This window comes from Panthera uncia (genome assembly GCF_023721935.1).
Source record: "Panthera uncia isolate 11264 chromosome A1 unlocalized genomic scaffold, Puncia_PCG_1.0 HiC_scaffold_17, whole genome shotgun sequence".
Classification (NCBI taxonomy): domain Eukaryota; kingdom Metazoa; phylum Chordata; class Mammalia; order Carnivora; family Felidae; genus Panthera; species Panthera uncia.
In genome coordinates, this window is record NW_026057577.1 from 104881481 (window position 1) to 104953569 (window position 72089).

The 72089-nt window shown below is 40.5% G+C and overlaps 1 protein-coding gene across 7 annotated transcripts; it reads left to right on the plus strand.

The window, feature by feature from the left end:
• Positions 1-8315: 8315 nt before the first annotated feature.
• On the plus strand, positions 8316-47867 carry TIMD4 (T cell immunoglobulin and mucin domain containing 4). Of its 7 annotated transcripts, none has more exons than XM_049647919.1 (10): positions 8316-8526; positions 8890-8983; positions 20397-20735; positions 23053-23280; positions 24641-24724; positions 26049-26132; positions 43061-43107; positions 44546-44639; positions 45921-45960; positions 46872-47867. In XM_049647919.1, the coding sequence occupies exons 3-10, from the start codon at positions 20489-20491 to the stop codon at positions 46954-46956; spliced, it is 909 nt and encodes a 302-aa protein (XP_049503876.1). In that variant the 5' UTR covers positions 8316-8526; positions 8890-8983; positions 20397-20488; the 3' UTR covers positions 46957-47867. The 7 variants fall into 7 exon arrangements, with proteins under 7 accessions (XP_049503876.1, XP_049503878.1, XP_049503877.1 ...); XM_049647921.1 differs by having other exon boundaries at positions 8316-8495; XM_049647920.1 differs by lacking the exon at positions 8890-8983.
• Positions 47868-72089: the final 24222 nt, after the last annotated feature.

A 72089-nucleotide genomic window follows, 5' to 3' on the forward strand; every position in this document is an offset into this window, starting at 1 on the left:
GCAGGCTCGTGTGTGTGTGTGTGTGTGTGTGTGTGTGTGTGTGTGTTTCTTCCTGCAAAGACAGTTAAGATTGTGCGTAATCTTTGTGTCCTGATTGCCACATTCAGTCATGAAGATCATTCTCCCCACTTCTATCCTGAAGATCTTTTCACATTAATAAATACACACCTACAACATCCTTTTAAGAGGTTGCTGAATCTTTGTATTGATGATTCAGTATGAATTTTTATATTGATGGTGCATGACAGTTGGTTATTTTAGATTTTGTGCTATTATTAGCAATAATCTGATATTCAGTTTTAAGAACTTATTTGTATCTCCACCTATTTGTAAAGCATACTTATGCATTTTGAGATGAATCATTTGATTTTAGATTTGCTGTTCTTTAAAAGTGTAACTTTGATTTCTTCCCAAGTATACCCTAGAGATGTGGGTGAGGGGATTGGTCTCGCTGTGGAAATGAGAAATGGAACTCATCTGAGTGAAGAAATAGGTCTGTTATGTAAGACGCTTAGGTGGTGAATTTTGTACTTTGTCTCAAATATTTTTTTGATATGAAAAAAATCCCTCCTACCTCACAAAAGAGGAACATGGAGTAAAAATTTGGCAGCAAAGAGTCTGCAAGGAACAAGCTGCCTTTAGCAATGCAACTCCAGAAGTTTCACTTCTGTCTCTTCCTCTTCTCTGCCCAAAAGGGAAAACTCTTAAAATGCATGGAGCCAGTTGAAAAGAGCTTCAATATTAGAGTGGGGACTGAGCTGATGTCAGAGAAAGAGCCAATTCAGTAACTGGCCAAAATGACAGTGGTAAAAATAATCCAGTTCCTCTCTAAAAGTGTCCATTCCCAAATGGTCTCTGTGCAGTATATGAACTAAACTTATTCCCCTTGAGTTCCCATAAAGAATTACTCTTCTCAAATCCTCTTTGCCAAAGAAAACAGTGGAATAAAAAAGTCAAAAGAGAGATTAATTCACACTTAAAATTGTTTTCCACTTCTGTTGCTTCATTTTCTAAAAAAAGTATTTTCAGAGACCTGAGGTAGAAGGAAGTTTAGATATCATTGAGTTCAGTCTCCTCATTTTATAGATGAGGAAGTAGGTGGAGAATATAATGTTTAGATTTCACTTTGATCTTTGTTTTCTTTTCCTCTAAAGATCGAGTTCTTCAGTTCTGGGCTTCTGTAATGCTTTTTGAAAAGAGTTGTTTCCCTACTCACTCCTTGATTTCCTTGACTGGACTGGTTTTTCTAGGAGAAAAGTATTTTCTGTCTTTATGGAGTACAGTGTAAACCTCTCAGGACTAGTTCCATTCAAGAAATGACCTGTTCAACTTCCTTCCCTCAATCCGCTCCCCTTTTCTCTCTCTTTAACCTTTCTTGTTTCTTTCTTTCCTGTTTTAGAGAAAGAAATAGTCTTGTTCCTACAAAGAAAAAGTTTTCACATGTAGTATGTTACCCCCTTTTATTTCATAAAGTTTTTTTTTGAAAGGTAATCTATGTTAACTGAATACAAAATAGAAAGTAGTCTCTATTTCAGCAAAAATTGTCTGAAAAATATAAAATAAGGTATAAATCACATTAGCAAGAAAGTATGTAGTAGTTAATAAAAAATGCATGAAACCTTTATGAAAAAAAAATTGAAACTCTATTAAGGAACACAGGACAACCTGATGTGCCAAGCTAATGAATGAAATGATTTAACATTTGTAAATATATCCATTCTTTTTTAATAAATCAGTCATTTAGGCCAGTTACAATAAAAATCCAACATGATATTTTTTCCTGATTTTATTGAGATAGAATTGCAATGTCAGATTGTATTAATTTTAGGTGTACAACATACCTTAGTATGTGTGTATATTTCAAAATTATTACCATAATAAGTTTTGTCAACATCCATCACCTCACAGTTATAAATCTCTTTCTTGTGGTAAGAAGTTTTAGGATTTACCCTTTTAGCAATTTTCAAACATACAATATAGCATTATTAGCTTCAGTGGCCATGTTGTAAATTACGTCCCAGAACTTATTTATCTTATAACTGTAAGTTTGCACCTTCTGACTACCTTCACCTATTTCACCGCTCCCCCCATCCTCCTTATGGACTCTATTTAAGCACTCAACAATTGATTCTAGAGTTTTCATGGAAGTATAAAATATAAAATAGCAAATCTAATAAATAAAAATAAACGCCAAAGGTAGCAGGATGTTCAGAACCATTCTTCTTAATAGCAGAGCCTGCTGCCCAGCCATCATATTAAATAATGTAATAAGAGCACAAGGACAAGAACACCAACAAAAAGCCCAGTAAAACAGAATAAATAACACAGAACACACACACATCCAAGTACATTTATCTACCTGCCTAATATTCTACATAACATACAATACAGATGGCATCACCGACCAATGAAGAAAGGATGGATTTTTAGGGGAAAGTAATGAGAAAACTAGCTTATTATATAGAAAAAATAAAGTTAGGTTTCTATCTCATACCATAAATAATAGTGACCTCCAGAGGGATTAGAGACCAATTGCAAAACCAAACTATAAAGCTAGTGAAAAAACTAGACAAATATCATAGTGATCTCGGAGTGGCAAAAAGGAAAACCTCTTAAACAAGACCCTCCCAAGTAGACGTCACAGTGATAAAGCTTGATACGTTTTAATAAATCATTATTAAGACTTTCAGTTCAGTGAAGTATTTGATGGACAAAGTTGGTAGAGAGTTGATGGAGCAGAAGACATTACCTGTAATGTTTAGAGATGATACTGAACATACCCATAAACACACACAGACACAAAATAGAAAAATGGGCAAAGATAAGAGAAGTCCATTCACTGAAGGAGAAGAAACGTTAACAGTTAACCAGATGTGAAGAGGAGACTAAGCTCATAGTAGTAAAAGAAATCTAAAGGGAACAAAGTAACACATTACATTCATCAGCTTGGCAAAAATTATAAAGAAGGATATAGTTACTCACCCCTCCCTGAAGCTAGCTGTTCCTGAGCAGAGCCCAGAGCCGCCCAGATATTTATTCTGATTTGCAAATTTTGATTCTTTGGTCCAGGTTACAAGAGATTCAGAAGTTGTTTATTTACTGGACGAGAAAATGGCTCCCTTTGTTGGTGGTACCTTCGTTTTTCTCCAGATTTCCATTTGGTTTCTTCTGGTTGGATCATTACAAATGATTCCCTAGTATGAATTTGTAATCTGCTTGAAAAAAAGGGGGGTGGATATCATTAGGAAGGATGTGGGGAACAGAATTCTCATGCAGAGCTGGTAAGAGCAAAACTGGTCAGTTGATTGGGAGAAAGACTTGGTAGCACTTACAAAAATTAAGTGTGTGACTAGCCTATGATTTAACAATTCTTTTCCTGGGTACCTATCCCTAAGAAACCCTTTCTCAGGTCCATGTAGAGATAGGTGTGAGATTGTTCATTGAAATATTTGTTTGTGTTAGTGAGAAGTTGGAGGCAAACAGATATACATCATTAAGAGACTGTATGGGTGTAATAAGGGATATGCCTACAATGGTATAGTCAGCAATTAGAAGCTATAAGATAAATGTACATACAGTAATACAGATCTTAAGAACATAGGGTTAAATGAAAATAGAAGCAGAATGAAATCTATAGCAAAATGTTTTATAAATTAAAAAGTAACATTCAAATCAATACTATGCATCTTTCAAGGATACTTACATATCTAGGATACTTATATATACTCAATACATTAGAGAAAAAGTTAGGATAGGTATGTAGATAACAGAGAAAATAGGAGGATGTGTAACAGATCATGTTGATGTTAAGCTGTATGGTGGACTTAACTCTGCACCTGTGAAAAAGTGCACATGTTTACTCACACAAAGAAAATTTATTCATTGAACAAATACTTATTGAGCACGTGCTAGAGGTGAAAGAAAACATATCACCCGGATCACACCATTTAGAAGAGCCACTCAACATTCTGTACACCAGTGCTTTTCCCCTACCCCCTTCTTCTATTTCTGAATCTTTGACTCACAAAAATTAAACTTTTCTGCGGAAACACATTTCCCCTTTTGAATGATGCTACAAAACTGCTTTTTGGCCATCCTAAAAATAACTCATTCTACAAAACTGCTTTTGTACCATGCTACAAATGCTACAAAAACTGCTTTTTGGCCATCCTAAAAATAACCCGTTCTCTTGACCGTCATCATCTTGTCTATTTCTTGTGTCAAGACAACATCTTCAAATAGATAACCAAACTTTTTTTTTTTTTGGTATGTATGTATGTATGTTACATATGTATGTATTTTTCCTTTTTTAATTTTGTTTCATTTGATTATACGTATATGCCACATATTCTTTATCCATTCATCAGTCAATGGACATTTGGGCTCTCTCCATAGTCTGCCTATTGTTGATAATGCTGCTGCTATAAACATTGGGGTGCATGTACCCTTTTAAATCTGTATTTTTGTATCCTTTAGGCAAATACCTAATAGTGCAATTGCTGGATCATGGGGTAGTTTTATTTTCAGTTTTCTGAGGAACCTCCATACTGTTCTCCAGAATGGCATTCCTACCAACAGTGCAAGAGGGTTCCCCTTTCTCCACATCCTCGCTAACACCTGTTGTTTCTTGTGTTGTTAATTTTAGCCATTCTGACAGGTGTGAGGTAGTATTTTATTGTGGTTTTTATTTGTATTTCCCTGATGATAAGTGATGTTGAGCATCTTTTCACGCATCTGGATGTCTTTTGAAAATTGTTTATTCGTGTCTTCTGCCCATTTATTTATTTTATTTTCTGAGAGAGAGAGAGAGTGCAAACAGGGTAGAGGCAGAGAGGGAGAGAAATCCAAAGCAGGTTCTAAGCTGTCAGCACAGAACCTGAGGCAGGGCTCAAACTCATGAACTGTGAGATCATGATCTGAGCTGAAACCAAGAGTTGGATGCTCAACCATCTGAACCACCCAGGCTCCCCATCTTCTGCCTATTTCTTAACTGGGTTATTTGGTTTTTGGGTGTTGAATCTGATAAATTCTTTATAAATTTTGGATACCAACTGTTTATCAGATATATCGTTTGCTAATATCTTCTCCCATTCTGCAGGCTCCCTTTGAGTTTTCTTGGTTGTTTCCTTCACTGTGCTGAAGCTTTTTATCTTGATGAAGTCCCAGTAGTTCATGTTTTCTTTTGTTTTCCTTGTCTTTGGTAATGTGTCTAGTAAGAAGTTGCTCCGGCTGAGGTCAAAGAGGTTGCTGCCTGTGTTCTCCTCTAGGATTTTGTCTGTCTCACACTTAGGTCTTTCATCCATTTTGAATTTATTTTTGTGTATGGTGTAAGAAAAGGCCCAGTTTCATTCTTCTACATTTCGTTGTCTGTTTTCCCAACATCATTTGTTGAAGACTTTTTTCCATTGGATATTCTTTCCTGCTTTGTTGAAGATGAGTTGACCATATAGCTGTGGGTCAATTTCTGGGTTTTCCATTCTGCTCCATTGATCTATGTGTCTGTTTTTGTGCCAGAATCATACTGTCTTGAGGACTATCGCTTTGCAGTATAGCTTGAAACCTGGGATCATGATACCTCCAGTTTTGTTTTCTCAAATGGATAACCAAATTTACCTTCACTTCTCAGTGTAGAATTATTACAATTTATTCTATCCTTCTCTTACAGATGATTTCTCAAAGATTACCAATGGTTTCTTAGTTTTAATCAAGTGGTCTTGTTTTCTGTTTAAATAAATAAGCATTTATTGGGTATATACTTTGATATATAGTATGATAGGAGGTAGTGGCATAAGAAGATTCTAGTACAGTCCCTGTGTTCTAGGAGATTTAATACCCAGTTAGAAAGTAAATATGGACATGGATAATCTTACTATGATGTTCTAATTACAGAGATAAGATGTGCCCAGCTTACTACTAAAACTCAAGTGGGACCTTTGAATTCAGGAAGACTTTTTATAGACTATTCAGTCTGAATGTTGAGAGATGAATGAGGTAAGTAAAATTAAAGACAAGTGGTTCTCAATCCCAGCTGCACATTTGATGTTCAATATTAATGCCTCAGTCCCACCCAAGACCAATGAAATCAAAATGTCTGGGGGTAGAACCTGGGCATATTATTTAGAAGTTTCTCTTTTGATTTTAAGATGCAGCCAGATCTGAGTGCCACAGATCTAGACTGCTACAGGAACAAGAGCAAGGCTACAGCAGGGTAAATGGTAGCCATATGGCTAGTAAGCATCAGAGCCTCCTATTGTGGATTGCCTCACCTGAATGTTCTTACCCACTTCTCATTGCTGTTTCCACAGGACTGAGATGATATTAGGATATGGTGCATTATTCTATGATTAAGCAAATAAACAATTTAGTGGATTAGAACAATGAAATTTTGTTTTTGTTTTTGCTTGCTTTTATTGGGTGTCCTTGGGGGAGGGGTTCCTGCTTGATGTCATTCTCACTCAGGGACCCCCACTTGTGGAGCTTTTACTATTTGGAGCCAGTTTCTCTGTCAGGGGAAGGGAAAATAGTGAACTGTATGCCAATTGATAGAGACTTCCACCTATAAGTGACCCATGACACTCCTGCCCACAGGCACTGGCCAAATCAAGTCCTGTGGCCATATCTAACATCATGGGGGTGGGTGTGCTACTTCACCATATGCCTGGAAGATAACTGGAATATCTATAAAAATATCACTAAGCTATATGAAATTAAATTGAACTCAACTGCCAAAGGCAGCCAGTTATATTTATCTGAGCTTCTACAATATAATGTGACCTGGAAATAGTTATTTCTTTATATTTGAGCCAACTAGGATATCCCCAGCGAAGTTGAATGATGTACTTTTTTCATTCTTACATCTAATTCTTCCACTTTCAATTTCTTAACCTGTGTTTTGGCCTTACCAGAAAAAACAAGAGTTGGGTTTCCAAGATTTCAGCACTCTCCATATTATTCAGATGGAAACTTTCTTTCATCTTTAGAGGATAAAATCCATGTAACAATGACTTTTTGAACCAGTCAGAACATGTATCCACCCAGGCATCATTTCTCCTTTTCTATTTGTGAGGATGACTTTATAAGGCCAATTGACTCATGCCAGCTTCCTCCTATCTTTGTTTCCATAGCTTATAAATCAAAACAGTATATTCCTAATTCTTCATGATTTCAAAGAACTTGCCCATAAGTAGTCTCATTTAATCCCTAAACCAACTCTGTGGTGAAGAGATTATTCAATCCTATTTTAAAGATGAAGAAATTGAGGTTCAGAGAGGTGAGACAAGGTCTCATGGAGATTTCTGAAATATTTTCGTCTCCTGACAGCCTCTCTCGTCTTTTTTCTACTTTGTCATCAGTTTAGCCCTTTAATAAGTCAAAATATTCATTCATTCACTCAACAAGAACTAGTTATCTACTGGAAGCCTGGCATGGGGCCAGTTGCAGGGGATGTATATACATAGTCCCTTGTCCTAGAGGAGCGCTCTGTTGAAGAAGATGCTATCTGCTGTTCAACCAACAGCCTTTCCTTCTTTTAATTTCCTTCTTTAATTTTTTTCGCAGGAAACCAGTATATTCAATTTCTTGATTTCAGAGACCTTAGGTCCCTACCAGAAGCTCAGCAGATGGCCCTAATTGGTTGAAACCAGTCATAAATATGTAATAGGATAGATTTGAGTGTTGACTGGTGGTCTCGTTCTGGATAATAAGTTATAAGGGGAATTTGCTTAGAAGAGCATTCCTTTCCAAATAAAAGTCAAGGAATGATGATTTGAAAGCTACTATGACTCTCCTTTCCGTTTCCCAAAGATGAATTCAATGTTTGGAAGTATATTAACCCTTCCATGTCCTTGTTGTGACAAACAACATGGGCCTAAGTCCTTGAGATATTTTTGAATTCTTGGGCTGCCTACATCCAGACTTCTTGTTATGAGAGGAAAAACAAACACCTTAAATATTTAGGCTTCTGTTGATTGGAATTTCTGTTATGCACAGTTGAATGGATTCCCAGGTGATTCAATGGACTATTTTGGTGACCAACTAATACACAAATTCTTATTTGTATTACAGTTCTTAGTCTTTGCCTGTCTACCCCAGCCACTTATGAGGGACTGTACCCCATCCATAGCTCCAATTTCCTAAATTACAAATGGAATGACTGAGTTCTGCACAGTGGACCCTTTCTCCTCATGGACAAGGCTGATCCTAGGAATTCCAACTACCAATCTGCCTTTGAACTATAGCCTGGGCCTACCATAGAAAATGAGAACTTAAGGGACTGGAGTTCTCTTTCAAGAATTTGGAATTTAGAATTGAGATAATAAGTCAGTGAGCTCAGAGAGCTGAGAGTTGAGCTGAAAGGATTTGGGGCTGGGTTGTATAATACATATCATGAGCAAGCTGAAATCATGAGGAAGTTGGTCATGGGGAGAGTTTCAGAGAGAGGCAGAGATACCTAAAAGAAGAGCAGAGAAAGTGATGCCTTAGAGATTCCTAACGGGGTATTGATTCCAGACCATGTGTGCTCTTGTCGTGAGTTACTTCTTCCTTGGGGCAATATTAGTGAACCTCTGTTCTTGTCCTGAAATAAGTTCTAACTAACATACTAGACAAGAAGAGCTGTATTTTAATCCCTTTTTCCTTGTAGTTCAAAAGATATATTTTTTATATTTGTTGGGATTATGTGTGAACAACACCCAGCACAGTGCTTAGCACATAGCCACAATTTAGTGAATATTAATTCCTTTTTATTTCCCTAACAACTAGGGCTGTACAGAAGTAGAACTGACTACTTGGAAGGAAGTATGAAAGCTGAGGTGTGACCACACATATCAAGCTTTAGAATGATGAGTAAATTAGTGATCCTTTCTTTACTTGCCTTTTTTTCCCCCCAAGATTTCAAGATTCCATGGATCTGCATGTCTCTGACTGAATCAGCTTTGACAAGCAAACCAGTCTATTTTCTTTGCCTTATATCAGTCCCCACAAGGTAATGGGTTAAAATGAATGGCTATACCTAAGGCATATGCCCACCCTAATCATATGCCAGACTGGATCCATATAGATTAAAAAAGGGTTGGTTCCACAAAGGAAGGGATGTTGAACAGGCAACAACAAGATATATCCACTACAATAGGTCATTCTGTCTTTTGTGTTCTACTAACTCTACCTGCATAATAACTACTTGAATAATAACTAATATTTTGGGGGGTTCACTATCTGCATGGTACTCTGCTAAATGCTTTCCATAGGCCATCTCATTTAGTGCTCATAGCAATCCAAGATATAGGTACTACCATCTCTATTTTATAGAAGGTTAATTGAGCACAGAGACATTGAGTAAATTGTTCATAGCCATACAGCTAGTATGTGGTCAAGATGGAACCCAGGCAGTTCGATTTCCCATCCCATAGAAAATAAAGAAGTTGATGCAGGGGTCATAGAGTGAGGGGGAGCTTGCTAAATAGGCTCCCATGGTTGACAATGAGCAAGAGAGGCTGTCCTTCTACCTCAGTAAAAGAACTCAGAAAATATCCTTTCCCAGGTTGAAGTCATTTCCTGACCTAACAGAATATGTAGTCATAAACTGCCAAAGCTGGAGGAGATTTAGAGATGTGACAACTTAGTTCTAGGCACATTTTAATGAAAATGCTCCCGTTTGTGGAATTCTTTCTTTTATAGGTTTTACTAACAGGCTCAGTAATCACCACAAAAGATGGATTCCTCTTGGCCCTCAGACAGTGCCCTCCTTCATGTGGCTGATCAGGACTTTTATGATCTGCCCTTGGACTGTGTCCCCGTCCCCTCATTTGCACTTCTTCCCTCCTGATTTGAGGTCTAGCCATAGAGAAATTTACACACACACACCAATCATAATCCTCAGATCACTATATTGTCTCAGTGTTAGTCTACACATAGCCCTGTTTTATTTTATCTGTTCATTTACTTTTTTTTTTTTTGGTCAGAGCATTTAAGTTTTACATTTACTTTTAAATACTATGATAAAGATCTGTGAAGCTTAAATTCTTCAGTTAGTCTAAAATGCTTTGCTGTTATAGTCACTGAGCTTTTACATGTTCTTTGTCCTGCTGGAAATTCTTTTCTATGCTGCCCCAATCCTCTCCAATATCCTTGAGGTCTATATTTAAAAAGTGTTCTTGACTCTCTTTTTCCATCTTCAAGACTGGGCTAGGAATCTTTTCTCAACATTCCCTTGCTATTCTGTCCTTTCCTTATCACACCGTGCTATATTGTCTATTAACTTGCTTGTCTGCCAGTAGGAGGCACAAGCTTGTGAACTTATTGAGGATAAGAGTGGCTGGTCTCATACTGCTGTCTCAGTGTTTAGCACAGTACATGGCACATAGCATGAATTCCATATATAGTCCAAAGGTTGGTGAACTCTTTCTGTTAAGACCAGATGGTAAATATTTTTAGCTTTGTGGGAAATACAGTATCTGTTGCATTTACTCAACTCTGCCATTGTAGCATGAAAACAGCCATAAACAATATGAAAACATATGGGCATGGCAGTGTTGCAATATAACTTTATTTACAAAGATGGGTGGTGGGTGGGATCTGGTCAATGGGCAATAGTTTTCTGAACTCTTCTATAACTGATGAAGAAATGAACAAATAAAAATGAATGAGTGGGATTACATTTAACTTCATTTACCATAAAGGAAGTATTGTTTACCACAAAGAACTCTTTATTAGAAAACATGGATTCTATTTTCTTCATATCACTTAACAGTCTTTTATCTTTTGGCTTCCAACAGCCTTATCTTTAAATAGTAATTTAAATAATACCTCCTCTGCTTAAAATTTGAAACTGTCATATTCTTAAGAGTAGGATCTATGCCTTATTTGTCTTTATCCCCAGAACCTACCAGAATTCCATATGCCAAAAGTAAATAGATTGACAAGCCACTTGCTGAATGATTGAGAGGTCAGGGTGAAAGCAGGTATTTGGTGAAGCACGTAGTTGAGCCAGATAATTGTGTAAACTCTTATGATTGGAAAAACCTTAGCCATCCATCTGAATTACCATGATATAGAAGTTCTTCTAGATTTAAGAACATAGGTCTTTTGATTCCAAATGACTGAAGACCCCACACAAACGGGCTTTATTTCAAAAGGACATTTGTTGGCACATTGACCTGTCTTGTTTCAGAGGTTCAAACCTTGTCAAGGACCTAGGATTCTCTATTTCTCCACTTGCCTTCTGCCTAATTGGTTCTCTCATCAGGCAGGCTTCACCCATTAGTGGCATAATGGATAACTTTGGATCCAGGCCCGTATCCTTATAGCTGAAAAATCAGTGGAAAATAGGGAACTAGAACTCAAAAATTCTAGTAAATGTGTCAAGGTTGTGTATCCTTGGCTTTATTCGGATCAATTGTTCATCCTTGATCCAAACACCATGACCATGAATGAAATCAATACCATCTAAACTGCACTGACTAAAAATGAGGGAGGACCGGCTCTCCAGGTGCAAACCTCCATATGTAGAGGAAGGTGGTAAAGACATGAATTACCTAAAACTGCTATGGCCCTCTCTGAAGAATAATATACTTTAATACAGTAATACAAATTGAGCATCCAATATTAGGATGAAGACCGTCTAGGGACCCTAACTTAGGAAGAGAGGATAACCAAGCTTAGCCTCTTGTTCCAGTGTGTGACCCCTTACAGATACTAAATTATTATTAAAATTTGCATTTCTAAAATAAAAGCATATGTGCATTCAAAATGCTTTATTTTAGAATAGCCTTAGGTTTACAGAAAAATGATGAAGATTGTACAGATAGTTCCCATATATCCCACACTTAGTTTCCCCTATTATTAACATTTTACATTATGGTAATGGTATACTTGTAACAGTTAATAAGCCAATATTAATACTATTAATATTATTGACCAAAGTCCAAAATTTTCTTAATTTTCACCTAAAGGCCTTTTTCTCTTCCAGGAGCCTATTTAGGATACCACATTACCTTTAGTTGTCATGTCTCCTGAGGTTCCTCTTGGCTGTAACATTTTTTCAGATTTTCCCTTGGTTTTTTAATGACCTTGGCAGGTTTTTTAAGATTTTTAAAATTTATTTTGAAAGAGAAAGAGAGAGAAAGAGAGAGAGCATGCACAGGAAAGAGTAGGGAAGGGATGGAGAAAGAGGGGGAGTAACAGAATCCCAAGCAGGCTCTGTGCTATCAACTCAGAGCCCAACACGTGGCTCAATCTCACAAACCGTGAGATCATGATCTGAGCTGAAATCAAGAGTTGGATGCTTAAATGACTGAGCCACCCAGGAGCCCCATGACATTGGACATTTTGACAAGAATTTGTCAAATATTTTGTAGAATCTGCCTCAGTTTGGCTGTGTTTGATGGTTTTTCTCATAATTGTACTGGGATGATGTTTCTTGGGAAGAAGAATTTACCACACGGGTAAAGTACCATTTATACCACATCATGTCAAGGGTGCAAACCATCAACATGACTTGTCTCTGTTGATGCTGGCCTTGATCACCTGCAAGAGGTAGTGTTTGCCAGATCTCTCCACTGTAAAGTTAGTTGTTCTTACTGTCTTTACTGGAAGTTTGGGAAGGAAGTCATTGTGTTCAGCCTACAATTAAGGATAGGAGTTATGTTCTACCTTTCCTTTGAGGAGGAAGTAACTACATAAATTATTTGGAATGTTTTTGGACAGAAGATTTGTCTCTCCTTCCTCGCTTATTTATTGATTTGATCACTGTATCAGTATCAACATTAATTTTATACTTTGGGCTATAATCCAGTTCTAGTTTATTTTGTTGCTTGGGTTGTTTCTGCTTTGGTCATTGGTAGCTTTTTTGGTTGCCTCCTGTGTCCATTTAACAATCACATCATTGTGGATTTTACTTTTTATTTACTTTTTGAGCACTTTCAGACTTTCTAGCACAAGATGCTCCAGACTCATTTTAAGTATTTCCTGCCCCAGTCCTAGAACCAGAAATTTCTCCAAGGAGCCTGATTCCTTTTATTGGTGAGTGGTATTTAGAAACTAAGATCTAGATGTGAGATGTGCTCAATATACACATTTTTTAAAGTAAAATTATTATAAAAGGCTTATAACTAAAAAAACAGCCAATACCTTTCCTATTCCTTCCCATAAAATGTAAACTCTTTTGAGTTTTTTTCTTCTGTTTTTTTTTCCTTCCATATTACTAATAATGTGCTTTTACTGTTACTGTTTGATTGACCATTTTGATTACTGTCTATTGACCTCCTGAAGGGTGAGTACCCCCATTTCCCTTCCTCTCTGCCCATCTTCCCAATGTACTCCTATCACAATTTTGTGTTAAACTAGTAGCTAGAGTTTACATTATCATGACTGTACAACTATCTTTCCAATTGAGCAAATGTACTGTAATTTCATATTCTTTCATGTACAATATTTAGTGTTTCCTGATTGTAATAATTGTCTACTGTTTTCCTTTTCTTAATTTCCCAAGTGTTTATCAAAATTCATCTTAAATGATTCAAGCCCTTTCTATCAAAGACCGACTTGATCTATTTTCAAAATACCTAAATGCATGAGATAATCTATCAGTTACGCTCACCACTACCACCGCCAGCCTTACTCCTCTGTCCTTCCGCTCCAGCCTGGTTTGCTTGTTGTGGTAAGAAGTCTGCAAAGATGCTTCCCCTTCACCTCCAATGCACTTCCTGCTACTCACACCCTTGTATTGTTCCTTCTACTTGAATCCAGGGTGGCCTTCTATTTTTTTTTAATGTTTATTTATTTGATAGAGAGTGCATGTGAGTGGAGGAGCAGGGGAGGGGTAGGGATAGAGAGAGAGAATCCCAACCAGATTCTGCACTTTCAGCACAGGGCCCTATGCAGGGCTCAATCTCACATCATGACCTGAGCTGAAATCAAGAATTGGATGCTTAACCAACCAAGCCACCCAGGTGCCCCTGGGATGGCCTTCTTCTTGACCAATAGAATGCAGTGGAAATAATACTGAATCACATGTCAGTTTAGGTCATAACCTTTGCCCGTTCTTCCTGAGTCTGTTGGAATGCTCACTTTTTTTTTTAATGTTTTTATTTATTTTTGAGACAGAGAGAGACAGAGCATGAATGGGGGAGGGTCAGAGAGAGGGAGACACAGAATCCGAAGCAAGCTCCAGGCTCTGAGCTGTCAGCACAGAGCCTGACATGGGGCTCGAACTCACGGAGTATGAGATCATGACCTGAGCTGAAGTCAAACACTCAACTGACTGAGCCACCCAGGAGCCCTGAGGAATGCTCACTTTTGAGAAAACCATATACTATGTAAGAAACTCATTTACTTTGAGACTGCTATACTGAAGGAAGCCCAAGATGCCTTGTGGAAAGGCCATGTGGAGGCACAGGGGTACCTGTCCAGCCACTAGGTCTTCTAGTCATCCAATCGATTTCCTAGACATGTGAGTACAAAGTCATCTTGGGTGTTGTCTTTGTATCTTTTTCATATTGAATATTTTCCCCAAATGTCTCTGATCCTTAGTTGCCTATTCATATTTAAAAAACACACTAAAAACTAATTAGGAATGCTGCATACATGACTGAGGCTCATGAACTGGTAGCTTTATTGAAGGGGAATTTTGTTGGTATTAACGGGGAGCACCTAAATATGAATATCTGTAAGTGTTTTATTAGGGCTATCCAATTTGTCCGGAGACTAACTCTCCCAGCTTCCTAGGAAGAGGATCCCACAGTTCAGTGGGTAGTCAGTGGGAACATTTTCTCTGAATCCTTCTATTTTCATCCCTTCCCCCTGTTTTACTAGATTCTCTGAGTGCAGAGACTCATCCAGTATTGTATTTTCACCAATACTTTTACTATGAGCAATGTTGAAGGTCTGAGACTCATTTGGCTGGTTACAATCAAATGAGGATTTTTTTCTTAAATCTAGAGCATTTGTGCTTCCTTAAATTCCCTCTCTGGAGCTGGGTATAATTTGGCTGGCCACTGGTATGGTGTGTCTCATAGCTGTGGTTCCCTAAGGACCACAGGTTGAAGGAGGGTGTCATGATCAAGAGCATGGATTTGGGATCAGGGACACTTGGGCTTGAGTCATGTTTTCACCTTCTTGACTGTCAATGTCATTTATGTAGCTCCCTTAAGCCTCCATTCCCTCGCCTGTTAAATGGGAAAAAATACCTATTTCTTAGTGTTGTGAGAATTAAATAATACATCTGTATCATGTAGTAGAGTGCCTGGAATATAACTAAACATTCATTAACCAATGACGATGACCTAAATCTATGTTAGAAAACATATCTGTTTGATTTGATTCCTCCTCTAACTGGTTCTGTGGTCTTGGATAGATCACTGAAGCTATAGAGTCCAGAGGGCTATCATCTCACCCAAGCCTTATAGTCTGGTTCATGAGCTATCTTTTATGCTCTTCATCATTAGGTGACGAAGACTTCACTAAAAACTCGTAGAATTGGGTCTTGACCTTGGGGTTGTTTGTTACCTGAGCATGTCCTGTAATGGCCACGGTATGCTTCCTCTATTGAATTCTTCCTTCCTTGTCTAGTAAATTCTAATAGTGATTTTGTCTTATGTGATGGTTGATTGCTTTTGTTTGTCAGTTATCAGAGTAAAGGGGCCAAAGTTCCAGGTGATGGAGAACCAGGTGAACCAGGTAAAGGGAGCAGAGCCCATTTCCAGTCTAACTTTCCTTTGGCCCCTATGAGGAGTCCATGTTTAAATAGCAGCCAGTGAGGTGAGTTCATTGCATTTTACTGCAAGCTGCACAGGAGTGGGAAGGACTGTAGCTCATTCACAGCTTACACATGCACATACACACAAGCACATGCATGGATGCTACCACACAGGGTAGGAAATCCTTTGATACGTATGGACAAAGGAATACAGGTGCAACCTCACTATCAGTCCACACATTTCCACATACACTGGTGGTCAGGAGAAAGAGCTCAGCACATTTTATCATACATCTCTTGAGGGAGACTATTCAGGAGGGAGGAAAGGGAAGGTTATGAGGCAGAAAGAGAAATGAAACTAAAAGGTCCTGCCCTGTCAGCACTAACCAGAGTATAAGAAAGGGCTTTGGACAGACAGACTGACTCCTGGGGCCTGCCAACAGTCAAAATGTCCAAAGGGCCTCTTATTCTCTGGCTGCTGATTGAACTTGGGCGGCTTTCTCTGAGTAAGTGTTCTGAATCCTTCCATGCAGGAGTCCCTGGAGAGCTTGGCATCCTGTGATAGATTTCCACAGCCGATCAGGCCTCAGTAGAGCAGAAGCCTGCTTCATTCTTGAGTCCTTCCAGATTTTTTTCTTTGGAGGGTCTCTGCCTTTCTAGTTACATAGGGTTTTATTCTGAGACTGGTTTTAGAGTTTTACAGTGGGCTAATTTGTATTCAAATCAGAAATGACAACTTAAGAAGAAACACAAAATAAAGGGTCAGATGAAATGGGGAAAAGAAATTTCCTCTGCAGGTGTTATTAGCATAGTTCGAGCCACGGGAATTCTTCTGCAGAGCTCTTATTATAATTTGTATTTTTCTCTTTATTTTCAGGAGTTTTGGTTTGTTTTTTGTTTGTCTTCTTTTGCTGGGTATGACGCTTCATCCCTCACCAGAAGGTGAGGTTTGTTGTGTCCAAGTTTTGGGTGATGCAAGTGTACACACTCATTCTGGGCCAGTTTAGACTTCTGTGTCCTGGCAGCCTTGGGCAAAATGCTCCTCACTGAGCTGCAGTGGTCTCAGTCACTAGTCATTAACAATGGAAACATGTCTAAATTGCTCTGGCTCTTCTATGTATGAAATGAGGCAGCCAGATAAGACCAGTTTGAACAATGCATGATTCTAGAACTAGACAGTATCTAATATCCCTAGCAGTTTTCAAAGTTAGTAGCTATTTGCAAATGATCTCTCAAATGTGCTGCCCGCAAAAGCACTTCCATTCCAAGGAAAACAAATGTGTTCTCTCTACCCTTCAAACCTTTGCCATGCTGTTTTTCATCCTGCCTTTCTTTTCCCGGTAACTACATGCATTATCAGGTCTCCACCCAAGTCAGGCTTTTCCTGAGCACTCTGAGCCTCTGGACGGGGTGAGGTGTTTCTGCTATGAATTCCTATCTTCCATGAAGTCATCCATCAGAGAACTTGTCACCCTGTAGTAATTGATCATTTAACTGCCTCTCTTCCTAGATACTCTGTAGGAATTAATGGAATGAGGCAATCCCTGTCACTTTCTTTATCAGTGTTTTCAGTGGTCTTTATCTTGTCCTGAGTAGTTGAGGTGTGGAGGTTTACGTTGTGTTGAAGGTTGCTGGAGTCTATGTTCCTGCTCCTGGCTGGACACTGATGGGGTAGGCTTCTCCAATCCTATGTGAAGGAAGCAGCACCTAGAGAACTGTCTTTTGTTCATTTTTCATTTGTACCTTTTCTAAAATGACCAATTTAGAAGAGAGTGATTGCTCAGAATCAGCAAGGATCAATCAGGACTGGATATGCTCTTAAAAGATGCAGAATGAAACCCTTTCCTCAGTAAATAGTGAAAATGAGACCCTGACTGGGGAAGGGACCTTTCCTGAGGTCACCACCTGGAGAAGGAACAAAGCTGGCAACAGAATCTAGGTTGTACCTACCGTCCTAGGTAATTCCCAAAAAGGGAATTTGATTATCAGTGATTCTTCTGCTCCAAGATACTTTCATACCAGCAGGGAAGAGCTTCTTGTCCTATTTCTAAATTCTGAAATGCTTGGTTACTTGTACTAATACTTTATTAATTTCATGTGGCATTTGATACTTCATTGCATATAAACCTCCGAAATACTTCTGAAGCAAGTATTATATATCCCCTTTGCTTTCAATGATAATGAGGTCAGGATTATTGTGGCTTTCCCCCAAGAACACAAAAGCAGTAACTAGCAGAATGAAGTTTACACTGTAGCCTAATGGGTGTTTTTCTGCCACACCAAATTGCCTGCTTCCTTTTTTTAAATATTAATTTTTAATCCAGTCAGTAATACAGAAACACCCCAGGTGAAAAAAATAACAGCATCATAAAGCTAAAATCCCTTTGAATACTCCCTCCTTCTCCAGTTCCTTTCCTCTGATGGCAAAGGCGACTGGAGCAGTGAGTTGGGTGTATATCCCACCAGACACTTTTCTATGCATATACCTTCATATGTCTGTGCCCACAGACAAAAAAAAAAAAATGCAAACTGTTCTATTTGTTTTATAAGATGGTTTTGTATTTTATGTGTTGTTTTGAATTTGTCCTTTTCATACATTAATAAGGCTTGGAGTTTTCATGTCAACTGATAAAGATTTACTTCTAATAACCTTGAAATGATTGCATGGAATGAATGATTCATTATGTTTCCAGGGAATGCATATGCCATAGTTTTGCTGTTCCCCACATACAATGTTCACTTCATTCACATATATATGAAAGCTGCACCAAACTTTTGCAAACAAATTTCCCTGTGCACATGTCTTTTTGTAGGGTAAATAACAAAGCACGGAATTGCTAAGGCTTAGCTAGGATACATGCATGCTCAATATTAATGGAAACTGCCAAATTGCCTCACAGTGTGGCTATACCAATTAAACTCCCATTTCATTCCAGTGTACTCCAATAATCTATGTCATTTCCTGAGTCCCTGTCTGGCCAACTTTGATATTATTGGCATTCTAAATTTTTGCCAGTCTTACAGATGAAATTTACTGGCTTCTTGTATTTCTTTATCTATGCCTGTTATGTCTTCTGTCAATTTTTATATTGGGTGTTTTCTTACTGAGTAGTAGGATGCCTCTTTCTATAGTATGATACTGGAAAAACAAACTGTTTAATCTCCAGCAGAAATAATTCCTGCATATATTTTGAATTAATTTTCCAAACATTCATAGGAATAAGCTCATATTGAGAAAGTTACTAGTTTTAGGTGCATATGTTCTGTTGGTAATAGAGCTGAAGGTGATGACAATGAATTTCTTATGTATTTATTTTTCCTTGTTTCATGGTAGGCTAAATGGACTTCTAGAGCATTTATGGTCACTGAAACATTCCTACTACAATGAAATGAATAAACTGTGATTTCAGGGTCTGAAATTTCAGGGCGTGTCTGAATTTGGTTTGTGCTTACCTTATTTTAGAGAGGGTTATGGGGATATTCCTGATACCTGGGTCAGAGAGGAACCTGGTACTCTTGGCCATGTGCTATACAACTTAGTCCAATGGGCCAAAAAAGTCAGTGAATGTAGAGTCTCACAGGAAGGTACCTTGGAGAAAACAAAGCAGGACCTAGGTACCCTAGAGAAAGCAGGTGGAGTCCTGATGATCTGGAGCTTCAGCCTGTCTTAAGTAGCATTTTTTGGGAGTGGAGGGTTAGAACCAGCAATCGTTAGAACAATTGCTGATGCTCAATTAACCCAGTGGGCTTAACATTTGCAGCAGTGAAAATGTTTCCCAGATTCTTAGAGATGGAAGTAATCTTAGAAGAGCTTGTCCACTGGTCCTCAAATCCTGGGTGACTAGCAAGTGATATCAGAATGACCTGGAGAATTTCCATGGGCCTTGGCCTCAAACATTCTGACTCAGGGTTGGGCAATAAAATTTGCACTCTCAATACCTTCCCCAGGTCATGCTGATGAGCAGGCAAAGCTAGGAAATAGGACTGCTTCATTTCAGAAATAGCGATACCTTCCATCTCACACAACTAATATGGTAAAACTAACCCTTGGCATTTTTGTATGTCATAGGTGCCATTCTTTCTAATTCTTGTGGTTCTTTCCAGTTTTAACATTAAAAAAGTGTTCAAACTCCACCTAACTTCATTTTCTCTAACAACAAATAAATGGTCCAGAGCAATCAATTTCTAGATCCAGTACTGAAAGGAGAGAAGGACAATGGAACGTAGTTCAACAGCCTATCTTACTGCCACAGCATTCTTTGGGTTTGAAAATGGAGGGAGTCCCAAGCAGTCAGGTCAGCAGTACATGGCCACTGCTTATTGAGGATACACTGGGTAGAGTGCTAGTTCTGGATGTGTTTACATGAGTTAGTGGAATTAGATTAAAGAGTTGGATTTTTCATTGGAAAAGTTTTTGGCTTATTGGAATGGTACTCAAGAACAGAGTTTTTAAATCAGCAAACAGGGCTTGTTATGGAGATGAGTTCAGACCATGAGGTGGGTCAGCTATCTGCAACTGGGGGACAAAAGGGTGTGGAGTTAGGGACTCAGCAGTGGCTAAGGGCACATCAGAATTTAGGCTAAAAAAATATACATAATGACTCTTCTCATCTTCCTGGAAGCATCTAGCTGCACAAACATCATGCAGTATATTTGAGAGATTTTAGTACTGCACAGCCTTAATTTTTCTCATTTTTGCTCACAGTTCCAGCTGCACCAGAGACTGTGAGAGGGTTTTTGGGTCAGTCGGTGACCTTGCCCTGTAAGTACTCATCCTGGTCTGAAAACAGCAACAGCATGTGCTGGGGCAAGGGCCCGTGTCCCAAATCCAAGTGCAACAATGAGCTTCTCCACACTGATGGGATGACGGTGTTGTCCAGGAAGTCATCAAAATATGAACTTCAGGGCAATATCCGACAAGGCAATGTCTCCTTGACCATCTTGAACACCAACGAAGGTGACAACAGTGTATACTGCTGCCGCATAGAGGTCCCTGGCTGGTTCAATGACGTGAAAAAGAACATTCGCCTGCAGCTGAGGAGAGGTGTGTACATGAAGGGGCTTGTGTCTGTGGAAGGATAGATTCAACAGTTAATGGGGAATGGATGTACTGGGTGGTGTTGGGGAGGCTGTAGGTGCTTAAGCACGAGTGGGCAGATTAATTTTAAGATGTGTTGCTATGACTAGAGGAGGCACAGTATGGAGCAAATACCCATAGGGGCCAAGAAGACCACAGAAATGAATGGGTGGGGGGTGCATGGGAAGGGAACCAGTGAATTGGAGGGTCAGTCTGCAAAAAACATCTGCTTCTTATTACGAGATTGTTGCTTTGTGCACAGTGTTTTCAGATTTCGCAATTTTTACGTGTATGACATTGATTTTTATATGTTGGCAAAGATTTTTTAAAAAATACCATATAAATTAAATAAAATGTGCCCATGGGTCAGCTTCAGCCCATAAGCCAAAGTTTGCAACTTCCAGCAAAGGGGAAAGGGCATGAGACTTGGAGACAATCACAGCAGTTTTCAGGTGGCCTTTCCGTCTGTTACTGTCAGTTGCTTTTGATGAAACTGGAATATGGTGGGATTCTTAAAGATTTGAGCTGCATAGAAGGCAGCCTCTGGTTGAATTATGCTAACAGTAATCACCTTTCCTGCTTGTTGGGAATGGTGTCTCTCAGAGTAAGCTCTATGTTCAAACTGCATCAAAGATGGAGGGTTATCGGGGCACCTCAGTGGCTCAGTCAGCTGAAAGTCCAACTCTTGGTTTTGGCTCAGGTCATGATCTCATGGTTTTGTGAGTTCAAACCCTACATCAGCTCTGCACTGCCAGGATGGAGCCTGCTTGGGATTCTCTCTCTCTCTCTGCCCCTCCCCCACTCACGCTCTCTCCGTCTCTCTCAAAATAAATAAATAAACTTAAAAAAAAAAAAGATGGGGGATTCTTGTGCTTTGTTCCTGACTGGGTAGGCATCTTGGAAGGCAGGATCGTATGCTTATAGCCACATGTCTAACAGAATTCTCAGGTGACACCAACGTACTCTAAAATTTGGGAACGACTCATGTGGATGCTTCTTATTTCAGAACTTTCATATACTTTAGTATATTTTTCTTTAAAAGCGACTTTGTGATAGAAAAGGTATTTTTCTGATTTACTGAAGTTTTATTAAAGTTAAATGAGGCTAATCCAAGTCTTCTATTTTCAAGCCTGATATAACCAGCTATTATTTTATAAAATACTTGTTGAACTCAATATCTATGGGTCATTTCTAAGCTCACTGAAATCTGTTAGAGTTAATCAAAATTTGACATATTTAAGAGATGGTAGCATATGTAGAATAACTGTGGCTGATGAACCCAAACTCAAATGTTAGGGGGTGAGTGGTGTCAGCATGAACTTGTCGTTAATATATGAAAGAGACTACATTCTCATCCCATGTTGAACACCTTGGATTCATTTTTATTACAGATTTTAATTTTATTTCATTGTGGAAAGAACACCTATGGTGAGTTCTGCTCACTTAACAAATTTTCAAGTATACAACTTATTATTGTTAACTTTAGGTATGAGTTGTACAACAGAACTTGAGCTTCTTCATCTTGCTTGACTAAAATTTCATGTTTGGGCTCACTTTTGATGAAATTGTTCATTTGCTCACTTATGCAATCTTTTTGGAATATCTACCATGTGCCCAACATTGTGGTAGGTATTAGATTTGTAGCAGAGAACAAAATAAATAGCAGATTTTCCCTTATGGAGCTTACAGTCTGGTGGGAGAAGCAGGTGTTAAACCATAATCATAAAATAAAAGTGAAGGTAAAGTATAGAGTGCAAAACCCAGAAACCTAATTGATTGCAGAATATGTGTGACCTCCTTACAACAGTGTCCTTTTAGCTGAGACATGAGGGTTCAGTAGGAGTCAGCCTAATGAAGAGAGAGGCTCGGAAGCAACAGGTACAAAGTCCCTCCAGTGTGAGGTCACTGTTTAGAGAGGTGAAGAAAAGCCAGTGGGCTGGAGACAAGTGAGAAGAGTAAAGTGGAGACCTGAGATTGTAAAGAAAGAGCCAGATCAAGTGGAATTTTTGTGGGCCAACTTTGGGGTTGGGTCCTTTATCTCAAGGGCAAGGAGGACCCAGTAAAATCTTTTAAGCAGGGGACCAACATAATTATTTGTCATTTTAAAAGATTGTTCTAGCCAATGTGTAAAAATCATATCGGAAAGGTCAAGAGTAGGGGCAAGAAACCCAACTTTCATGGGCATTCCAGTGGTCCAGGCCAGTGGACCAGGTGAGGGCAGCAGAAACAGAGAAATGGACAGATCCCACATATATTTGTACAATGTATCTTATATCGGTTACAGCTCCAACAACCAAGCGCCCAACAACCACTACTGCCATGACGACAACCATAGCTGTGCTTCCAACAACAGCTGTGACTACACCTGAACTCACAACCAGAACACCACTTCAGACTACCCTCACAGCTGTGGCAACCACATGCCCCCCAACAATATCAACCTTTCTTCCTGAAGCAACCCTGGTTCTTGAGACCACTGAGCCTTCAATGGGAGCACCCACCTTCACTACAGGTACATGGTACATTTGGCCATTCTTTCCCTTCTGCTGGTCAGATGTATCTTGGGTCCCTTGCAACAGGGTTCTTTTACTGAATGGGGCAGTTCAGAGACTTGCCCTTGTGTGTGTGCATTCTGGTTTGCTAGGGTTGTCATAACAAATGCCACAGAGCGGGGGGCTTAAACAACAGAAATTTATTTTCTCATAATTCTGGAGGCTAGAAGTATGAGACAAAGGTGTCAGTACGACTGATTTCTTGGCTTATAAATGACTACCTTCTTTCTGTGTCTTCACATGGTCTTCCCTCTGTGTCTCTGTCCTAATCTTATCTTCTCATAAGGACACCAGTCATATTGAATTAGGGTCCATCCATATAACTTCATTTTACTTAATTATTTCTTTCTCCAAATAAGGGCACAATTTCCTGTATTGGGGGTTAGAATTTCAACATATGAATTTTTGGGAATATAGTTCAGTTTATAACTGTATGTATGTGCGTGTGTGTGAGTGAGGATGTGGTTTCATCAATCTGTTCCTTTTCTTTGTTTTATGGTTTCCTTTTTTTCCCCCTATTTTTTCTGTTTTTTGAAAGTCAGATTTTTTGGTTCTCCAGTTGACCTTCCAGGAATCTTAGAGATATTTATGCAACAGCTAGGATATGTCACCTGGGGTCAGACCCCAGTTTTATTCTTCCAGGGGTTAAGTCTCTGCCTTGGCATTAGAGATTGGTTGAGGAAAGGCCTCCAGATGCCTTAAAATATCCCTTGATGATGAACTAGTTCTACCTTTGTTTCTTCCTTCCTCTTTCCTTCCCTTCTTCTCTCAATCCCTTCCTCCCTCCCTTCCATTCTTTTCTTTTTCTTTCCTTCCTGCCCCCCCGCCCAAGTCGTTTTTGATCCTCCATCTTGGACCCTCACTGACTTACTAGCTTCATTACTTATAGGGCTTATCAAAGTGCCCACCATGTTTCAACCTCTGATACCAAGGTAATGCTATTGGAAACTCATTAAGAGATAGTGTGAAGGCTTTCTTAGCTGTCTCAGCTGCCTCAGTAAGGCTTGGATAATTTAAATAGCTTTATAATATTGAATCAGCTAATTCTGTTATACTCTGGGTCGTCACCTAAAGTTCATGAACCATAAACCAGCCAATTTTTGTATGTATTTTTAATGGTTTTTGTTGTTTAAAATAATCACCTTAAACTATGACATTTGTAGTTTTCTTGATCCTAAAAAATTACTTGCAATCCTTGAAGAAAACCTGAAATATATAAAAAGGCTCAAAGACAAGTATAAAAATAGCCCTGGATCCCACCACTCGGCACAAACACTTATTTTTGCAGCTCTCTTTTATCAAACTTTTTTTATATTCCAGAATCAGAAAGTTTCTTTCTCTCCAGTGACTCTGAGAGAAGCACCGAGGTGACCTCTGGAAACATTGCCTTGCTTACATCCAGAGGTATGAGGACACTTTCTTTCTCTTTCTTTTCCCCATTTCTTAGGTTGAGGAGAGTAAAATGCTATTGAATGAGATAACTGAAGACGAATTTTGGGTCCTGTGTGCCATGAACCCTATCTAGGACAAATTGGACCACATTTGTGGTTCATTCATTCTTGTGGCTTTGAGAGAGAAAGGGGGGTGGGGAGAGAGACTGACCTTGATTTGTTTAAGCAATTCCTCATGGTAGCACATTTCTGGAATATTTGCCTTTCCATTCCAGGTGAGGCAGTGCTTAGCCGTCTCATCCTAATTCCCAGTACAATGATCTTTGTTGACTTCCTTGAGGGACGTCCTCACTTGATCATTGGCTTTCTGTAGTAGAGAGAGAAATTCATTCATGTGATCTTTCATCCATCAAGACTTCTTTAGGTATTTAATAGGGGTCCAAGGGCAGAGAATACCCTAAAATAAGGCACGGTTTACATCCATGGGGGGTGCTAGAGAGAAGTGCCCAGGCTGGGCTCTCTGTTTTATTCCTTTTTGCCAGGGGTTTCTGGTCTCGGCTGATTTCCCAGGTGAGTTGGAGAGTTGAATAACTTCGTGGATATAATGGCCTTAGGTGAGTGCCTGGCATGTTAGTAAGTGCTCAAATGGCAGATTTTACTTAATGGGGCTTATAGTCAAGTAGAAGAAAACAGATATCTATGGGGTAAATAAATGATTCGGTTCTTGTGTTAGTACAATATAGGGAGGCAGTATGGCACAGGGTGTGTGCTCTGGTGTTACACTGCCTGGGTACAAGACCCACTTCTTAACTGTTGTATGACTCTGGGAAAGTTATTTAATCTCTTTGGGTCTTGGCTTCCTCATTGATAAAATGGGAATAATAATAACACCTATCCTGTGTCTCTTTCTGAAGATTAAATGAGAGGATACTTGTAGATCACTTAGAACAGCATGAACTGAATGCTCTGTAAACATTAGCTCTTCTTCTTCTTCTTCTTCTTCTTCTTCTTCTTCTTTTATTATTATTTTTTATTTAAAAAAGATATTTTTTAATGTTTATTTATTTTTGACAGAGAGAGAGAGACAGAGCATGAGCGGGGGAGGGGCAGAGAGAGAGGGAGACACAGCATCTGAAGTAGGCTCCAAGCTCTGAGCTGTCAGATGCTCAACCAACTGAGCCACCCAAGCGCCCCATTCTTCTTTTATTTTTTTTATGACAGAAGTTAGTTTAGGGGACAGTGGGATACCAAAAATAAAAAAGACAAGTTTTTACCTAAGTTTGTTTTCTCTTTTCCTTTGTTTTTGTTTTGTTCTGTTTTGTTTTGTTTTTTTTCAGAATCTGAAGGTTGGGGTCTCCAGTCAACATCCCAGACATCAATGTGGGAAATGAGTGAGTCAGTGACTTTTCTTCAGCCAAGAGGTAAGGGGCTGTGCTCGTGAGGGTGATTTTGTCTTTGACCGTGGGAACAATCTGTCATCTGCCATCTGCCTGTTTGTCTTGGGATTTGGCTATTTTGGTTCCACTGTGGTCACATCCTACATCTTCCCACAAGCTGGGAAAGTGAAACCAGCTAATAGCAGCCATGTTTGCTTCTTCCCTCTTCTGACTCTTTTCTGAAACCCCTGTGTTGGGATTCCCCTTCTTCCTTAGTTGTTTCTGTCTTGAAGCTAGAATTGCCAGAAAATCATCCATTCATTTAAAAAAATTAGTAATTTATTGTAAATTACACAAATATTACACTAATGTATTTTTGTTAGGGATACATAAAAAGTAGGAAAAAAAATCTCTTTGACTCCCTGTCTTTAATCCCAGCCCTTCCTGTGATATAATCACTGCTATTAGTTAAAGAGGACCATTCCTAGATCTTTTTCTATTTCCTTATGTGTGTGTATAGAAATATGCAGTTTTGTTCTGTTGTGTGAATTAAAAAAAATTCTATTATACTGTATGCAGCCTTCTGTATTTTGTTTATTTACCTAGCATTATATACTGGACTACTTTCCTTTCCAATCCATGTAGATATATATCATTATGTTAAATTGCTGTATAGAATTTTATACTGTGGATACTTATAATATCCAATGCCCACGAAGGGACATTGAAGTGTTCTAATATTTCATTACCATAGGTAGTTTGCAGGGGCATCCTTGTATGTGAGAGCCTCCTTAAGTGTCTATGTCTAACGGTCTAGGGTGGTGACTAAGAAGGAGAAATCCTAGGCTGAAAGAAATGTACACTTTAAGTTTACTAACCATTACAAAATTGTCTTCTGGAAAGGCTTTGCCAATTTATTTTCCCACCCACAGTGTCTGCTTTCCTACATCTCCCCTATACTTGATATGACCATTTATTTAATTTTTTTTCAATCTCCTGAGAAGAAAATTCTGTCCCATTTTTTTGTTGTTCATTTTTTTGGTCTCATTTTTTGTTGATTAACAAGGCGTTTGAGTGTCTTTCCATATGTTTATTAGCCAAACAATGGTCCTGTAACTCTGTGAAGGAGGCAGTGTAACATCACTCACAAAGGCTCAGCAGATAGAATTGGAGAGGATGGGCAAGAGTAAGTGGAAAGAGGATACATTTTGAAGGAAGACTATAAATCAAGGTGAAATGCAAGGGTGACCTAATGTTGAAAAGTTTTGGCTTTTTTTTTTTTTTTTTTTTTTTGGCGCTATCTCATTCAGCGGGAAGACGGGAAATTTGGACTAGTTGTTGTTAACTTAGGTGAAACTAGATGCCAAAGATCCAAACCTTCTTTGTCTGTGGCATGGGGTAAAAGTGGGGGCTGTTTCCTGGCAGAAGAGAAGGTAGCAACGAGAAAAATGATGGAGAGTGGGCAAGGAGTTCTCAAAATGTTATCATTCATTCCATTTAAATCTCAGGCTATTTTACATTCAACTGCAAGGAAACAAGAGGTCATCTTGATGTTTCACCCTCTTCTGTAATACCCCAGATAATTGTTATTTCACTCCTCCTTGATAAATCCTGGAGGAGAGAGAATAGTTGCAGCAACATCTAGAGGCTGCATTGCTGAGAAGGAGCTTGCTGTAAGAAGGTCTATCTCTGTGTAACCTTTACTCATTATGGAAGAAACCAGGACTTATTGAACGCATATTATATGTGGTGCAGTGCGAAGCTGTTCTCATGGGCCACTTCATTCAATCCCTTTTTAGCAGATGTTCATACCCCTATTTTGTGCAACTTTTCCAAGGCCACACTGCTCTCAGTTTCCTGATGCAGGAAGTCTAGCTCTGAGTCCAAGCTCTTAGATATTATTTTATTTTGTCTTGTCTTCCTGTCTGAAATAAATGGTGGTGTTCTTTCCATTTACTGTCCTCTCATCCCACTGGTTGTAATGAAACATTTGTAACAATAATTGTACTTTCTATTGCCGAAGACTTAATTATGTGTTAGGTGCTGTACTAAGGGTATTTAATGTGTATTTTCCTATTTAAATCTCATAGTGACCTCCTGATCGGGTACAGATATTATACCTATTTTAGAGATAAAGAAATGGAGGGTCAGAGAGTTTATTAGAGTAGCTGACATCTACTGAAATCTCTCTTTGTTTCAATACTACTCACGTTAAGCGCATTATTTTATCTGGCTTCTCACAAAATCCTATGAGATAGATACCATTATCACCTCCATTTTAGAGTTCATGAAGGTTATATAACTTATCTGGTAAATGATGACCCGGGTTTAACCCATGTCGGTTCAACTCTGCTGCCATTCTGACATCATACTGTGCTGCTTCTCCCCACCCCTCACTCCCCAGTCTGGAGCCATTTTACAGAATAAGTCAGGATAAGTGCTACTTCTTCATTCACATGAAAGTGCTTTCAACTCCTTTCAGAGAGCTCACGTGACTCTGTGGGGTTTCTTTCCCTGGCCAAATATCCCTGATTCCTTCCTCATTTCTTCATGTAATTTTGGATGGCAAGCTTTCCATGGATGACAGCTGGTTTCAATTCTTCAAGAAGATCTGGTCAAAATTTTTATTCCCTAAAGTCAGCATTACCCAGAGTGATAGTTCTTCACCCCCACTCCATGGCTCCCTAGAATGGAGTTTGGAGACGTGGAGTGACTTACCCAAGATCATAGAGCTGGGCAGAAGGAGAGCTGGGACTCACACCAGGCCTCGGAGATTTTAAATTTTAAATGTCTGTGGTCTCCTGGGTGGAGTTGTCTGTGGACGGGCTGGGGGTGGTATGAACCCCCTGAAATTACATATATAATTATGTGTGTATATGTGCACATGCATTTTTCTGAGGGAAAAGCCTAGGACATATCTTTAGATTCTCCAAGAATTCTGCAAAGCTCCAAGTGGTTTGGAACCGTCATTCAAACACAAACAAACAAACAAACAAACAACAACAAAAACTTGCATAGGTTTCTCCCCTCCCCCCACCCCGGAGCTAAAGAGTCTGTTTGAAGAATGCAAACTCTGACCCCTTCAGGTACCTAGGAACTCAAAGCATTCCATCCAGCCTGAGGGTTCATTTCATTTCTTGCATGGCAGCAGGAATTTGTGAAATGGTTCCAATTTGTTCCCTCAAGACAAATTTGTTCCCTCCCTCAAATTTGTTCCAATTTGTTCCCTCTATGGGGAGGGACTCTGAAGTCATAATCTGATGGCCTGGGATTAAGTCTGCCATTGATTATGCCTTCCGTTCTTTTACTGCCTCAGTAACATCTCAGATCCTTTCTTTCTAGTCTTCTATCCTCACAGCCTCCAGGGTAGCTCTGGGTGGGGGTTGAAAAAGCTCACTGGGGAGTCTGAAGGCTCAGGCTTATATCCCAGCTCTGCCATTTTTGTGTTTCTGTTTTCTTTTAGATCCTCAGGTGAGTTATTTGTTCTGTTCTTCTCTAAATCTCAGTTTCCCCAAAACGTACAGTGATGATGATATTAGTACTTATTTCATAGGACTGTTAAGTGAGGAAACGCATAAGAAACATACCTGGTACCTAATTACTGGCTAGTAAATGATAGTCCCTATGCCCTATCCCCATTTCCTTTCTTCTTCACACATCTATTATTCCTACTCACACACCTTCATTTTTAGGTCTCTCTGGCAGGGTAACAAGAGGCCACTTTCACCAGCTCCCAACTGACTTGCTGTTCCTTATAAGCACACAGACACTTTTGGTTTTATGATTTTTTTAAATCTGTTAATTGCACCAGGGAAACAGCCAATGAGTGACAAAATTACAAACCTGGGAAAGTTACAAGAGCTTTTAAAATCTCACGGTAGTAATTCTCTACTTGTTACTGGAGTAAATCTGAGATTCTGAAAGCTCTTCACTGACTCCCTTTTAGATGGCTCTACAGAATTCTTAATCATTGGTTTTATTCCTGCTTATGGACACATTTCATCTCCTGCTGCCTCTGAATTGTTTTGTCCTTCTCATACTGTTCAGTCTGTAGAGGCTCCACTCTACAATGTAGGCGTGGAATTCAAGTCATGCCTGAAAAAGAGCTGTGGTTGAGTGTGCCAAGCAAGAACTTCCAGATTCATGTTATTCATTTCATAGGACAACTCCAAGTAGGTTATCTCCTGCTTCAGTGCTTCTTCTACTTTTAAGGCATTTGCTGTAGACATCATGTGAAAAGGCCTACCTAGGGTGGCAAATCCTTGCCTCCACTCTAAGGCTGCCTAGAAATGGAGCTCAGAGATGTGAAGTGACTTGCCTGAGATTGCACAGCTAGACAGAGAGAGAGATCTGAGACTCACACCCAGGTTTCAGGGGGTTTAAACTTGTGTTCATTAACTCCCAGGGAGGAGTATTATCTATGGAAATCTGGGAAACTGAGAAGATTAGAAACTGGGGCCCAGAAAATGGGAGGGAATGCTTTTAGAAACAGCTGCTCTATTACTGTGTCTTTCTGTTTGACAAAGTCATCCAAAGCTTCATGGTCCAGAGCAAGCTGGCCTTTCCAAGGAGCCAAAGGATTCTCAGAGGACAAAGTGGTTGGAGATGAGACTTTTCTCTTTATCTTGGAATTTGTTTTGGGTACTTGGAAATAGGTAATATCATTTTTTGGTAAAGGCGTTTCAAATCCATCATTACTTAAACATGGCTTATTGAATTGATTTTCTATACATGGCATGGGAATAAATAAGTCATGACATCTGTCCTAAAAGGGGTCACACTTTAGTAAGATAGACAGGCTATGTATAGCAAACAATCATCCAGTGGGTTTAGTTTTGGGATAGAAGTATGGAAAGTTTTCCTGGGGGCCCAAAGAAGGGAAAGATGGATTCTATCCTGGAAAGGATGGCTAGCATAATTTAACTTAATAATCTTTGAATTGGTTCTTCAAGGATGAGAACATTTCATTGTGCAGGGAAGGGTGAACAGGCAGGAAGAAGAGCATGAACAAAAAGAAGGGAACTTGATAAGAGTATGAAATCTTTGGAGCTTGTCTAATAGTCTAGTTTAATCTAATAGAGACAAGAAACTGGGAATGGTCTAGGTTCTTAAGGGACTTGATTGATAGGCTGAAGAATTTAGATTTTATTCCAGGGTCATGAGAAACCATTCATGTTTTCTGGGTAGGGAATGATATTTCCAGTTCTGTTTTAGGAAACATTGCTCTGGTAAGAGTGTGGGAGATGTATGAGAAGGAGCAAGCCTGGGGGCAGAGAGGCTACCCAGGAACCTTTTGTAATAATTCATACCAGAGATGAATGTCTAGAGTAGAATAATGGCAGCAGTAACTACAGAGAGGGGACAGAGTCAAAGCCACTTAGGAGTTAGGATTGGGAGGACAGTGACCAGAGTAAGAATGAAGGATGACTCATTCTCTGTACTTGGGAGGTTAGATTGATGTGACAGGTTAACTAGTAAGGAACCCCAGGAAAAAGGGTGAATTTGTTTGGGAGAGCTGGAGTTTGAAGGGCCCCTGAGGAATGTCTAATGGGCAGTTGGGAATATGGGGCTGGGTTGACTTATGGATGCCTGGGTGAGAATGGGTGTCTTTGATGATTGGCACCTACCTCTGATCAAATAATAATTACCATGATTCAGGTTACAATTGCTGAACAGGAACTTAAAAATACACCAATAATTTAATACATGTTATCTCATAAGGGACAGTTCAGGGCTCTAGATACGATTTGGGGAATCACTGATAATAAATGACACATACCAAATGCTTTTTATATACCAGGCTTGGGCACAGTGTCTCATTGTGAGGCATTGTCTGCATCTGTGTGAAAGATGCTATCATTACTTCCATTATAAAGGAAAAGAAACTGAGGTTTGGAGAAGTTAAATTTGCCAGAGTTTGAACCCTGGGTCTCTTGGCTCTTGAAACTCAGCTCTTAAGCACTTTATTATATTTTCTCATTAGGAGAGGGATAATGGAAAGCTCCTGTGAAATCACTTAAAGATATTGTGTGAGATGGAGGGAGAAATGAAAAGGTACAACCCCATAAAGGGACAACTACATTGCAAGAGGAGGCAGGGATGAAGACAGAAAAAGTAGGAAGGGATCCAGCAGAGCATGAGTGCAGAGAGGGCTGAGCTGACAAAAGTTATGGAGGGTATAGTCAAATACTGGGAAATTCAGAACGCTGGTCAAGAAGGATGAGGCCCTTAGGTGGCTGTGAACCATTAGGTGAACAGTGTTAGCTCTCTGGGTGCATGCTCTGAAGTCCAAGACAAGCAATTGTTAGAGAGTGAATATTAGGTATTCTTTCAAGAAGTTTGAGGATGGATATTTAGAGAAGGAGATAGTGAATGGAGCAAGGTTGGTCCTGGTGTAGCAGAAGGGGATCAGTCAAAAATGAGAGAGGTAGGGTTTGGTCTAGAAATGGAGGTAAGAGAAAAGGGAGTGAGGATAGAATAAATGAAAGTGTGGAGCAATCTGATCTCATGTTGACCTCCCAGGGGATGGAACCAAGACCTTGAACTTCAAGGTCATCCAGTTCATGTATATATCAGACCTGGCCATGGGTTGAAAACACAGGGTGCTTAGTAAAAATATAGATTGCTTTACTCTACCCAAGGCTTGAAGAATTAGAACCTACCCTGGGGGTGGGTCTAAGAAATTGTATGCTTAGCAAACTTCCTCAGGAGATTCTTTTGAAGCCATCCCATCCCTGGCCCCAAGAAGACATTTAGGAGTTGCTGGTGTAGTGTGCACACTTCGTTCTACATAGAAAGAAACTGAGGCACACAGGCATAAAAAAGTTCAAAGAGAAGTGGGAACGAGGCCCCAGATAGGACTCTCTTCTGGCTCTCAAATCAGAGCTCTTTCCCCTACATTGCACTATTTTATTAAAGACAAAGCTGAGCCATGTTAGAACTTAACATTTTTTCTGGGTCCTCAGTTGATCAAGGACATAAAGAAGTTGTAGGGGGAATTGCTGTTTTCAGTACAAGTTCAGCAGAAGGAACAGAGGAAGGCAGGGGAATGAAGCAAAGCTCATTTTCACTCACAAATGCCGTTGTTAGGAGGAAAGAAATTGGATGCAGTTGATTTCAAAGTCAACATCTTTCGTGAGGCATTAGCCGATTTGTTTTATCTCTCATGCCCACGCTGTTCACAGCCTCGAATCAGTTGTAGGCTGGCAGTCTGGGGATAAAGGCAAAGGACAAAAAATGGATTTTCATGATTCTTCTCACAATAGCATTATATTCTACCAACCGTACAAATGATATTTTTTCATTAATAAAGCTGGGATTGAATCTGTGTAATTCTAGCATCTAACAGCTCACCTTCAGAAAGGTCAATCAAATAAAAACAAAGGGAGTTGCCAAGCTTTAAGAGAAGTATGTTTGTGGTAAAGCAAACAAAGGGAAAAAGAAGTAAGGTGTCTATTTCAGCCACTGAAATAGACCATGGGGCCAGTCTTAAGATGGGGCCTCATTGACGGATAACCCAGTGAGCTGGGTGACCACTCTGCACACCAAAATGTTCCTCCGACACTGATCTAGGCCCTGGAGAGATCTTTGGTGTCACAGGGGGAAGAGTAATGACATACCTCAGCAGGTTCTGTGATGAGGCAAGGTATCGGTTCTCCCACTGTGAACAAGTCATTGACTGAAGCCACCAACGCCCTTTGGCATGGCCGCCTGTTGAACTCTGGGGTGCTCAGCAGCCCAGCAGAGGGGGGCAGACATGGAAGGTGGCATCAGATGACATTGCTCTAACATTGTGAAGAGTTTTCAATCAATAAGAATCGTGCCTCAGATAAATCTCACTGGCTCTGATACTGCCACTGCTTGACTAGTGACCATTACTAGCTGTGCAGTCCTGGGCAAGAGATGGGACCTCCCTAAGTTTCAGTTGCCTCCTCTTTCAAGCACTCTGCTGAAGTTTACTTCCCTCGGTAGATTTATTTTGAAGTTCAAGAGTGATAATGTGAAAGTGTTTTGTGTACTTTCAGCTGCTTACATTGTGCTCATTATCATCATCATCAATAATAGTTAGAAATATATAGTTATTTATATATTAATATTATTACAAATTATAACAATTATATTATTAATATTAAAATATTAAAGTAATAGTTAGAAAGATCTCCTTTCCAAAAACTGCACCCATCAAAGCAGCAAAAAGGTTAGGGTTCCATTCCAAATGGATTTCTTCCTGTTTTGCCGCAAAATAGCAAGATCATTCACTCTCCACCACTGAACTTTCTATGGCAACTGTATGTGAGCATTTGCCATATTTTCCAAAGACTGTAGAGCTCAGAGGATAAGAGTTTGGCCTCTGCAGGTAGATAATCCTGGGTCTGAGATTTGCTCTTTCCTTTCCTAGCTACATGACTTGGGCAAGTCACCTGACATCTCTAGGCCACAGGATTCTCACTGGGCAGTGAGAAAACCAACGGTGTCTATTGCAAAGCATTTTCTTTAAAAAAAAATTTTTTTTAAGGTTTACTTATTTTTGAGAGAGAAAGAGAGAAAGGGAGACAGAGACTCTGAAGCAGGCTCCACACAGTCAGTGCAGAGTCCAGTGCAGGGCTTGAACTCACAAGCCGTGAGATCATGACCTGAGCTGAAATCAAGAGTTGGGTGCTTAACCGACTGAGCCACCAGGTGCCTGACTGCAGAGCATTTTCTGAGCTCAAACATGGAAGTGCTTTGACATGGAAGTACTTTGCATTGTGTCTGGCATGCAATATAGTTAAGTGCTTGGTATATGGTATCCACTTATTATTATTGTTGTTGTTAGCATTTCTGAGGTTCCTTGGTAAAGTGAGGACTTTGCCACCTCCCTCAACCAAAATCAATCAGCTGGTGTAGGAAGAGCATTGCCCTGCAGAGAGGAGTCCAGGGTTGGGGGGGGGCGGGGATGGTGGATTAGGGATGAGGTCTTAACTCTGTTTCACTTCATATTGGCACGTGAGAGTAGTGACTTGAGGTGACAACTCTGGGCTCTCATAATGATGACGACATTTTTGTTGGTGGGGCATCCTTGGAGGCAGTGGAAGTTTGACGCAAAGTTTGGAACTCAGTGACTTAAAAAAATATATATATATGATATAAAATTTATATCACATATATATAAATATATAATATGTGATATTAATATATAAAAATATATAGATATATATGTGATATAAAATTTATATCATATATACAATATATATATACTTTTTTGAGAGAGAGAGAGTGAGCAGGGGAGGGGCAGAGAGAGAGAGGGTGGGGGGAGTAGAGGATCTGAAGCTGGCTCCATGTTGACAGCAACGAGCCCAATGTGGGGCTGGAACTCAGAAATTGTGAGGTCATGACCTGAGCTGAAGTCAGATGTTCAACCAACTGAACCACCCAGGTGCCCCGGAACTCAGTGACTCTTAAATAATGGTGTTCTAGAGTTTCCTTCTGTTAACTCATCTGCATGAAATGTGAAGTCATCTTACCATTCCTTCTTTATGAACCACATTGGGTGCCAACCCAATTTACTGTCTGTTCCCTTTCAAAATTAAAAAAAAAAAAAAAAGTCCTTACCCAATTTTGCCCTTGGTGCTAAGGAACACCTGACTCACATATGGAATGATTGATTTATTTCAGCGTATGGTGCTCTTTTGATCATTGCACATATTAAAAACATTCAGAGGTCTCCAAAATTTTAAAGCAAGTATGTGAATTGAAGAAAGTTGTGTTTCTGTTTTCAAAAGCCGTTTTGAAATTCCAGATCTGCATTAGTGCTGCCAGGCAAGTACAAAAAATATGGGTCCTAGTCACTTCCTTCGTTACTCATTACTATGAAACCCTGAATGAGTGAAACTGTCTCTAGAATTTAGTTTTTCCTTAAAAAGGGGGGGATCAGAGGAGATAATTTCGAATTCTTTTCAAATCTAAAATACTCTCAGAAGGATCTTTTTTATCTTGCCTTTGAATTTTTAAGGCCATACCACCAGTGGTCCAGAAGGGGGCAGCATAAGCCAGATGCTACCTATGGAAGAACACCTGAAGGCTTGAAGTTGTCACTTTTAAAGTCCTAGGATTGTGCTAAGATCGTATCATTGAGTTGACTTATATCAGAACTAAATTTGCTTTAAAAGTACTTACAGATGAGTCCTGTGTCTATGAATTTAATGAGTCAAATTACTTAGTTATCAGTTTTTAAACAGACCCACTGAGAATATAGAGTGCTTTTATTTCCAGTTGATTTCTGGCATGTAGCCCACTGGCTAGAGTTTGTACTTTCAAATAGGATGCTAATATGCTCTTTTTCTTTCCTCTCAGAGTGGTTATAATCATGATTTTTTTGAGTCATTCAGAGTTGAGTTCAAATTTCCTTTTATTATCTGTGCTACCTTGAAAGAGTGATTTAAACTTATTCAGCCTCAGTTTATGTCTGTAGAATGGATGGTATAAGCATTAAGTGAGATAATTTATATGAAGTGCTTATCGCTCTGCCAGGCATACTGTAGTGCTCAATAAGTTGACTTTTACAGGGAGTTCCAAGTAATTTTGAAGCAAATTTCCACCAGTGGGATGGCAAAAGGGGTGATGTTCAAAATGGATTTTGAAAGATTTTCTTAACTCAAAATTCAATGCCATTCCAGATCTGCACATAGCATGTAGTTTTATTTCAGTGAGTAAATTCGAATCCACTACCTTAGGCATAACCATCTTGAGGGGAAGTCTCATCACTCTAGGGTCTGAAGGTCTGAAGGTTTTAGCATTAAAATTGTGCTCTGATATAACACATTTAATTCCCTGACTCCATGGGTGTTGTTTTTGCATCCGGGGACTAACTATACCAGAAGTCAGCAAACTCTTCTGTAAAGGGCCAGACTGTACATATTTTCGGTCCTACCAGCCATGCTGGTGGTCTCAACTACTCCGCTCTGCCCTTGTAGTACAAAAGCAGCCCCAGATAACACATGAACAAATGGGCACTTCAATAAAACTTTACTGATGGGCATTCAATATGAATTGCCTGTAGTTTGTATGTGTTATGAGTTATTCTTCTTTTGATTTTTCCCCAATAAAAAAATATTAAAATGATTCCTAGCTCTCAGGCTGTACAAAAACAGGCAGCAGGTTGGATTCAACCTCATCCAGATACAGGACACATTCTTTAGAAAGGGCAGATGTGAGTCTCCTTCAACAGAGCTCTTCCAGTATATGCAATGAATACTGCTTCCTATCCTACTAGATGATAAAAGAAAAGGCAATATTTTTATGTTGTGGTTTTAACATTTACACTTTATATTTTTATGTTATAAAATAAATACATGCTCTTGTAAAAGAAAACAGCAAAACACTGTAAAGTGAAATGTCCTTGTATTCTAAAAATTCTTCCCAAGCCCTCACCCCAAATGACCAAGATGAAGAAATAATTACCATAACAGTTTGGGCTATATCTTTTCAGATCATTTTTTTTTTCTCACGACAGAGTAACGTCTATCATTTTTTTCACACAAAAAATTTTACAAAATCATTTTTAAACGTACTTTAAAATGTATTCAACATTTTTTTCAATAAATCTTTATTACAAAGCCACTATGCATGTATTAGTTTGAACCATATGAAATGCTGATATTTAAACCACTTTTTAAAAGCTTTTTATTTTGAAACAGTTTTAGACTCAACACAAACTTGCAAAAATAGTACAGAGAAATCTATATGTTCCTCCAGTTTCCCGCTCCCCCCCCCCCCCACAAACATCTTACATAACTGTAGCACGTGGTCAAAGTAGGAAATGGACATTGGCATGATGCAATTAACAAGTCTACAAACTCTACTTGGATTTCACCAGTTTTTACATGCATTCATTATCTAAAAGCAAACAAACAAACCATTTTTGATATAGAAAAGTCTCTCTGCCTATTTATAAGTCCATATTCTTGCTCTAGAGACTTATGTGTATTACATATATATGTATATTATGTACATATTACATACACACATATAATATGTAATATACATATATATAACATGTAATATACATACATACATAATACACACATATTCCATACATATATAATATGTAATATACACACATGATATATAATATGTAATATACACATATATATGATATATAATATATAATATACATACATATATATGTGTGTGTGTGTGTGTGTGTGTGTGTGTGTATATATCTCCTGAACATCTTTGTACACCAGTACTCGTATCTAGGGGGGGTGTCTTTTACTAAGAGCATCACTGAGTTCTTTTTCAGCTGTGAGTTGATGTGTTTCTAACAGTGATCTTCAAAGTTTCACTTAGAAGGTCACTGTGGCAGTGCTTCAGCGAAACCTTGAGAGTTTGCTCTTGACTCAGGCATCTTGGAGAGTTTTCAGGAATTAACATATGATATATATTTTACAGTTAAAATTTTCTCATTTGAGAAAATCTAGAAATTATAAAAAAGTACTAATTAAAAAATTTTTAATTGCCTATAATATTTCCATTCAATGTCAGATGTATCTAGTCTTTCAGTATTTCTTTTCAGTTTTCCTTGTGAAGCAAGAGGTATGCATGTGTTTGTTGTATGTTCTTAAGTATTTACATACTGATTTTCTATACTAAGCATAGCTTTACATCCTTTTTAAAAAATTACCATGAAAAATAATCATTTTCTCAGGTCATTCAAATTCTTTTTTACAAAGGCATCCAGAAATTTAAAGGTTGAAAAGGACATAGGAGATTGGTTGGGGCAATATCAGCATTTTGGGATGAGTAAACTGTGGCTCAGAGAGAGAAAATATCATGCCCAAGGCCACACAGCCAGGAAACCTGGGGTAGATACATATTCAGAGATGGCAGTGCAGCGTTGGGGAGACCCAGGTGTGTTCTCACAGTGCTCCAAGGTCTGGGGTGGAATCCCACAGGAATTCCACTTTGCCAGAGTACCCATAAGCCAATTTACTGATTTACAATGACAACTCTGCCAAGACTGTCCATATTTTCATATTTTTTTTTAATATAAATGCATTCTCACCCTGTAGGGAAGTCTAATATTAATCAGAAGTGTCAGTGAGTCCATAGACCTGGGAAAAGTGTGGTTAAGTTGAAGATTCTTTTATCGTTGTTATTACCTGGTGATGAATTTCTTTTAGGTAGATAACCATACATATATGGTGAAAGTACAAAGCGTGCAAAAACATTTTAAATGAGAGTCAGTCTTCCTGTCATCCCTTGTGCCCGTCCCCAGAGCCGCTGTTCCTGTGGAAGACCTTAGTGATCACTGTGTCTCTTTTGAATTCCCAAGGATGCTGTAAAAATTTACCAGAAATGTAGTGGCATAGACCAACACAAATTTATTGTCTTATTGTGCAGGAGGTCAGAAGTCCTAAAATTGAGGTGTCAGCAGGGCCATGTTCTCTCTGAAGGCTCTAAGGGAAGATCCCTTCTCGTCTCTTCCAGCTTCTGGCGCCTCAGAGATTCCTTGGCTTGAAGCCACATGCCTTCAATCTCTGCCCATCTTTTTTTTTTTTTTTTTAATTTTTTTAATTTATTTTTGAGACAGAGAGAGACAGAGCATGAATAGGGGAGGGTCAGAGAGAGAGGGAGACACAGAATCTGAAACAGGCTCCAGGCTCTGAGCTGTCAGCACAGAACCCGACGCGGGGCTCAAACTCACGGACTGTGAGATCATGACCTGAGCCGAAGTCGGCCGCTTAACCGACTGAGCCACCCAGGCGCCCCTCTCTGCCCATCTTTACGTGGCCTTCCCTGTGTGTCCCTCTGTGTCTTCTTCTCTCCTTACGAGGATGCCTGCCATTGGATTTAAGACCTATCCTAAATCTAGGATGGTTTCATCTCAATATCTTTAAACTAATTACATCTGCAAAGATGCCCTATTTCTAAAAGGTCACAGTCTGAGGTTCTGAGTACACATAATTTTGAGGAAGACCATACTTAATCTACCACAGTTCCCCTCTCACAGAATTGCTTTTCTTGCAAGTTCTGGGGGGCTCCTGCCTTTGCCTGAATGTGCTTGTGTAAGAGGTCAGGGTCTTGAGAGTGGAAGGACCAAGGTAGCACAGAAAACACAGAAGTGAGTAGTCTTCACTTGCCTACCCCATCCCCTAGCTGTTAGCGTCACTGTGTTTCATGGGGAACAAATGTCGCCAGCCATTTATTCGGTGTCTAACTCTATCTAACACTGGGTTTGGAGTGCCTCCATTGGGCCTTTTGGCAATTTCTAAAGAAGAGAAGGAAGATGAGGAGGAGGAGGAGAAGGAGAAGGAGGAGAAGGAGGAGTATTGTTTGGTATCACTCAGCAGTGTTTGTGTTTACAAAACGTCTCTCCCATTAGACAATTCCAACGTAAAATACAGATTAGCTGTGACAAAACTGACCTGGGATGGCTTTTCTCTTTGATGGTTTCAATTTCCAGCTTATCCATCACAAATGATTGTAATACTATAGGATTTTGACAAAACAGGGGTAGGAGATTTGAATTCTTACCTGCAATTTCCATCTCTAGGGGATAATAGCAGAGAGAAAAACAACAATAACTGAGTTGTAGGATATGAAAACATGCTGAATTTTCTCCTCAGAGTTTATGCTCCTAGGCATTCAACAGGTCACTTTTCCTGTCGAAGAAATAAACTCTTGTACCAAATTATGAGCCTTAGAAAACCCATCATGTTTTTTCTTATGCCTTGAGTGCAAGGAAGGCTGGGAGAAACAATGATCAATTTCAGTAATTATTGGCCTAGATTTTTATTATATTCAGGCCTCGTCTATGTGTGGCTTTATGTTCTGTTTCTATCAGCAGGTTTTGTTGCACATGTGATTTTGCATTCTTCCTTGGCATTTTCTCCTGGCCTGGATTCCTTGACACAGTTCTCACTTTCTACTCTCTGCCATTTGTTTCTTCTGCTTCCTTCTCCCTCACCTTCTCTGCCCACCTTTTAAGTGCTGGGGTTTCTTAGGATTCCTGCTCTTCTCTCTCTGGACACGCAGACCTTGGATTTCTTATATGCTCTGAGGATTTTAACTCTCCTTGGAGACCGATGACTCCCAAATCAGTATCTCCAACTCCAACTTTTCCTGAGTTTGATTCAGATTTCAATCTGCCAACTGCACGTTAGGCCAGTGTTGTGTGTGTGTGTCCCTCAGGTGCCTTCCTCACCGACTATAAATTTGAACTCCTCATCCTTTTCACCGAGATGGACACTTCTGCTCTGCTTCTTCTGTGCCCAGTCTTAGCAGACAGCTGGGCAATGGCCCAGAGTCTCAAGAAGGAATCTGCAAATTATCTAAGACTTGTTTCTTTCTCACCCTCACGTTCAATGTCCTCGAACGTCCTTCCTCTTGATCTCCCTGCTAAGCATTTGTGGAATCTGTCTCTCTCCCTTTGTTTCTACTGGCTCTGAATTTCGGACCTGGGACCAGATGATAACTGATCATCTCATCTGGTTATTTCCTTATCCTCTTAACTAGACCATAACAAGCTTAAGATGTTTCCATAGTTTCCCACTGCCTACAGCATTAAACGGAGACTTACCAGCATGACTGGTTCCTGCCCATCTCTGTGTCATCCTCTGCCACTCCACATTCCTCATTTTCTACCTTCACAGCCTCTTGCCATACCACTTGGAACCACACTGTTCCATGCTTCATGGCTTTGCTGATGCTGCTCTACCTAAAAGGCCCTTACTATCTTTCATTGCTAATTCTTACCCAACCTTAACTCAGTTCAGGTGTTACTCATTCAACAAACACTTATTGAGCAACGAGTGTGTGCCAGGCAGTGTTGGGGTCCCATTGTTGAGCAGGCAGAGGGACACTGTCCTCATGGAGCTTAATTCTAGAAGTTCTCACTGAACTATGATGGTAGGCTACATGCCTCTCCCTGTGCCTGCCCTCATCAGCAACCTTCCATGGTCCATCATTACCTTGGCCCGTGGGGCCACTGGTCTTCCTTCTGTAATGTACTGTAAATTTCATGATGGTGGGGCCATGCCATGTTCATCTTAGCATTCTTAGTGCCTGGAATAGTACTTAGTGTTTGGTAGATTCTCAGTATGTTTTCCTTGATGAACTCAACTATTGTTTATAACATAAAAACATCCATGTCTCATGAGACCTTCACCTTCTGGAGAACACTTACCCTTGGTCCTCCAGAACAGGTCAGCCATCCTTGTGATATGCCCCTACATCTTGCATTATTTATTCCCAGAATTTTGCACAATTAGGACATTATTTTTTCAACCACTCACTTTTTTTTGTTGTTGTTGTTGTTTCAATTTGATTTCCTGAGGGCGCCTGGGTGGCTCAGTCGGCTAAGCATTTAAATTCGGCTCAGGGCATGATCTCACAGTGAGTTCGAGCCCCTCATCAAACTCAGTGCTGACAGTTCAGAGCTTGGAGCCTGCTTCAGATTCTGCATCTGCCTCTCTTTCTCCCCCCACCCCACCTCAAGCTCTGTCTCTCTCAACAATAAAACAAAAAATTAGAAAAAAATTGTTTAAAAAAATTTGGTTTTCCACCTTAAGTTGTAAATTTCATCAGCCAGGTTGATGGTCAGGCTAGCACAGTACATGGCCTATAATAAATGCATAATAGATATTTGTTAACTAATGGATTGGCACATTTTTTGGCTGGATAAAAATCCTGAATGTGTTGCTGGGACCTACAGAAAATGTAGACCCAATTGCCTGCTGACCTAATGCCCCACTCTACCCATCTATAAAATGGAGATGTTCCTGTGGCATAATGTTGGATAGCAGCTGAGTATCAGATAAAACCATCTCAAAACAAATGTGTTGTAAATAAATTATACAAAAAGAAAAGATGGGATTGAAAGATTAAACACATCAACTAAAATTCCAGATGAGGTTTGAAATGCCTATTTCAGGATGTGGTATTTTATTCCTCCACAGAAAATATAAACATTTCCCCTCACTTTTCCTCCCCAGAATCTGAGACAGCAATGGTTGTGCAGAATGAAGCTCAATCAGAAGAGGTAAAATTTTTGTGAAGTATTTGAAGCATGTGACTTCCATTTTTAAAATCCACAATAGAGGTTTGCAGAAATGAACTGGGGAGGACAGATCTATCTAAGCAGCAACGGTTGTGAGTTAGCTGAGGAATCTGTAGACTTGTGCTCTTGGCAGAACTAACTTTCATATTGTTACTTCTATATGTGCAGATGCTTTGGAAACCAATAAGAAAAAAACCATACAAAAACATGGAAAGATCAATATGTGTTCCTTCTGCATGGCCCAGGGTTAGTGACATCCTGCAGAATCAACCCTTGCCACCGGCATATTTCTTATTTGCTGACCGTGACTTTCATTAATTTTTATCATCACAAAAGTGGTTCAAGCTGCATCAAGTAAAAACTGTCAGCAGCATAGACACCTATAAGGGAAAAGGGAAAAGCGTCCCCATCCCTTCTTTCTTCCTTCCCTTCTCCCTCTGCAGAGAGAGATTGTTGTCCCTCCTTGCTGCTGTGTTGGAGAAAGGGACAGGAAGGTGAGGCAATGGAGCATGACCTGGGCAGCAGAGGTGGCATTGAGCCCCTACTAGAACTAGGTGCTGCCTGCAGAGCAAAACTCCTCAAATGATTTGGTGTCAGAAGTCCTGTACACTCATAAAAATTAAAACAAAGTTAAAGTGATGTTAATTAATTCATTTAAAAGCAAAGAAAGCAAATCCATTACTTGTTGACCTAAATAACGTTTTATGAAAAATAACTCTATTTTCCCTGAACGAAAATATATTAGCGAGAGAAGTGGCATTAGTGGCATTGTTTGACATTTCTGCAAATCTCATTAATGTCTGGCTTGCTAGGAGACAGAAAGATACTCTTATCTGCTTGCATATTCTATCATCGGAATGGTGACAGTAGTCCATTACTTGTCACGTAACCTCTGGGAAACCCTACCTTCCATCTTGTGAGAGAATGACAGTGAAAAGGGCAAATAATGTCTCATGAAAATCGTTTTGATCTCATGGGTCCCCTGGCTACACTTTGAGAACCACTGCTGTCAAAAAGTTGAAATTGAGTTCCATTTCCCTCTTCTATCTTGTTGCCTCTGGAGGTCTAAGTCAGCTGAGGTCCTGAGCTGCACAGAACTGGGAAGAACTCAAAGGATTTAGGTGGTAGCCAACGAAGAGACTTGACCATGGAGAACACAGGGCTCACAGCACAGTTCTTTCCTATCTTCAGACCCCTGAGCCCCACAGCTCATATGCCTGATGTCGGAGATTTTTGGAGATTATTTTTAAAAACTTCTGATTTGTAAGGCTGCCTTGTCTTGATCTTGAGACATGTCAGGCAAAATGGGGTGAGAAGCAGTGAGGCTGCTGATGGAGGGAAGATATGATTGGGACTGGAAGCTGTGTGAGTATGAAGTTCAGAAACGAGTGGCCCCCTCACCTTCCCTGTGTCTCACCAGGTAAAAATGGTCATCAACCCTGACCTGCTAATGATCATTGCTCCCTCCGTGGGATTTGTGCTGTTGGTGTTGCTTGTGGCATTTTTCCTTCGAGGTAAGGAGGGCAGGCCCAGGTGGGACGGAGCCCTCAGAGCTGTGGAGGCTCCAGGAGGGCCTGAGAGTGAACAGATTCTGCTTTCTGCCCCTGTCTCCATCCCCCAGAGTCCTCTTTCCATCCGGTCCCTATCCTGGTCAAGGGAAACTCATTCTCCCTAAGATGCTAAAGCCTTCATGTATCATCTTCCTGATGGAGTTTATATTTTGGAAAAAAAAAAAAAAAAGAGTACTTTCATTTACTGGATGCATAACCTGTGACAGTTCTGATGCTATGCTCTTGATGTGCCTCTTTTCTCCCTCATTACTGCCTTAAGTGGAAAGTGCTATTATTATCATTGTCTGGGGTGGAGGAAGTCATGGCCTGGCCTCCTCCTCTGACTAGGACTGCCCCAGGAAGAAAGCCATGAAGGATCTTGGCCTTATTATCTCCTTAAAGCAAGTTTTCCTTACCTGGGTTCCACAGAGAGACCTCGGGGGAAAGTGAATCCCTTGAAATCATGTGTAAAGGTACCTGCATGTTGATATCTGCATTTTTCAAGGGGCAGCGTCCATAATTGTTATTAGATTCTCCAGCCGGTCTGTGACCTTGCACCCCTCCTTCCCACCACCACTCCTCACTTTCAAAACAATAGTTTTGAAACACAGCAAAAAGGAGTCATGAAACAGGGTTTTAAGTTGTCATGCAAAGTATAGGCATGTGGCATCTCGTCCTGTTGTAAAATGGGGGAAAACTGTTCTGTAGTCATCAACAGAAACTGTTTCGAGGTGGTAGATAAGGAGATAAGACTGGTAACCATCTCAACTGGTTTGAGCAGCAGTAGCAAAACTTGTACATTTCAGCACCTGTCCCTAGTGAACACCGCCAAAGGGAATTGGAAACTCAGTGGAAGCCTGTCTTCAGCCTTCATGCAAAGCCCTCGTAAAGGCAGAGGCCATTGGTCCTCATACAGTTTTGGAAATTCTGAGTATGTCTCATAAGGAAGTGTTTTAAAACTTGAGTGAGTGCTTGAATTATGAGTGGGCAGTGACTTAAAAATGAAGCGGCTTAACACTATTGCCCACACATGGGAACAACTGTGTAAGTGATGGGCACTGCCTCGGGACCCATAGAGGCAGTCAGTAGATCTGGGAAAAGGAATGCATTTTCCTGCCTAAACCAGTCCCTAAATTCTCACCTTTGGTCCACCTCTGCTCTTGGGAAGGCAGCTCCTGGCTTAACCCAGCATTTCACATGTCCTAACACAGCTACTCTGCTTATACCATGGCCTTGTCTTTTCAGGGAAAGTCATGAAAACCAATTGTTTCCAGAAACACACAAGGTAATTCATCTTGCATGACTGATTGTCGTAATGATTGTACAAGCTGTTACAAATGATTAGATACTACTCAGTGGTTTAATGACTTGTTCTTGTGTTCTGATGAAATACAGGGTTGGAGAAATGTGGCATTAGAGGTGAAAAAGATGTGGGATTTAGCTCACATTAACCTCTGTCCTGGTTAACACTGTGTTATGTTTGTCCGAAATATAAATACAAAGGCAGGTTGCATTAATAGAAGCATGGCATGCAAAAGAGAGAAGGTGATATGTCACTTTCCTCTGTGTTCAGAATTTTTTGTTCAACTCTGGGCAATTCATTTTAAAAGGACGTTGTTAAACAGGAGTTTCCAGAGAAGAGAGCTGGCAGTGGGGAAAATGAAAACATGTAGAATATCATTCCTGGGATTTGGTGCCTCTGCCCAATTAGATCATTGTAACAGTTTTGTTTTTTTTTTTAATAGTCTGAAGAGTCTCTGGAAAGAGATTTTGAATATCTGTCCTGTTTTATAGCTTTTTGGGAAAGAAATGAAAAGATCTGGTGTCAACTGATGAAGACTGTGCTTTCATTAACAATTACGTCAATACCAAAATATCAATTAACAAATAAATATTAACAAGTGGGGAAACTGGGGCTTAGCAAGGTGACTTTCCAAGGTCATAAACACATTTAGATCACAATTTTATATTTTGCCAATATAGAAACTTTTAATTCCCTTATTAGAATAGATTTGCAAAAGCCCTTTATCTCCTGAAGCCTCAGTTTTCCCATATGTGAATGGAGAGGCTTGGACCGGATGGAGTTTGAGCTCTTTTAACTGTAACAGCCATGGTTAGTGGCCTTGTGATTTAGCAGCATCCGTTTATTCCTGGTCCTGGTGTTTCCCATTTTCAGCCTCTCTTTTCTCTTTACAGGCTTGACAATGTTGGAGAGTGTAAAAACACCTCTGAAGATATGCAGCAAGGAGGGGAAGTTGAAGATGGTCTTTTCACACTCTAACGGGCCACCTTTTCTTAGGATTGAGGATGGGGGCATCATGTGGGAATTGTCAAAATAAGTCCTAGAATGTTTTGTTTTTAAAGCCCCATCTATTCCATTGGTGTCATCCATTCAGTCTCGCATTAATTTCACAAGTGCAAGGTATTTTAGAGACCAAACCTTCCCTGCCAGGTGCTTTAATCTCCTCTGTAGCATCAGGCTAAGGGATCTTCCAGACTATGCTTGAATAATTTCAGTGATGGTGAGCTCACTACCACACCTAAAGGAGATCATTCAATCTCAGGGCAGTTCTGAGACAGAAATATTTAAAACAAAGCTGTCTCCAGAAAGCACCTGCCTGGCAGTCCTAGTTGAATTTACTGTGTTTACCCAGAACATGTATAATCTCTCTCCTCTCTGGCAGCGCTCCAGATATTGGAAGGAGAGCTTCATGTCTCTCCAAAGTACCTTGCTCCTGGGACATGATTTCTAGTCCCTTCTCTACTCTAGTTGCCTTTGCCTTGTATGCATTTGTATCTCTCTCTTTATGCCCAGCTTACGGAGTTCAGTGCCCCACTCCAGGTATGGTATGAGCAGCCCTGGGTCTCATCAATAATTCAGGAAGTAATGTGGAACCACACCATAATTTCGGCTCACCCCCTGTTTTGTTTTGTTTTTTTAAAGAGAAGATTCTCCCTTAAGGAGTGCTCTGCAGTGGTGGGTGTGTGGTCGCACAGAGTCAGGAGTTTCCTGCAACAGGAGGCAAAGGTCCAGGTGGAGGTGGTTGTCAGAGACCTCATTTAAGCTGGAATTTCCCTGGACTCGTACAGCAACTTCCAAGCTGCCTCCCAATCTATACCCCTTCCCTTCTCGATTGGTTCTCCATGCTGTGGCAGAGATATCCTTTTCTAAATACAGATCGTAGATTCCTGTCTCCTGACTTCTACTTTTGGCATAGAGAAAGCATGTGGGCTCTGCCTGAGGCTGGGTGGCTGGGTGGCCGGGACTTCAGAGGCTAGGCAGCGACATAGATGAGTGAGGCAAGGGGAAGTGCTGGGCCATTACAAAGTGGAATGTGTCTGTGTCCACTTGAAGACATTAACACTCCAACTTAGAATAATGACCTGGCCAAGCAACACATGGCCATGGGCTAGAGGAAGGCAACTGGTCTGAGACTCCAAAGTCCAGGGGGTAGGGTGGGGTTTTGCCAAATGATGACTTAATAAATATACAATTCTTATGCTGAGACTTCCTGATCAGAAGAGATTGTTGATCTAGTTTTTCCTCTCTCTCCCTCTCTGTGCAATCAGGATGAATTGGTAGCCACCTACAAATAACTTCCTAGTATCTTGGGCCCAGGAGAGAGAATCACTTCCCTTACAGAGCTTAAAAATCTAAATGAGACAAAACACGTATGGGAAATGCAACAGAATGGAATCAGTGTTGATTTTCCATTTGCACAAGGAAGGGCTTTGATGGAGACATCCTTCTTACAGCTGATGTTTACATAGTGGGTCCACCATCAAACCTTGAGGATTTAGAACAACCTAATTCTGCAACCTGGACCTTGGTCTTTCTAGGCTAAATGAGATAACATCCAGTCCTTAAAAAGCATTCGCTACGGTCTAGGTACTCTACCAAGTGTTTCAAGGCAATTTCTCATTGGATTATCACAGCAGCCCAGTGAAACAGGTAAATTACTCCTGCTTTTGGAGATGAGAAAACAGAAGCAGGGAGAGGTGAAGAAACTTGTCCAAGGTCACATGGACCAACATCCCTATGACAGAGCAGGGCTTTGAACCAGGCTGGAAGGACTCTACACTCTTAACCACTACCCTGTGCTTCACAGCGAGGGCCTTAATTTAACACTTTGTGCATACAGAATTGCGATATTGGCCTGTGTTGGTCCCAGATGGATTTTAGTTTGCTCAAATCCATGGCAACCTGGGTGTTTTGATGGTTCTCCAACCCCCAATCCTTTATAGCTCAATCTTCCCTGGTCCCCATATTATTTACTCAGAATCTTATTTGCATTTGCAGAGGAAGCTGCAAGTGGAGAACCTGGCAGGAACCTTAATGAAGCCAGGTGGGACACATTTAAATGGGAATGTGTTGAACTAACTCATGAAGAGTTGGAGCCAAGCTGTCAGCAGGCTTAATGAAAGGTTAACAGGAATCCAGCAATGGGTGGCTGGGGAGACTCTTTGTCTCTCTAAAGAAAACAAAAAGTTGAGAAGTGAGCTCCCTGGGTGGAGGCAGAGTCAGAAGGAGGAAGCTACTTGTAACCAAAAGCCTGGGTCTCAAAATAGAATTTCATTGGATTTGTAAACATGTTATAGTCGTTAAAAAAAAAAAAAGGCTCTGTGAGTTCTCAGCTCTCTGAACATCAAAGGACAGCGAAGAGAAATGTACTAGATGGAGTATGATTAATGCTGATGTTTTTATGAGGGTCTTGGAATGTGCTGGAGGTGGCTGCTCACAAAATGGAAGGTGGGTTTACTTTCCAACTGAGCTGGAAAGGTGCTGTTCTGCAGTTGTATGCTTTATGAGGTGCTGCACGTGGAGTGGGGGGTGGGTGCAGGGAAGACACCCACGTATCCAACAATTCAACTCCCATGTTTTAGCTGATGAAACCGAGGCCCTGACAGGGGGCCTTAGTTACCCCAGGCTACACAGTAAACCAGTGCTAGAGCACAGACCTAAACCATCTCGCCTGGACTTACCTCTGTGGCCATGTCACAAACCTGTCGTTGGATTTTTCTAGGTCCACCTGGATCTGCCTGATTATTTACCCTTCTGAAGTAACATTACATTCTTGGTGCATGCATTTCTTTCCCTTGACCCATCTTTCCCAGCAAACCCTTGACCCTAGGGTGACTGACACTCCCAGAAAGAGGAATCAGAATGTAGAAGTATAAAACTTGGCTGTTCTGTTGCTCTTTGAAGAACACTACCATAACTAGGGCGACTTGTCCTTGTCCTGCATGCTGGGAATCCCCTCAGTCCTGGGCAAACTGGGATGATTGGTCCACCTGAGTCCATAACTAAACTAGAGCTAAAACAACCACCCTTGGAGTTCTTTCAATCACCTGCTCTTGGCTTTCTTGCAGCGATGATGTTTTCACCACAGTGGGACCCAAGTGGAGTTTAATTTGTTTAGATCCCGTCTTAAAATGGACTACTAACTCTAGATTCTAGACCTTTGTTATTCAGAATGTGGGGCTCAGACCATGCTGCTGTCATCACATGGGAGCTTGTTAGAAATGCGGAATGTCATTCCCCCACCTCTAGAGGAGCCAGAGAATCAGAATCTGCATTTTAACAAGGTCTCCATGTTATTCATACAAACATTAGGTTGAGAAGTACTGGCCTAAAGCATTGATTTTCAAAGTCGACAGCACATTGAAATCATATGGGGATTTCAGTATTAAAAACTACTGATGTCCAACTCCCCTCTGAAATCCTGATTTTAATGGGCATGGGGAGGGGGGAGAGACCTGGCTATCAAGAGTTTTTATGCCACCTCGGATAACGCTAATACTCAGCAATGACTATGAGCCACGATTCTAAAGACAGGGCAGCTTTGCGCCAGAAGGTAATGTTGCTAATTAATCAGGACAGCTTTTGGCCTAAGTTACAAGTTTATGTGGGTCTAGTACCCCCACATGATTTTGCTCAAAGAAATGATCAATAAAATTGTCCAAGAAGATCTGAGGAGACAAGATAATGACCTAAATGTCCCAATTAGTATGGATGAGGCCCATTAAAGTAATTAAAAATCAAGATATAATATTTGGTCTGTGGAAAGTGATAATGAGAAAACAGAAAAGATAAACGGAGAAAGAATGTCTAGGGGTCAAGGTGGTGCTATTAATCTTTCAGAGACATCAGGGGGATAATGAGGAGATGACGCTAAGATTATAAAAGAAACATGGGAGATTGGTTAAATGGAAACCTTTGTTGCAGAGTAAGGAACTTGGTAAAAAGGAACTATCTGCCCTCTTGTACCTAAAAATAATGGGAGACCCTCCTCAGGGCAGAGTTACTCATTATCTTAGTAAGAATGTATTCAGCTGCAAGTAAGAGAATACTTAAAAGTAGTGACTTAAAGACTTTGAATTATTTCACATACCTAGAAATCCGGATTTATGTTGAGATAGTAGAGTCTCTGTGACTTCTTTTGGCTCATTCTTCATGGTTGCAAGATGGCTGTCATCGCTCTAATGTGTCTCCTATGTGCCAAAGAGCCATTTTAGGTGCTGGGGTATAGTAATGAATTAGACAGACCTAGTCTCTCTTCCCAGGTAGCTTACAGTCTCCAGAACCATTTCATCTGTGTTACACATTTCATGATTCCAAATATTTGGATTGTCTTTAATGTATCTGAGAGGCAAAAAGATTGAAGAGATTTAAAAAGGATAAAAGTTTAGAAATTCTGCAGACACACCTTCTTGAAGCTGGGGAACTGTGCCTTTCATGTGAGTATCGGAAGTCAATAGAGGAATGAGGCAGAAACATTCAGCCCTAGTAGGTGAAAGAAAATTATAGCAAAAATTCTTAGCTGCAGTGAAGCTTCATAAACATGGCAGAGAGTAGGCAATTTGGTATAAGAGCAATGGTGCAGTAAGGGAAATAACCTCTTGTGTATTTCTGTGCCGTTTTCCCATTTTTGTTTCTAAGCATCTCCAAACCTATGGTATTCTGTGTCAGAAGAGGAGGATATCTCCATTTGATGGGGGAGAAAAATGCAAGAACAGAGAGACAAAGTCACTGCCTGAGTTCCCACAAGAGTGGGAATCAAATGTCCTGATTCCTCCTCAATCCAATGGATAAGTATTTTCATGTGTGCACCTGGCTTTGTGCTTGAACCTAATAACAGGGCTGGCAGTCATCACTAATATTATTTGAGCACTTTCTGTATGTCAGGCACTACCCTAAGCAATTTACATGCATTATTTAATCTCTCTATGAGGGGGGTTGCCAGTTTTACCCTGTTGGACAGATGAGGAAATGAAAGTTCAGATCGTAAAGTAGCTAATCTGCAGTTGAGCTTGGATTCAAACTCTGGAGCAGCTTCAGAGCTCATGTCCTCAACCCCTGTGCTCTGGCCCTTCCAGGTATATAAAGTGCCTTAGTGATCTCTTCATGACTGTAATCCTGTGTAAGGTGGATGGGGTTGGACTGGGGGTCTTAGGGTTTCCCCTGATCACCTTAGTGAGGTTCAATGTCTTCCCTCTCTAAGTTTGTCTGAGTAGACCAACCTGGAAATGGATGGGACAGTGTGGAGGGCATGAAGCCCAAAGAGTCTCCCATTCTTGAAGGGACTCAAGTTTAGCTTTACTTTCAATGGGGCTATCTGTTCAGGCTCAAAGATTGACTAATCAGAATCTGGCACTTAAAATATTCTATGAATCTGGCTCCCTTCCCCTTTAAAAACATACCTGGGTAAAAGAGAAAGCAAAGGGCCTGGGTCCTACTCTCCTGCAGAGCCTCTGGTCCTGCCTTCCTCTTCTCTGCCTGGCCCTCAGTCCTCATGATGCCTCTTATCTCCTCTCTCTACCTTGTTTATCTCTGTTCCCTCCTCAGCTTCTTTCCTTCTCTTCCCTGGTCCCTCTGAGATGCGTCTTATCTCCCTTCAGCAGTTCCATCAACAAAGTCCTATCATTTTTTCCTCCTGCTTCAGGATGCCTGGAATCATTTTAATCTGTTCCTCCGAGCTTTGGTTTTCAATCTCCTCCCAAACTTAATCTCAGACCCTTCTTCACTTAGATGAAAAAAAAGGCCAGAACGAGATTACATTACCTGACAAAACCTTCTGGCTCGGGGATCAAGATGATTAGAAAAGACAGCAGAATCTTTCTTACTTTACTACCATGCCTTTGGTATGTTGTGCTGAGAAAAGTTTTTTAATTAACCAAAGTCTCACCATCAATTAATGCTACAACCTCCACGACCAGCCCCCTGCTTTTTTTTTTTTTTTTTTTTTTAATTTAAACTATTGTTGAAAATTTTGTAACATGTTGGTGTATGGAAAGAACTGAGCTCTCTGGGTCAAACTGGCCTAGAACCTGAAGCTGTTCTTGCCCACCTGGGTGGCCCAGGACAAGTTGCTTTGGCTTCTCTTAGTCTCAGCTTTATCATTTATAAACATGGAATAGTAACAGGACCCTCATAAGTAAGCATTCAATGTAGCAATGCCAGTAAAGCAGTTGGTACAGTGCTTGGCACAGGGTAGGTGCTCTAAGACTAGCAGGCACTGTTGTTAGTGCACTCTGCAGCCCCGGCAAGTTTAGAGTTACCTGTCTATGTTAGTTGAGAGTTGCTGGCAGGACCTGCAGAGTCCCCCAGGAAGGTACCTACAGCGCACTTGGAGAACAGGCATGTCGAAACTGTGGGCTTCTGGTCTATCTCAGAAGCTGCACATATGTCCCCTGATCTGGGGTTCTCATACTTTAGACACCCTAAGACCCATCTGAGAACATGTTAAAATGCATATACCTGGGTTCAACCCCCAGAGATGCAGATTCAGTGACTTGGAATTGGGGCCCTACTACCTGAATTTTTTATGACTGTGGTAGAGTTCTGAAGCAGTTCTGAAGCAGGGAGCAGTGGACCCTCTGAGAGTGTGGTTCAGAGGCTCACATTCAAACAGTGCTCATGGCAGCTAGCCTGGTTGCTAATCACTCTGTCCTGCCACCTTCCTCGATTCTGATCCTGCTTTACCTTTGTCTTTGGACCCTGGTCTCAGCTCCAGTTTTGCTCTGATTTTGTTCTTTCTTGGTTCACCGTGGTCAACCCTAGGGCATTCTTACCCTCTGGTTCTTAGCCTCAGCTTCCCCCACCTGCCCGAGGTCTGGCTCTGGCTGAATCCTGCATTACATGCTAAATTGTTCCTGAGTGATGCCATCACTCACTCCTACAGCTTCTGTGCACCAGTTACGGTTATCATTCGCCATCCTCCCCTGCCTTTCATTCATGCCTTTGGTACCAGACACCCCTTTGGACTTCCAATGTGATGAAGAATCTAGGAAGATGGCAAGGGCACCATTTTGAATTTGAATTATGATTTTAAAACACCGGGAATGTGGAGAGTGGACCATGTACTGAATTTTTATTGCCCTTAAAATATATGCTGGGCTATTTTTTATTTCAATTTTAAATCCATCTCATATATCTTGGTTCATGTGGGGGTTTTCCACCCCTGCGAAATGATGAAGAATATAAGAAGTATGCTCTGAAAAAAAAAAAAAAAAAAAGAAAAATGCTCTGGTTTCTATCTGGATTTCTTCTCCTTTCTGAATTGTGGCTATATTAGATAGATAAATAGATAATTTTTAAAACTATGGATATATAAGAAAAAACATGAAATTCACCATTTTAACCACTTTCAGTGTACGACTCAGTGGTATTAATTACATTTATAATGTTGTATAACCATCACCATGATCTATTTCCAAAATTTTTTCATCATCCCAAACAAAACCTCCGTAATTATTAAGCAATAACTCTCTATTCGCCCTTCCCTCAGCCCCTGGTAACTACCATTCTACTTTCTGTCTCTATGAATTTGCCTCTTCTAGATATTTCATGTAAGTGGAATTAAATCCTATTTGTCCATTTATGTATGGCTTATTTCACACGGCATAATGTTTCCAAGGTTTGTCTGCGTCGTAGCATGTATCAGAACCCCATTCCTTTTGTAAGGATGAATAACATCCTCATTGTATGCATATACCACATTTTGTTTATCCATTTATCCGTTGATGGACAACTGGGTTGTTTCCATGTTTTGGTTGTTGCGAATAATGCTGCAGCAAACATTGGCATACAAGTATTTGTTCAAGTCTCTGCTTTTGAATTTTGTGGCATATATGCCCAAGAGTGGAATTACTGGGTCATATGGTAATGCTACATATTTAGTTTTTTGAAGAGCCACCACGCTGTTTTCCACAGTGGCTACCTTTTAAAATTCCCACTAGCAGTGTATGAGGGTTACAATTTTTCTGTATCCTCACCAACACTTGTTATTCACCTGTTTAAAAAACCTTATAGCCATCCTAGTCGGTATGAAGTGGAATCTCCTGGTTTTGATTTACACTTCACTAATGACTAATAGTGTAGAACATCTTTTCATGTGCTTATTTGGTCATTTGTATATATTCTGTGAACATATGTGTATTCAAGCCCTTTGCTCATTTTTAAATTGGGTTGTTTGTCTTTTTGTTGTGAGTTGTGGGAGTTCTTTATATATTCTGGATATCGATTTCTTATCAGTTATATGATAGGAAAATCTCTCCCATTCTATAGGTTGTCTTTTGATTTCTTGATAATGTTCTTTGCACAAAAGTTTTTAATTTTAATGAAGTCCATTTTATGTATTTTTCCTTTTGTTGCTTATTACCTTAGTGTCATATCTAAGAATCTATTTCTAAATACAAAGTCATGAAAATATACCTCTATGTTTTCTTTTTTTTTTAACGTTTATTTTTTTATTATTGAGAGACAGAGAGAGACAGAGCATGAGCATGGGAGGGGCAGAGAGAGGAGGAGACACAGAATCTGAAGGAGGCTCCAGGCTCTGAGCTGTTAGCACAGAGCCCGACGCAGGGCTCCAACTCACAAACACAGTGAGATCATGACCTGAGCTGAAGTCAGACGCTTAACTGACTGAACCACCCAGGCGCCCCACCTCTATGTTTTTTTCTAAGAGTGTTTTGGTTTAGTCTTATAGGTCATTGATTCATTTTTTTCATGTTTATTTATTTATTTTGAGACAGAGAAAAAGAGAGAGAGAGAGAGAGAGAGAGAGAGAGAGAGAGCATGAGCAGGGTGAAGGAAGGGAAAAGAGAGAGGGAGAGAGAGGATCCCAAGCAGGCTCCACACTGTCAGCACAGATCTTGATGTGGGGCTCAATCTCAGGAACCACGATACCATGACCTGAACTGAAATCAAGTGTCGGATGCTTAACCGACTGAGCCACCCAGGCACCCCAAGTCATTGGTTCATTTTGACTTGTTTATGATGTGAGGTAGGGAGTCCAACTTTATTCTTTTTGAATGTGAAAATCCAGTTTTGCTGGCACCATTTATTGAAGAGATGCTCCTTTTCTCCATTGAATGGACCTGAAACTCAAGCTTAACTTTATTTCTCTGAAAATATGAAGCATGTTTGTCTGAAAATTCCACTCCTTTGGGTCTTTTGGGCTGTGTTTCTGTTGTCCTTTGTCTCTGCATGTTCTTGCTCATGGTGTCTTAATTTCTTGTGTGCCTGGCTACCTTGATTGTATAAAGGTTATTGCACTTGAAAATTATTTGCAGGAATAATTTGAGTCCCAGCATAATGTGATTTACTCCAGAAAGAACTTGCACTTGCTTCTGCCAGGTGCTTTTGTGTGTCATCAGTCTCAGACCACCAAAACTCTAGTTTACTGTTCACGGTTCCATGGTTTACTTAGATGACTTGAAGCCAGGTTGCAAGTTCATGAGAGACCAGAGTTACTACTGGTTCACCTTTAACCTGAGGGGACAGCCCTTTTTGACCTAGCTAATGCTAAGTAGTGGTTCATCAAAGTCCCTAACTTTGTGAGTTCCAAACTTTGACACTTTAAAAAAGATTTTTTAAGATTATTTATTTATTTTGAGAGACACAGAGACAGTGTAAATGGGGGAGGGGCATAGAGAGAGGGAAGGAGAGGATCACAAGCAAGCTTTGTGCTGCTAGCACAGAGCCTGATGTGGAGCTCGAACTCATGAAACTGAGAGGTCATGACCTGAGCCAAAATCAAGAGTCAGTTCCTTAACCGACTGAGCCACCCAGATGCCCCTAAACCTTGACACTTTTCATCTAACTTCATGAGGTAGCCAAAACGACCATTCAACTTTGCAGATATTCCTTCCAGATTAGAAAACACTTTCAAAACAAAGGCAACTTTGAGTTCTAGACTTACCTTTCTGATTTAGCATTTTCTTTGGGTTGAGTCCTAGTGATTTGTCATTATTTTGTTAGCTTTTTGACATATTAAAGAACACTGAAAAATATTTTGTTGAGGCTTCTGTGTCTTCAATGATTAGTCTAAATTACCTAATCAACATGGTCAGTACCAATTGTTCTTGAAAATGTCTATTTTCCCAATAGCCTTGCCAATGCTAATCATTATCAAATTATTAATAAAACCATTTTCTTTGAAACAAAGATGAATACAACAAAAAATATTTAGTTCCATGATACAATTAGTGTCTTGTAAGTATCAGTAAGATTAGTGTCTACTTAATAGCCTGCATTGAATTGTTTCCAATCCCAAAAGTATACTTCCTGGTATGTACATTTAACCTGGAGGAGAACAGACCAAGGGAGATTTGATGTCCGTGTACAAATGGTTGAGGAACTGCCACTGGAAAGAGGAAGTAGTCTTGTTCTATGTTACTCCAGAAGGCAAATTTAGGACTGGGAATTTTAAATTCTAAAAATTAGTTTCTAAGCAAAGGAACGTTTTGCCAGAATAATTTAGAATATTGCGGTGAGTAGGATTTTGGTTACCTAGCATTCATTTGTTCTGCCTTTCATTTTGGACTGATTTCTTTGATACTTCTCTTCTGCCCTTTAATTATTTGTAGTTCCCTTGCACCTGACTCATCCCCTATCCAACCATGGCATGTAAACTGAGCCTAGAGAATCAGAGCACTACATCACCCCACTCCCCACAATAACGGGTCGGTCAGGGATGTGCACAAGGCCCAAGTGATGCCAACAGGAGCCAAAAAGACCTGATTCTAAGACTTTTGTTTCCATTATGCAGGATGTTGATCTTTTCCCGCTACGAGAGAATAGGTGGCCACTGTTGTGCCACCACAAAGGGAGACTATTCAAGAGGAAGTGGAACCCAGATAGGGGAATAAAAAACAAACCCTGGTGATATTGGTTGAGTCCTGATCATGCCAAGACTAAAAGTATAAAGCTAAAAGTAAAAGCTAAACGTTTAGTATGAACTTAAAAGACTGTTCATGCTGTGTGATAAGAGGAAATAAATTGCCATTTTGCTTAAGCTAGCTTGATTTGGGCTTTCTGCTCTTGAAATGTTAAGAGTTTTAACTCAAATGGGTAGTAAACTCCTCATTAACAGTAGTGTTTTTGCAGAAGAGGATGACCAGCCTTTGGAGTAGTTTTGGAGGGGACACCAGAATATCTGGAAAGTTGGCTTTGAGGACTTCCAACTTGAAGTTCTTGGTTTCTCCAAAAGTCTCCTTTACTTGGTGTTTTGTTCTGCCCAGGAGACCTGGTAAGTTCAAAGAGAATCCAAAAACACTGTGTTGGCCATCCCTCAGGGCCAAGCAATACAGAAGTTAATACATGTCCAGGCCTGGGATGCATATTTAATGGACAAATCCATAATGTTGAATCCCAGAATGAATGATTTAGAGTTGGATTATTCACTTTGCACTAAATTAAGTTGTCTTATTTAGCCAAAACAAGACTTCCTGACAGGATTTTCGTCATAACCTTGGCTGAGTAATGAGTTTCTTTGCCAAGATGAATTATTGATTAGACCTTTGTATCATCTGCCTGGCAGATGAAGGAAAACTATTTAATTTTAAAGATGTTCGTATTCAGATGTATATGCAGAAAAGAAGTTTTGAGCACTGTACTTTAATGCTCCATCACTTAATCTTCCCAGGATTATTTATGGAACAGGATCTGAGTTATATGACAGTGTCGGGTTATTTTTAGGCCCAAATAACTAATACTCCCCATCTGTGGATGTAAATGTTTTCTCTCCTTTTGTTGTTATAATTCTATGTGTTTAGATACAGGTGTTTAATTTATTTTAAGAAATGGGGAAATTTCTTTCCAAGCCAACTGAAACACCAAGTTCTTAATGATGATGACTTACATTTTTATGATGTGTTGAATTTTGTCAAATGTTTTCACCTCAACTTCGTCAATGTATTATAGTTAATTAGGACTTAGAATGCACCACACACATTGCTAGGAGCATTACATGGATTATATTATTTAATTTTCACAAAACCTTACAAACTAGCTGCTATTATCATCTCCATTTTATAGATAAAGAAATTGAAATGTCGGCAGGTCACAAGCTCGCCCAGAGTTAGAGTCAGAGTGTTAACCCAGATGTTCTGACCCTGGAGCTGAAGCTTTTAAACCATATCCTAAGCAATATATCACATGGCTACTGAAAATGTAATATCACTATCTGCATGGGATGCCACATCTTTTCAGCACCACATGGCAAAGGACATCGCTACTTTATGGTTTATCTCCATCCCCTTTCATTTTTGGAGCATCCCCTCTTTTTTATCTTTTGCTTCAACCTTCCTGCTTCAAGGGCACTCCCCTCTCTCTGTTCTCCGAGTTTGTCCAGGAGTATAAGATCCTGAAAACAGGGGCACCTGAGTGGTTCAGTCAGTTAAGCATCCCATTTGGGCTCAGATCATGATCTTGCAGTTCATGAGTTCGAGCCCTGCATGTCTGCTGTCAGCATGGAACCCGCTTCAGATCCTCTGTTCCCCTCTCTCTAGGTCCCTCCCCGGCTCACTCACTCTGTCTCTCTTACAATAAATAAACTTAAAAAAAAAAAAAGATCCTGGAAAACAAAAGCCAAGAGTGTTCTGAGAGCAACTGCTGTTCTGAACTTTGTAATACAAACCTCTCCAGAAGTACAGGAGCACAAAGGTCCCACTACCTGGTCTGGGTAGCCTGGTGAGACAAATAGGAAGAACAAAACATAAACCCTATCTCAATAAATCATCCTGCCACGGCATGTGCCTTTTCACTTCCTTCTTGAAAAAGAGAACCAGCAACACAGCCACAATGAGTCTTGCTCTTCCACGTCCAAAATACAGATTTCAAGTCCAGCTGCGGCTCTTGAAAAGCTACATGAACCTACTAAAGAGATTTGGAGCAATGTCTTGGGAGAAACTGGGAATTCTTAATTAGAGAACAGTAGCTGGAAGGCTACCCTGAAGAAGAGGTGTTATGGAGCATTATGAGGAAAAATAGTCCCAGTAGGCAGAGTGACAAGATGTCAGATCTATGATGCATAAGCTGAGGGAAACTTCTAGAAGAAAGCAGGTGGAATGGTATGGGCTACCTTAGAGGTCATTAGTTTTCCTTAAAATAGGGATATTAAAACAGAGACTGAAAGATGTGTTTGTCATTGTGTTTTAAAGGGGATATTTAAATATAATTTGGGGTGCTTGATCTTTAAGGAGACCTTTTACCCTGGGATTCTGTGTAAGAGTAATCAGCTGTGCTTATGTGGGTTGTGCTAAATTGATCTTAGTTATCCCTACATAGCAAATACCAAAGAAGCTAAACTATTCATCTTCATAAACTCTGTCTCTGTCTCTCTCTCTCTGTATATACGTTATCCTTGTCCTGAGAGAAGCTTAGACTTCTACATATCTGTGTCTTTGAGTGACTAAGAGGAACCCCCTAGAAAAGAGTCTTGGAAATGCAGACCAGGCTGGCCTCAAGGTAAATCTGAGTTCTGGCGGACTGATAGGCTGCTAAGCACAACCAAGAAAGCCTGAAAGATCACAACAGGCTCTGGCAAGAGGGCCTTGTCTAATCTAGGGGTCAATGAAGGGGAGAAATTGGAGGACATTTCTTTCATTCTGTGATCTGAAGACTTCACAGCAGACACTTCGTGTCATGGATAGAACTATAGACTGTCACTGCCCAGGAGGGGGCTGAGAAGATGGTCTACTTCTAAAGTCTTCATGTCCCAGGTGGTGAAAAGGAGAGGCAGAAAGGGCAGTGAACTTGCATGAGATCAAAACAAAATTAGCAATTCAACCTAGAACAGAACCTTCACTGCAGTCTTATACCTTCTACTCCTTGGCACAGAGTAAACTAGGGAGGCCATGCTTCTCTGCAGGAGTATCTTCCCAAGGGCATCAGTGTCATGCCAAAATTTGAGAAAACAATAAGTTTTGAATATTTTGCAAGTCTAGGCTGAAAAGGGAGGGTTGTTTTTTTTTTCCTCTGCTGCTTTGTATTCAATGCAGCCAGTATTTCTCATTACCTACTTAACACTAGTGCTACTCAATTGTGCATACGAATAACCTGGGGATCTGGTTAAATTGCAGATTCTGAAGCTCTGGGGTAGGGCCCATGATTCAGCATTTTTTAACAAGCTCTCAAGGGCTGCTATGGCTTTTCCTTGGCTTTCTGGCATGGTGGGGCTGCAAGCAGAGCCCAGCCTCAGCCTTCAGACACTCCTAGGACTGGCTGCACCCCCTTTTGCCTCTCAATGATTTGCACGTGGCGGGCTCACCTGAGGGCCGCACAGATCTCCTGTGAACTCAATATAAGGGAAAATGGCGCAGGGTGGGTGTTTCCAGACGGATTCCCATTCTGTGTAGGGAAAGCTGCTGAGGCCAGAGTTTGGTAACGAATCCTGTTTTGGTGGAAATTCCAGAGGCTCTTCCAAAGGTAATATGGCAGCAGGCACCATTGCAATTGGTTCCTACAGCATTTGATTCTGAAATCTCCCAGAACGGTGGCTTGATGTTTGTTGAATGGAATTAGGGTAAATTCTCAAGAGGCTCTGGGGACTTTCTCACTGCTTTATAAAATCAAATTGAGTACATCAGAACTTTGCACTATTAATAGTTCCCTTTCCTCTCTTTGCCCCCTTCCACCCTACCAAGAAAACCTATTTGAAGCTTACAAAAGTTCATTCTGAGAATTTCATTATCATTGTGCCATTCATAATTCATTATTTAACCTCCGTGGATAGCAGGAAGTGCAATTTTGAACAGTCCTGCTGGAAGAAAATCACAGGGTTAATCATCTCTGCTCTTTGTGAGTAATTGGAAAAATGGTATCCTGGTAACAAGACATTAACAGAAAACTTGTTTTTACCAATTTCCATAGGATAGAAGAAGTCAAGTGGCGAATAGAGTCCTTTCATTGTAAATTCGTTTTCTCCTGACTCACCCACTCCTGGGACAAAACTATGGGTACTATATTCTGAGATTGATTGCTTGTAACTTAAAAACAGTGTTGGACCCGTGTGGTAGAGGGAGAGCCCCTCCCTAAGGAATGTGGTGGAGGCCTCAGAACAAAGGAAGGCAGGGTGGCCCTATCAACTCCTATACACCAATGCCTAGCTCTGACATGACCCTGTAACTTGGACTGTGTCCAATCAGACTCTATGTGTCACCATATATAGGTGACAAAGAAGTAGAAATTGCATTAAAGGCTACACCCTGCCACACCTAGGTGCCCCAAGTTTTGAATTTTTAAGAATTTTTAAGTGTCAAATGGTGCTTAGCTGCATGAAGGATCCATAATTTATTGACCAGTCACATATTGGCGGGCACGTAGGATGTTTCCCACCATTGTTAACTTGCAGTTTTACTATGTAGGGAGTGGAACAGAGGGAAGAAATTTCCTGCTTTCCTGAAGCCAGAAGAGTGAGTGAAACAGGCCTGAATGTTAAGGTCTACTTTAGTCTTTTTCCTGAGAGGAGGACTTTTCTCCCAGATTGGGGGCCATGACAATGGGGGATAATTTAAGAAGGCTATTACCAAGGCAGAGGAACAATTTACTCTTGTTCAAGTTCTCTGAGATGCACGGAAAGGAAGCGGCAGAATACAAACGTCTCTTGGGGTCAGGGTGAGCCGGTGCCTTGTTCCAGCAGCAGCATTTACGAGCTAACAATACTCTAACCTCAGGAGAGATGCCATGGGCTACTGGATTAACCCAGAAACTGGCCAGACCCTGTGGCTAAGGAACCTGAGTACGCGGGAGAAAGAATTTACCAGGTTGGGGAGGCATATGTGAAGCCATTTGCAGTCCTAGCTGATTGAGCAGAGCTGCTCCTAAGCTCCACTTGTGCTTTTAGGTTTGTTTTTGCAGTATGCTGGATGTGTTTAGCTGTATAGACGAATTTGCGGTTTCAATACCTCATATATAGGTCAAGGGGTCTGGTACCTGGCAGGAACTCAATGAATATTAGCTGGTTCTGATTCTCTGGTTCTTGCCACCCATTTGTGCCCTTGTGTCCCGCTGTTCCAAACAGCTCTGTTCCAAAGGCCATTCATGGAAGCCAGCATGTTCCAAACCGAGCATGTTGTTGTCTTGCTTCTCTTTCCAGGGCTTCCTGGTATCCATTATCTCCCATCCCTACTGCCTTGTCCAGTTTAGGCCCTCATTATCCTCTGTCTGCATGGTCACAATAGCCTCCTAACTGGTTTCTCTGCCTATGGTGTTCTTCTGCTGTCAGTTCATCAAGGACCAGTGCTTCCAGGGAGTTTTCTAAATCACAACTCCAATCAAGGCCTTCCCTTTCTTCAAAATCTTCAGGTCACTGTGCCCAGAGGATTCCATTGTCATTCCTTGGCTGGGCATTTAGTGGGTTCTGTGGGCTGTACATCCCCTCCCCCTCGCCCCCCACCTCCCTTTCCACATGTAGCTCCTGCCATTTCCCATGAGTGCCCTCTGTTTTGCCAAAATAGAAGCTGGAATCCAGATCCTCATCACTGCTTTTCTAGTTTACGTCACTATTTTTTGCCCTTTAAGACAATTTCAAACACAAGCTCCACATCACTAAGAAAACAGAATAGAAAGCATGGGGATTGGCATTTTCTGGGGTAACCGCATTTCCTGTATCATTAATTTTTTTTTCCTTGACCCACCCTGAAATCACAAATAACTCTCCTGGATTTTGTTAAAACTATTTCCAAATGTTTGTTTCTACTCTTAGTAATTGCTAAGATGAAGAAGAGAAAGTGTAATTAGGGTAACATTCTGAAATTCACTAGTCACTGAAGACTATAGGCTGAAGAAAAAAAGTTGAGCCAGTTAGGTTCAAAGTGACCTGACCACCTTGAAAGTTTCTTTTTAGATCAGTTACTCAGAATGGTAACTTTTTTCCCCCAGTTTGGCTCCCTTTCTGATTAAAAGAGTCACTTTTACGACTTGGTGCCTACAAGGCACAGGAATCCCTGAGTTTGTACAGCCAGCACCCATGTTTGTGGAAGAGTTAGAAGGAGAGAATTTCTGAGCTAATACTTTAAAACAAAAAGAAAAGACACAACTGCATTCATGCTTGAACACTAAAGGTCAATTGTTGCAAAACCAAAACCCCACAAAAGACAGGAGGTGCTCACAAACATGCAATCCACCCCCAGAAATGCCCTCCCATGGACACTTTTTATTATTTGTTGTGCTTCTGTGATTTTTGTCAAGGTGAACCAGAGCTGAACAGCGGTGAAAGTGGTAAAAACAGATTTACTCAGGAAGTATTGCAATAGGGGAATAGAGACCTCAATACAGAACTGGGTTCAATTCCAAATATAACATGAACAAGAAGGGATTTAGAACCAAGGAGCAGGCTGGGGATCAGTGGATGGGAAATTGCTAATGGGGAGTTTCTAGTGGAGCCAACATCCCAGGAGTCTTGCTTAAGGTGGGCCAGAGTGATGGGGTATCCTGGGAATGGGGAGGGACGAGGAATTTGGTCAGATTATCAATTCCCTTCTGACAGTTGGGGATTCTTGCATTCAAAAACAAGGCCCAACAAGGAAGCCTCATCAAAACGGGTTTTGAGAAGTCTAATGTTTGGTTAAGGAGAGAATCTCTGTTAGCTTCTTGTCGTTTTCATCTGCAGCATTTCTGATGATCTCTCTTCCAAAATGTCTCTGCCCTTAAGATTTTTTAAACAATCATCCCACTTGTGTGTGTGTGTGTGTGTGTGTGTGCGTGCGTGCGTGTGTGTGTGTGTGTGTGTATTTTTTCTATTGCTTGAGGATTTTGACTATTTAGGATCAGAGGACTTGAGATTCTCCTTTATTGGCCAAAGAATATTGGAGCCAAAATAATCAAAGTTTATTCACTTCTACTTTGAAAATTCTCCTGTCTATATTGTAGTCAAGATTTTCAAAATAAGATCTATTGCTTCTTTACCATCTGCAGTTTATGGCAAGACAACAACCTTCTCCCTGAATATTTCCTGGTTGGGACCTCTTGAGGATGAAGGTGAGGTCTTGGGAGAGGAACGAAATGACAGCAAAGACTGAGATACAATGCTATGTTTAAGCAAACCAAATATATACCAATAAACGGGGCGCCTGGGTGGCTCAGTCGGTTAAGCATCTGGACTCTTGATTTCAGCTCAAGTCATGATCTCATTGTTCATGAGTTCGAGTCCTGAGTCCTGCTCTGTGCTGAGCATGGAGCCTGCTTGGGATTCTTTTTCTATCTGCCCCTTTCCCACTTGTGCGTGATTTCTCTCTCTCTCTCTCCAATATATATTTCCAGTAGAATATTTACAAATACCTTGTCCTGAGAGCTCCTCATCCCCAGAGGGCAAATAATTGATTTGAAGATAGGTCTTAGTGGTTTTTGTCTGATGCTGTTATTTTGATTTGCTTCCAAGTTATTCCCCATCCACCCACCCCCACTTTCAGAAAGCTCTACTTTGCAAATATGCTTCACAGGAAAGAATTGAAGGTGAGTTGGGGGTGTGGAAAAGGAGTTAGGCTTTTCTGTACTGTATAACTTTACTAACTATAATACCAGATTTATAACTCCATCATTTCTAGGCATTTCCTCTTGGGTTTTGTATTTTCCCATTGGGATAGCTGATATTTACATACAAAGTAATTTAAATAGTTATGACTAGCTTTAAGGCATGCCAGATAATTGCATTTTTTAGGGTCTCTTTTTTTCTGTCACAAATATGGTGTTTGCCCCACCCCCTACCCCCCACCCCACTTGCCTTGCTGACAGTATTTCTGCATACATTTTACTTGTTTGCAACAGGTATTTGTTGAAGAATAGATTTGGATAAACACTTTGGATTGCTCTCAGCTTTACAAAGGGAGGGGAGATTGAGAGGGCATCCTTGTTCTTAGCTGCCAGCATTTTTATAGGACTCACCTAGCTTCTCTGCTTTCCCTGGACGATAGTTGTCAAAAAAGGGATTTTGGAATTTGTATTTCAAAATTGACCCTCTTTTGGTGGCAGGGAGGGGGAATGGCAAAATTAAGTTGTTGTTTTTTTTTTTAAAGGTATTTAATTTTTAAAAAATATTTATTTGTTTTTGAGAGAGAGATCAAGTGAGCATGAGCAGGAGAGGGGTAGAGAGAGAGAGAGAGAGGGAGACACAGAGCTCCAGGCTCTGAGCTGTCAGCATAGAACCCAACGTGGGGCTCAAACTCATGAACTGTGAGATCATGACCTGGGCGGAAGTCAGACACTGACTGAGCTACCCAGGCACCCCCAAAATTTTAATTTTAAATGGCCAATGTGATATGCAGGAACATTTGGACAGCAACACCGTAATTGGATGTTGTAGAGAAATTAAATGGTAATTGACTCCTAATGAGTTTCTAATAACATTGCTGAAGACTCAAAAAGAAAAACTCTTTGCCACTACTACATTTTTCTTTGAGATTTGTGCATTTATTATCATTTTCCCCTGATCGTTATTAGCTTTAAATTGGTATTCCGATGACATTATATTTACTGCTCTAAATACTTTTGACTAAAAAGTTTACAAACCTGGGACCTTAGCTTTGTTTTTGTGTTAAACTTTTGGATATATTTTCTGTCTTCAAATTTCTTGGGCAGAAAAAAAAAAGCCTGGATTATAAGAGAGAGGTGCTATTAAAATGCAACTCCAGACCTGTTGGTTTACCAAACTATGAAAAAGTGACTGGGCATCACTCGATCATTGATCATGTGGGCTTGTCTGAAGCACATCTTGAGGAGGCAAATGCATTAAAAGAGCCTCATGAATTGCACTGAAAATACCATGAGAACATAGAGTCCTGAGGCTCTGTCCTCTTTCACCTTCCTGCAGTATTGATGGATCTGCTGTGCATGAGCGTGAGGAGGCATCTGAGACAGATGATATGCAGGCAGGCTTTTCCGTCCTTGTTGCCAGTGACCCTATTGTAGCAGGACATTGAAATGCAAACCAGTAACCATAATAATGTAACATCTTTCTTTTCCTATCTATTTATCTCTTCCTCTAGAACTTAGTAATGGGATGGGATTTGGGGAGCTGTAATGGACAGGAGATGAGCGTATTTCGCCCTAATACCTTATTACTGCTAGAAACCTAGACCCACCCCTCTCTGAGTATCCTAGGGCACTTGTGGAATCACTCAGTAGGAGCAACTCATGAGAAAACATAAGCATTGACCAAACAGTGCTCCAAATGTCAGAAATGCTAGGATTTTATGGACAGAGTAGCTTCCTCAGTTGATGACCATCTTTTGATCACTGCCTTCTGGGTGTATGCCCACGTTTCCTCTCTCTGCTCCTTGAGGACCAATGGGCAAGAATTAGAAGGCTGCTTTTGGGTTCTGGTAGGCTACTTTTTTATCTGCTTACAAGTGCAAGTATTATGAGCTACTTATGGTAATGAAGTCTCTCATGAATATGAAAACACTTGCTGAACTATAGTATGAGAGTATATCAAATGCAATCAAAGCACAATTGGAAGGTAATGGTTGGTATTGATATTAATAGCTTGGTTGTGAGTTTTATAATAGTATCAGCTGTAGAAGTAGAACCCACAACTATCAGAGATGGGTTAAGATAGGATAAAGATTACTAGGATTGGATGTCAAAATATGTGGCTTTAAATTCATCCCTTAGTCCTTTCTCACATGTGTGATCTTGGGAAATCACATCACATCTCTGGGCTCAGTTAACTCCTTTGTAAAATGAAAGCTTGCTAGGAGGTAACACCTGCCTCCTCGGGTTCCTGGAAATGAAAAGGGGTCTTTGTGGACTGTGCATCACAATGATAGGGGATCGGACTTCTGGCATTTTGCTGGGATGGTAAATGTCTTGAAATGCAGGGGACCTTGAAGCACAAAGAAAAATCTCATTTAAAATGTTAATGGCGCTCCAGCTGAGAAACACTGTGATGATCTTGACCTGTATTATAACCAGGCTAGTCCATGACTAACAGAGTTCATGAGAAAATGCAGCTAAGGGCAGAAACAAAGCATTGCCAGAGATCTTCTTGATTTGTTTTTTCTTTTCTTTTCTTTTCTTTTCTTTTCTTTTTTCTTTTCTTTTGTTTTAAATAAGGTGCCTTTACAGGAAACGAGAAAATAACATTTCCAGCCAGTTTTAGAATTCCTCCTATGGGCATCTGGGTGGCTCAGTTGGTTAAGCATCTGACTTCAGCTCAGGTCATGATTTCATGGTTCACAAGTGTGAACCCCAAGTTGGACTCTGTGCTTACAGCTCAGAGCCTGGAGCCTGGTTCTGATTCTGTGTCTCCCTCTCTCTCTCTCTCTGCCCCTCCCCTGCTTGTGCACGCTCTCTCTCTCTCTCTCTCTCAAAAAACAAATAAAAACATTTTAAAAGAATTCCTCCTAGATCATGCTGCCCTCTAGGACATTTGTAAATCTTCTTTTCATATTTTTGTTACATTTTTCAAGAAGCACTTGAGGATTTCATGAGATACATGAGGTAACCACAGTAAAACACAAAGTGTTCCCATTTTCCTTAGCCTGTCACTGCCTTGTGTGCGCATGCTGCCCAAGCTGGGTGGAATGAGAAGTCCAATGTGAATACAGACTCCTGCTTCTATGCGTGGCTCAGATTAAATTTTCTGGAACAAAATCAAATAATCCTATGTGAAAACAGTCACCTTGGTCCCAAAATGATGGGAGAGAAATGCTCATTTTCCTGGAGGAATTGGGCAGATAAAAGCTCAGGAATCAGCACTGGAGTGGTTTTTCAGAAAGCCCAATTTCCTCATTTTAACTTGAGGGTATTAAGGACTTACCTGAGATCACACAGCAAGTTCATGGCCAAACCAGCCCCAGAGGTAATGGTAGGCTGAGTACCCTGGTTTTTCACTAAATGTTCCCTACGCCTTCCTTCTTAGCAAAGTCTGATTGTAGGCAAGACTTTAACAGCAAAGACCAAAGTGTAAAGGACCTGTGTGCCCACCAACCAGCCAGCATTTAGTGTACTAGCAATTTGCTTTTCCCTGGGACCAGGCAATACCAAACGGCCTTGACTTGGTCTTCTTTTGGCAGAGTTGATGAAAGCTATTATAATGGTCAGGATTTCTGTTGTAAGTGGCAGAAACTCAATCAGCTTAAATAATAAGGATGTATTGGCTTGTAATGAGTAAGAATGAAAGGTGTTAGGAGATGCAGGGTTCAGGGAAATCCATCACCACTCCCCACCTTGTCGGTTTCTCTCATCACTGCCTCTCCCCTACCAAAGGTGGGCTATTTGTTTGTATCTAACTGTGCACATTTGGTAGGGATGTTGGTAATCCTAGACTTAGAATCTTTTAGTACCATCACAGCAAAAAGACAAGAGATGACCTTTTTCACTGGTTCCAGCAGATGTCCCTGGAGGAAAATTTATGTTAGGGTCATGTTCTATCCCTGAACCAACTGCTGTCACCTTGCAACTAGGGTTCTTCTCTCACTGGCTGAGAGGCTTGAGTGGTACCTCAGAGGTTAGGGGACAAGTTGGGGATAGTTCATGTTTTCATAACCATGGGGAAAATGTTCTTGTCATCCAAAGCCTTAAGTATACACAGTATAATCAAGGGCTGCGTATGTAACATAGGAGATACGGCTGGAGTTCAAAAGTACAGAGTAAGGTATAAGCTGGGGAAAGCTTTATGGAGGGTGCAGGACTTGAGCCAAATTGGAAGGTTCAGAAGGGAAGGTGAAGGCATTGAAAGAGTAGGATTATATAAGGGTAAATAAGGGGACAGATCTAATGGGATGGACAGTTATCAAAGAGGACACCTGGTCTTACACAGTATTTATATGTTTCCTATGTTTCTCCTGAGCACACAGGAGATGTGCAATAATTCTTGTTGGGTTAAAGCTGATTGGCTACCATCACTGGCTACCTAGTACAGAGGTGAGTGCCACAACCTTCAAACTCAGGGGTCAGCACATTTTTCCTGTAAAGGGCCAGATAGTAAATATTTTTGGGTTTGTGGGCCATACAGCCTCTGTCTCAGCCACTGAACTCTGCTGTTGTAGTGTGAGAGCAGCCATAGGCTATATGTAAACAAATGAGTGTATAGTGTTGCAATAAAATTGTATTTACAAAAAAGGCAATGCAGTGCACCAGAATCGGCTTACAGGCTGCAATTGGATAATCCCTGTTCTCCCTTCTCTACTTCCACTCTTCCCAGTCTCCAAGCCAATTCTTCACAAGAGCAGCCAGAGTCATCTTTTTCAAGGTATATTCAGAACCCATCACTCCTTTTGTAACTAAGATGTGCGGCGGCTGTCATATTTGTTTCGGATAAAAGGCCAACGTTTTCCAAGCGCCCAAAGCTATGCTGGTCTGGCCCCTGACTATCTCTGCCCCTCTCCCTCCTCAAGAATGTGCACCAGCCACTTTGGTCATCTTCTGTCCCTGGGATTTAAACGACACAATCCTGCTTCAGGGCATGTGTATATCCAGGAACTTCACTATGGATTATTCTTCTCTTGTTCTTTTTTCTTTGGTTCTTAGCTAGATAGAACTTGTTCATAGAGGCCATCTGTAATCACCTTGTCTAAATTGGGCAAAGCCCTTCACCACTGTCTATCTCAACACTACTTGCTTTTTTTTCAGAACACCTATCACAGTGTGTAATTCTTCACTCATTTGCTTACTTCTTGTCTGGTCTTCTACTAGACAGCAAGCTCAGAATTAGGGACCATATCTATTCTGTTCAACGTTTTGTCCTCAAGTCCTGGAAAAGTCCCAGGTATACAGTAGAGTTCTATAAATGTCTGTGGATGATTTAATCTGCAGTCTTCTGATTGTTCAGGATTTTGTTCCTTCCCTCAATCTCACTCAACTTCAGATTCAAATTATGAGCTGTTTATATCACAAAAACCAGACTGCCCAGAGCTTCTAATTCTCCTGCCAGCTGGTCTCCTCTCTCAGCAACTTGGGTTTATTTTCAAGAGTATGATATATTTCAAAGGCACAGAAAAAGAGCCATGTGCCTACCCCCAGATGCTAATATTTCCATGTTTATTTCAGATTCATTCTGTGTTATCAACATTTTAAGTTAATTTAAAAATTTTAAACACTTTAAAATTAAATGCAAAATTTTTAAAAAGCAACTTATATTTTTCTCAGACTGTTTCCTGCAGTGGGAATGGTTTCTGAGAAAATCCTGGGTGAGCAAGGACGGCATCTTTTTTAGCACATGTTCCCTGGGCCAGGGAGAACTCTCTTCTATCTTTAGCATAACAATTTATTACCTTCTGCCCACTTCCCCAAAAAGAATACGAAGCCAGATCATCACAAGGCACAGTTCCCTACTTTTGGATAGTTTTTTATTTTATTGTCCACGAAGCTGCTTGCCAAAATCCTATGCTAAGGAAATAGATCAAAATCAAGAAAAAAACTTAACTGAGTCTTCTTACAGGCAAGCTGGAAAAAGCCGGGCCATCTTTGAAAGGTCTCATAAAAACACACCCACGCTTGAGAAGACAAACTGTTTCCTTTTTTAGCATAAAAGACAACATCTATTTGTCCATCTCCCGTGTTTACGGAGTTTTCTTCAACATCTCCACCCCTAGCCCCCTGTCTGTCCGTTTCCCTCCTGCCTCCTTTCCCTCAACGGTCATCTTCGAGGCAACTGTCTGGTTAAAGCCCTGGGATCTGCTTCGGCTCCTTCCTCAGCTCTGGGTGTGAGAAAGAGGAAAAGCCTGATGTTGTGGAAGAGGTGGGTTGCTGTAAGGTGCCTGATTTCACCGCAGGAGGTGCTTTTCAGACGTTAAATCCTTAAAAGGCACAAAGACTGCCTGATCCCCAAGAGGTCAATATTTAACATCCTCCTCATTTTCACAGATGGCCGAGTAAACTACAGAGCAGCTGTGATTCTTGCATCTTCAGAGCTGCCATCCAAGATTTTTGATAAACCTCAGGCTGTCCGTCTTAAGGAGGCTGCCTGTGAAATAGATGGTCCTCTGTGGGGGGGAAGAAAACCCTTCCATCCCAGGAAGTCTTACAGAGGACCTCCGTATAACACAGTGGCGATGAGCTCGGTTCAAATCCCACCGCAGCCAATTGCTAGCTGGGTGACTCTGCACCAGTTACTTCACCTCTCTGTGCTTTCCGTTTCCTCTTCTGTATATTAGGAGAGAGCACATACGAAATGCTCAGCACAGTGC

What these genes read in the sequence shown, in the direction of transcription:
- TIMD4 (XM_049647917.1), top strand. Translation starts at nt 16,140, where the DNA reads ATGTCCAAAGGGCCTCTTATTCTCTGGCTGCTGATTGAACTTGGGCGG. An exon ending in GACTTTTCTTCAGCCAAGAG is followed by an intron (nt 26,133 to 43,060) that starts GTAAGGGGCTGT and finishes TTTCCTCCCCAG; the next exon opens with AATCTGAGACAGCAATGGTT. An exon ending in ATGAAGCTCAATCAGAAGAG is followed by an intron (nt 43,108 to 44,545) that starts GTAAAATTTTTG and finishes GTGTCTCACCAG; the next exon opens with GTAAAAATGGTCATCAACCC.